At 38.3% G+C, this 67247-nt stretch overlaps 4 protein-coding genes across 4 annotated transcripts; 2 read left to right on the forward strand and 2 right to left on the reverse strand.

The window, feature by feature from the left end:
- Positions 1-6159: 6159 nt before the first annotated feature.
- LOC147538159 (protein FAR1-RELATED SEQUENCE 4-like) lies at positions 6160-9527 on the reverse strand. The gene is made up of 6 exons (XM_086642264.1): positions 9439-9527; positions 8874-8954; positions 8717-8761; positions 8476-8556; positions 7582-8357; positions 6160-7430 (listed from the first exon to the last, which is right to left on the reverse strand). Exons 2-6 carry the CDS (start codon positions 8894-8896, stop codon positions 6391-6393), a joined length of 1965 nt encoding a protein of 654 aa, XP_086498390.1. The 5' UTR covers positions 8897-8954; positions 9439-9527; the 3' UTR covers positions 6160-6390.
- A 23868-nt stretch (positions 9528-33395) lies between these two features.
- Positions 33396-47257, forward strand: LOC147538160 (uncharacterized). Its single transcript, XM_086640998.1, has 7 exons — positions 33396-33770; positions 35081-37294; positions 37418-37472; positions 37591-37739; positions 37889-37975; positions 45279-45407; positions 46883-47257. Exons 1-7 carry the CDS (start codon positions 33702-33704, stop codon positions 46952-46954), a joined length of 2775 nt encoding a protein of 924 aa, XP_086497124.1. The 5' UTR covers positions 33396-33701; the 3' UTR covers positions 46955-47257.
- Positions 47258-54759: 7502 nt separating this feature from the next.
- Positions 54760-56850, forward strand: LOC147538161 (uncharacterized). Its single transcript, XM_086643588.1, has one exon. The coding sequence runs from the start codon at positions 55404-55406 to the stop codon at positions 56676-56678; it is 1275 nt and encodes a 424-aa protein (XP_086499714.1). The 5' UTR covers positions 54760-55403; the 3' UTR covers positions 56679-56850.
- A 2065-nt stretch (positions 56851-58915) lies between these two features.
- On the reverse strand, positions 58916-59729 carry LOC147538162 (uncharacterized). The gene is made up of 3 exons (XM_086642962.1): positions 59605-59729; positions 59309-59457; positions 58916-59187 (listed from the first exon to the last, which is right to left on the reverse strand). Exons 1-3 carry the CDS (start codon positions 59727-59729, stop codon positions 58916-58918), a joined length of 546 nt encoding a protein of 181 aa, XP_086499088.1.
- Positions 59730-67247: the final 7518 nt, after the last annotated feature.

Below are 67247 nucleotides of genomic sequence, written 5' to 3' on the forward strand. Positions count from 1 at the left end.
CAAGAAATCGATAAGACATTCGACGACAAACTTCAGAATCTTATAGAGGACCAGGTAAAATTCTATATCTAATAGTTGAAACATATAAACTGTAGTAACAAATTTACAGTCTGTGTTTTAATGTATCATGATGTGGCGTTAAAATGCCACATTTGGATCGCTTAACTTCGATGAGTTAGTTCTTTTCGTGTTTTATTTCTAATTATTTATAAGTTTTTCTTGGTAGGTACCTTATTTGGAGTTTGACGCTTCATTCGGAATAAAACGGAACATTTATCACATTTTATCTCATGTGGAAGAGACCGGACGGAAAGAGAGACCAGGGGTATTTTGGTAATTTTTGCAGAGATCAGAGGTTAAGTGGCAAGTGGAGTCGATGGCGAGTCCAACGGCGAAGACGGAAGTCGAATCGGAGTTCGGACGAAGAAATTACGGAAGAAATAAGTTGGAGGGTATTTCGGTCTTTACCAAAAGTTAGAGGGTGTAGAGAATGATGAGGGCGCCCCCTTTGGTTTATTTATCTAGGCCCAAATCCAAGCCCAAAGCTAAAGAAGAAGGTCAAGAAGGCTTTATGAGCACCCCAAGACCAAGTCAATGGGCCTAAACCAAGTCAAGGATTTGTATTTGGGGGTCCATGAGAAAAAAAAAACAAATGCTGATTAAAGGTTTTATCATCTTCTTCAATTAGAGATTAGGGTTAGAGGAGGGGAGAGAGAGAGAAGCCGGCCAGCAGCTCGGCCGGCACATTGAGACCGCGGGACAGAGAACCAAGAAGGACAGCAGCTCGGGTCTTTTGCTAGAGCAACCGGCATAGCTAGAGCAGCAGGTCAGACCTCCATTAGAGCAGCCTCTAGGGTTCAAATCAGCTCGGGTTTTTCAAGAGAGACAGCAGCAGCTCGGCTGTTCCTCAAGGAGATCGGGACAACAAGTTACGGCACCGGTACGTTAAGCACGAACATCAGCAAGAGGCGACCAGCAGCAAGCTCGAGCTCTACAACCGAGAAGAACAAGGGTTGCTGCCGGCTGTTCTTCATTAGAGTTCCATTGAGTAACTCGAGTTTGGGATTTCATTATAACATCAAGGGGAAGCTCTAGACAGCAAGCATTAGGCCGGAGTTCATGCTTTTCTGACCGGATTTCACTTGTCCTCGCCGGATTTGGTTGTGGTGATTCCGGCCATTATTTTGGCCGGAAAGTGTAAGGGTTTAGTTGTGATTATCTTTGCCTTGATTCTTTTGTATTTGCCTTGTGATTTGGACTGAAAATATTAGAGAGAGAAAGCTTGATTTTGCTTTCATGGTTGATCTTGTTAAGAGGAAGAAGACATTTCTGCTAAGGGGAACCCTGGTTTGACTAAGGGGACACCTAATCTGCATAGTTAAGGGGAAAACAGAACTTTGCTAAGGGGAGATCGGCAGTATTTAAACACATCATTTTCCGACGATCCTAGCCTTGCGCCTCATCGAAATAGGGAGATTCTCACCTTAACTCGTGTCTTTCTTTGTTTTATTCCCGTTTATTATTTGTATCGCCATGTCTAGCTAGCTTTGTAGTCGGATACTCGTGAAACATGTTTTGATGTGACAAAGAGTTTTATTGCTTTTAATGATAAAATCTTCCGGGTTTTTAGACCGTTCATGGACTGGAATCTGAGTTAAACCAAGAGTTCGTTGACACATCCAAGTAAATTGGTGAAGTTAACTAACTTTTTATGCTTATAAGATCATTAGTACTAGTCACTATCGACTTTGTGGATCGAAGTATCCCTCTCATTCGATTCTTGCTCGACTCTTCCAGAATCTCTCACTTTTAGATTAGTTCGTTTTATTTGTTTATTTATCTTAAATCAATCTGAAAACCCAACTTATTATCTTTTCGTTTTTAGTCTGAGTTAGTGACTGACACTTAAACCGGTGGGTTAGACTTTTTCGGTATTCGTATTACCTTCCTATCTTCGTGGATCGATCCCTGTCTTACCGGGTTATTACTTGACGCCCGTATACTTGCGGGTGGAGACCTTTTAGGGTAACCTTTTAGGCCCATCATATCAACAGGTTTAAAATGTACTGTCAGTGTGGTAATTAACCGTCAGTTTTCTAATGTCTTGTCAGTTTTCTAGTTTTCAGTAAGTTATGTTACTTTCTGATATATGGAAAATCTTGCAGGTATATGAAAGAAGAATCTGGCCAGAAAATGATATTGAAAGTAGAATTTTGTTAGAAGGAGAAAATCCAAAGAGCTTAACCAATTTGTTGAAAAGAATAGAGAACCAAGAAAGAGAAATCTCCCTTTTGAGACAAGAGCTGGTCAAAGCATGCGCGGAAAGAGACTCAGCTGTAAAAGCTTATTCCGATGTGCTGCAATCAAAAGATAGAATGGAAACAGCAACATATGAAGGGGGTCCAAGTCAAGAACAGCTAGAACCTGAGGGGGAAGTAACTGCGCAAGCAGCAAGGGAGGAAGAACAAGAAGAAAATGTAAGTGAGAGTGATGGGAGGGAAGAGCAGGATAAAAGACAGGAAGATATAGAAGAGGAGAAGGAACAAGAAAGAAGTGCAACTGATAGTGGTGAAACTGATAAAGAAGAAGAGGGTAAGGATAAAAGTGAGACAGAAAAGGATGAGGAGAGGAATAAAAAAGGAAGTGAAACTGAAAGTGAGAGTAGAGAAGAAGAAGAAGAAGAGATAGAGAAAAATGAGGGGAACCAGGAAGGTAAGAGTGATAGTGAAAGTGAAAGTAGTGAAGAAGAAGAGACAGTGAGAGTAGTGGAGAAAAATGAGGTTAATAAGGCAGGAAAAAGTCAAATAAGTGAGAGTGAGACCAACAGTGAGAGTAGTGAAGAAGAACAAATGGAGATAAATGAGGGTAAGAAGGAAAGTGACAGTGAGAGTAGTGAAGAAGAAGAGACAGTGAGAGTAGTGGACAAAAATGAGATTAATAAGGCAGGAAAAAGTCAGATAAGTGAGACCGACAGTGAGAGTAGTGAAGAAGAACAGATGCAGATAAATGATGGTAAGAAGGAAACTGAAATAAAAGAAAAAAATGGAGAAGAAAGTACTGAAAGTGATGAAGACAAAACTGAAAGTGAAGAATAAACTGTGAAAGACGGTCAAGTAGAGGAAAGTGACAGTGAAACAGATGATCATGATGAATCGGCCGAGTCAGAGGATGATGCAAAGAAACAAAAGCATGCCGGCAAAGGAAAAGGCAATCTCTAATCTCGATTACAGTCAAACTCATTTCAATCAAAGTTAAATAGTACTAAAGAGTAGTTAAGGATAGGAGGTTTTATGCCATGTTTAGTGTTAGTGGTTATCGTATTAAAATGGCTTGAACAACGGTACTTTATGACATATTAGGTGGTTTCCTTTTAGTCAAGGTTTTTATGAACTTATGTTTACTTTAACAGAACTTTAATTCATGTTATTCTGCATATCGTTTAACAACATGTTACTAAACGGGTACTGGGATTGAGTTAACTGATCGGGAATTTTACCCTGCATCCTCAGTTGTTCCCTTACCAGTAAATTTGAAAAATTCAATGACATATATTAATTCCCGATTACATAAAAACAGATAAATACAAAGAGAAGGACGAAAAGGATGAGAGAGATGAGCTTTGGGGCAAGAATGTTAATTTATCGAGCGACGATGACTCTTGGCTTCAGAGGATTCATAACAGAGAGGAAACACTAAAACCACAACATAAAGTTCACTTGTTAAAAGGTAAGATTCGCATATTTTTGATTCAAATAGATGAAGTTTATGTTATTATAGTGATTATAAATTATTTAACAAACCTAATCTCTAACATTGTATTAAAAAAATGTAGCAAGTGAAGAGAATGGTAGTACAATCAGCAACAACCAACTAACTGAACCAAGCTTTGATCTGGGAATTGACTGCACACAAATAGTGGTTTGGGCACCACCAGAAGAGGGGACGAGCAAACATAATAGTTCAGATATTTTGCAGACACCACCTAATTCTGATTTTGCAGATATAATCAAAATGGGCAAAGAGTCAGTCGAAGAAGTGCTAAAGAAAAATGTTTCCCCTCCAAAGAGAGTGGCAAGCAAAGGAGAATCAGGGTCAAAGGCTCTTCAGAATTCTCTTATAAGAAGGGTGAAGCAAAACCCACGTGTGCGGAAAGCGACATTCAAGGCAGATACGGGAAAGGAAATTGTGGCTGTGGAATCCATGAATTTGAACAAAGAAGACAAACAAAGCTTAGGTGACTGGAAAATAGGAGGGCTTTGGCCTTATGTGCTTCAGAAAGAAAGACCTCTACTGCTAGAGTTCAGCAAGAAAGGCTGGAAAAAGTAAGTTTCCTGTAAATATTTTAATTTATTACACATTTGAATGTGTCGCGTACATTATTGAATGTCTCGTAAATTATGACATGTACGGTACAGACTGGAGGTGTGGAAGAAAGATAATGAACACCGTCTAACTGGAAAAGAGTTAGATGATCTAATGATGTATAGAGAGTGCGACTCTCAAATCATCGATTGGTTTGCAGACTACCTTCACAGCAGGCCAGATAACAAAAGCAAAGAGATCATATTCTTGTCAGCCATCCTCTACGTAAGATTGTTTCGCACTTTTTTGTATTGTGTTACTATCAAATATTTGTTAAAATGTATGATTGGTAATTTGCAGACGTTGATCAACCAGAAACGGCACCCCGATATAATAACTGCAAATTTACAGACCAGAATTATGGAGCAGTTTATCAGAGGCCATACCTCAGCGTTGTATGTTCCAATTAACACACCATACGCCGATGATGCATACTATGGTTACCACTGGACGCTTCTGGTGTATAGGTTCCATGAAAATGATTGGACACACTATAATTCTCTAATCAATGATCGACAGCTGGCTCAAACGTACAACAAGAATGCAAGGGAGTTTGCAATACTCCTTGCAGGTGTGTTAAATGAATTGAACTACGGACGAAAACGACTGAAGAAAAAGATCCCATTTTTAAGGAAAGAAGAATGTCCACAGCAAGGGAAAGAGTAAGTCCCATTCTCTTGTTTACTTCTTCTAATGTCTACAACTTCGTATAATGAATTTTTTTTTTATCCGGCAGACCGGACTGCGGTCTTTACGTAATGCTGCATCTGGAAAGAATATTCATAGACAGTCAAGACTTTAACATGCCAAACAGTTGCACGCAGCCCGAACAATTTAGCGACAGAGCTAGAAGAATGAGAACGGAGGTGACGTACAAAATTTTAAGGGAGTCACAAAAGGCTTGGAGTAAGATGATGAAAAAGGAGGGCTGATAATTGTGAAAATGTTGTGGAAATGTTATTAACTTCTGTTGTACTGAAAAATACTTCTGTTTTGTATTATGCCAGAGTGAAAAACTAAGTTAAGGTTTTAAAATTCTACAACTTCGACCAAAGGTATTTTAGTTAGATAATGTACTGTAAGTTTTATACTTTACTGTCAATGTTTCTGTTCAAATACACATACAACATACCATACAGGTCACAATGCATTACATAATCTACTGCCAGTTATATAATGTATTGTCCGTTCTATAATTTACTGTCCGTTTGGTGGTGGACAACAAAACTTTTTGAAGGGTAAAAACTTGTACAACTTAGACTAAATCATTATGTACAATTTCGTCCAAAGGACACAAGATGTAAAGGTACTCAATGGTTAGAAACTATCAAATAACACATTTGGTAGTATTATAATATTTTTTGGAGTGGGAGTTGTAAAATGTCTTGTTCACAACTTAATGTAGTGTAAATTGATTCGTTCCTATTTCTGAACTTTGTATATTTTCTAGGTCGCCAAGTGATTTTCTCTAACTCCCGCCTTCTAACAATGGTGATGGATCTACTGTCAATGTTTCTGTTCAAATACACATACAACATACCATACAGGTCACAAGGCATAACATAATCTACTGCCAGTTATATAATGTACTGTCCGTTCTATAATGTACTGTCCGTTTGGTGGTGGACAACAAAACTTTTTGAAGGGTAAAAACTTGTACAACTAATTCGTTCATGTTTCTAAACTTTGTAGCGAAGTCATTTTTTCGTACTCCCGCCTTCTAACCGAGGTGAAGGATTTACTGTCAATGTTTCTGTTCCAATAAACATACAAAATACAATAATGTACACACAGGCATTAACATATGTACTGACCGTTTTATAATGTACTAAAAGTTTTACAATGTTCTGTTTCGTAAACAAAACAGTTTACTATAAAGAAATACATATACTGCAAATCATGAAATGTACTCTACATACAACAGTAGACAACAAAAAGAAACTTACATTTTCAAAGGAAGTGCTAACAAAATACTGGGCACTTGAAGAAGTGCTAAACAAAATCAGATAGATAAGTGCTAACCCATCGCTATATTGGTTCGTTACAGGATGCACGATTGTGGGTCGTCAGTTGATTACATCTGCCACACACCCTCTGTCTTTTGGGAAAATACCCGACACTTTCAATTCGAGTGATACGAGGTCTACCAGGACGTCTCTTTGTGAGAGGAGGAAGAATCATCGTGTCTGGGTCATATGATTTAGGCTCATCAAACGTAGGTATAGGCTTAACGGGATGACTGTACGTCTTACAATAGGCTTCGGTAGTGAAATTGGAATCAAAAAATGAAGAGGCATCACCACCGTTCATTTTTATACAAAGAATCGCATGCTCACATGGTATGCCTTCTACTTGCCACTTGCGACAAGTGCAGGTCCGTTGGGCCAAGTCAACTGAATGGGAGGGTATAGACAATACCTCGTACTGAGCTTCTCCGGACTGGACGCACGTCCAACTACAAGCCACTTTGTAACGCAGTTGCATTTCTTTATCTACCTTCGGGCATAAGAAGGTAGACCAACTAGATGACTCAACTCGCCTCTCGTTCATCATATTCATGATCTTCATGCGCAGCATATCGAGCATGACTGTTATTGGCATAACTCTCTCGTCTCGGATCCATGAATTGAAGGACTCAGACAAGGAAGAGCAAATTAAACCGTACCTTTTCCCTGGAAAGAAGGCATCTGCCCAATGAACAGGGTCGACTGAGTTCAAAAAAGCTTCAGCTCTAGCCCCACCCATTACACAAATCTCCCCAGTGTATTTGCTAAAGTCTGAGGTAGTAAGTGCACGAGCCGCTTTGAACATCAACGACTGGAAATAATCTGACTTCTTGGCACCATTTCTAACTCGTAAATTCAAATTGTTCCGCAAGTGCCACACGCAATAGGAGTGGTTGGCCGATGGGAATACATTCCGAATACCATTTAATATACCATTATGCCTATCAGACATAAAAGTTAGTGATTCACCAATATCTATACAATTCTTCAAATTCCCAAAAAACCAGAGCCAGTTGTGATCGTTTTCTACATCAACAACAGCATAGGCAAGAATGAAAAAACCTGCGTACGACACAATGATTGAGTATAAACATTACTGTTTCTTGTAAATGTAAGCATGTCTCGGGAACTAACAAATGGACAGATAACGGTTTAGTCTTCTGACAATTATATAATGTACGAGGAACAGTTTCAAGAGAAATAGAATAATTACCGTCGTTTCCATTCTTCGCAACTGCAGGAAGAATACATCCATTATACTTTGTTTTAGCAAACGTACCATCAACAAATATCAGAGGTCTACAATGCTTGTAACCTTCTATGCATGCTCCAAGAGCAATGAAAATTCTTACAAAACGATGCGACTCTTCATCAACTTCCAGATCGATATGACTGTTAGGATTAGATCTTAATAGAGCATCAACGTACCAGGAGAGTTTTGCATAGGAATCATCTTCATCACCAAATCCTATACAAATTGCCGCATTTCGAGCATGATATGAGTAGTAGTAACTCAGTTTAATACCATAATCTTTTTTGAAGGAACTAACAATATCCGTCGTGCTCTTGGTAGGGTTCTCTCTAATGTCTTCTGCAATCAATAAACTAACAGCTTCAGTCGATAGTTGAGGTTTGCGTACACCAGTGATGAAGTCTTCACAGGTGTGAACGGGGTTATAGGCTTTCAGGATAAACATAGATCTCGACTTAAGAGGAGCAACCGCGAGTATTTTCCACTTGCATTTTGTACTTTTGCAAACACAGGTGACACGATCGCGGTCATTCTTCACAAACACATAATTGTAAGCGTGTTTGATTGAGTATCGACTGAGAGCCTGGCGAAATGCAATCACACCGCTAGGAAATTCTTGACCCTCATGGGTGAATACTTCAGGCCAACTCTCGGACCGGAGAGGTTCTCTTCTGACAAGAGCAGTGGAACCATCACCATGGTTAGAAGGCGGGAGTAAGAAGAAATCACTTGGCGACCTACAAAAATACACAAAGTTTAAAACTAGGAACAGATTAATTTACCTTACATTTAATTGTGAACCAGACATTTTACAACTCCCAGTCAAAAAAAGGTATAACACACAAATTACTGTACCGATTCAACTCTTGTGGAATCATTGAAGTGTATGATCGAGGCACAATTGACGAATTAGGCATGAAAAAACCACATTCCAACCTGCGTAAGTTAAAGAAATATATAGATATATAGGAATCGGGAACTGAATAATGTACCGTAAACTATCAAACGACGAGGGAACGACTTAACGGATCAGGAACGTAAATTTGTACAGTATAGTTGAACAATAAAATCGAAAATATAAGGAATGAAAATGTACCGATTCGCATTTAACGTGTTAGGATTAGAGATATGACGTTCCAACCTGCAAAAGTTAAAGAAACGAAAAGTATAGACATATTGCAAACGGGAACTGAATAATGTAAGGCCAACTTGGACACTGAAGGGGAACGGGGAGAACAGATGCGAAAATGTACCGATTCATTGCTTCTGTACTCATTGAGGGTGATGATCTTGACAAATTTGAAGCATTCGAAGGGAAGAATTCAAGTTCAAACCTGAATAATTACAGGAATAAGGTGAAGAGGAGAAGGAACATGTACAGAAAACTGACCAAGTACAACACACCTTGTATAACTACGTAGGAACTGAAGAATGTACCGTAAGCTATCCAACGACAAGGGAACGGCCTAACGGATAAGGAACGTAAGATTGTACAGTATAGTTGAACAATAAAATCGAACCTATAAGGAATGAAAATATACCGATTCATTAAGTGTGGTGATCTTGAAGTACTTGATGGGTGGGGACTGAAGAATTCACGTTCTGCTTCACGAATGGACTCTTCATTTGACTGGGACGCCATTTCTTCTCAATAAGAGAAGGATCGGGAACTTCAGAATGTACTGTAAACTATCCAACGATGAGGGAACGGCCTAACGGATAAGGAACGTAAGATTGTACAGTATAGTTGAACAATAAAAACGAACATATAAGGAATGAAAATATACCGATTCATTAAGGGTGGTGATTTTGAAGTACTTGATGGGTGGGGACTGAAGAATTCACGTTCTGCTTCACCAATGGACTCTTCATTTGACTGGGACGCCATTTCTTCTCTGTTCATTCTGCATAAGAGAATAAATCGGGAACTGAAGAATGTACTGTAAACTATCCAACTACGATGGAACGGCCTAACGGATAAGGAACGTAAAATTGTACAGTTTAGTTGAACAATAAAAACGAACATATAAGGAATGAAAATGTACCGATTCACAGTTGACGTGTTAAGATTAGAGATATGACGTTCCAACCTGCAAAAGTTAAAGAAACGAAAAGTATAGACATATTGCAAAACGGGAACTGAACAATGTAAGGTCAACTTGGCCACTGTAGGGAAACATGCACAGAAAACTTACCAAGAACACACACTATATAACTAAGTAGGAACTACAAAATGTATAACCAACTATAAAACAAAAAGGGAACTGTATACTGACTAGTAAATATACAGATTCATTAAGGGTGGTGATCTTGAAGTACTTGATGGGTGGGGAATGAACCAGTGTTACAGTAAATCATTTGTTTCGAAGGAGTTGTTTAAAGGATCCTAATATTCATCATTTTGGTGACTTTTGTTGGAAGTATATCTATCATCTTGAAATTATTTCATTCAATTCAAGTAGATGAGTTTAAATGTTTTTGTTTTTGTTTAAGGAGTATTCATGGCAGAAACATGAAAGGGACAGTCAAGCAAAACAAATATGAATGAGTTCTAGAGTCTAACTGTTTGTCTTTAAGGAGCAGTCCAGCAAAAGAAACATTAAATGATAACATTCAAGGCTAAAAGATGAGATTTAAGAACATTAAAATGATAACATTAAATGATACCATTCAAGGCTAGAAGATGAGTTTAAATGTTTTTGTTTTTGTTTAAGGAGTATTCATGGCAGAAGATGAGTGAGGCAAAACACTAGTGTTCCCTTCAAGCCAGGAAGATGATAAACATTAAAATCACTAACCTGATTTTGAAGAACAGTAACAGTTGGTCTTTCAAAAGATGATGAGCTTTGTCTATAAATAGAGCTAGAAACAGTTGAATAAATTTTAGGCGGGATCGAAAATTTCAACCCAAATTTTTGGACGAAATTTTGGGTGAAAATGGCGCCATTAAAGGAGAGAGAACAGAGGATAGAGAGAGAAAGGAGAAAATCAAGGAGGGATTTGGGCGGGGAGATAAGGGAAGGAAATCTGGTTTTGGAGTGATTTTCTCCTCATTTAATGCTAAGATTAGACGCAGGTAAGGGAGAGAACAACCATTTAATGCGTCGTCCAATCAGCTCATTAAGGCAGGTAAGGGAGAGACGCAGGCAGGGGCAAAAAAGGAAGGAATAAAGCATTAATAAGGGAACTGACAGCTTGCTCTGACATTTTGGACCTTAAGCACAATTCGGGAATGGGCTGGGGCGGAACCGAAATTACCCCCCTTTTTGTGGTCCTCCCCCTTAAAAATCCTTAAATGATTTAATGTACTCAACCAAGAGAAATTTTATATACGCTCAACATTTCTACATGCCATATCCACATTTTGGGAAGTCTTCAAGTCTGTCTGTCTTTTGAGTCAGGATCAGAGATATATCTATATCTATTCAAGGATATTATTCTTACATGAATTTGTCAAAGGCAATCTAAGGTTGCATGTTTGAAATCCAAAATTAAATTTTTTTTCTAAACTATCTACATAGCTCAAGATTTTCTAAACTAGAGCAAAGTAAACGATGACGAGTTTTAACCACATATTTTTTCAAGATGTCGGCAATTTGGTTGTGTGTGAGACAAACCCTTAAAGCCCCGTGGTTAACTCTTTCACATACGAAATGACAGTCAAGATCGATGTGTTTTAGTTCGACAAAAAAAAAAAAGATCGATGTGTTTAACGGGAGTGCAAAACGGAATCGTGAGCTATGTAGGTATAGGTAATGTTATCATAGTAAACCGTCGGAGGCGATTTCATGAACACACCAATATCATGAAGAAGAATTGCATCCAAGCGATAGCAGTAGTAGTATAAGCATTGCGCGATATTCTGCCTCAGCATTACTTTTCGAAACAATAGGCTGCTCGAGTCCGATAACAATAAATGATGGGGAAATTTGTTGTTTGGACCCCATTTCATATAATTGACTTGCTGTTCGGACTCCATTTTCCAGTATTGCACTTAGGACTCCATTTCATATAACAGTTCAAAATAGCAAGGGAGATAAAATACTATTTTACCGTAACCAGATCGGAAAATACTACTTACCCTTTACTTAACCTCCTAAGTACTTAACCCACAAGTTAACTCAACCCAAGTATACAACCCGCGAGCTGACCCTGGAAATACTAAATAATATCCATGGAGCTGGCCCTGGAAATACTAAACATTATCCATCGAGCTTCATCTTCTTCCATTCTCTCTTTAGCTTGCAAACCAGAAATCGATTGGGACAAACCGTAAAATTGGGTGAGTTACGGTTGACTTCTTCTTCTAAAATTGCGAGTTTTTTTTTTTTTGGCAGAAATTGATTGAGAATCTAAATTTTGAGTTTTTTTTGGCAAAAATCGAATGGGAGATGTGTATAACAAGTTCGAACAAGCTATAAATTGTTTTTTTGTTCACCTTTCTACAAATTAGGACCTTGACTTGTATACAGTTTTGGGTTTCAAATATTCAGGTGTTTCTGAAAATTGGGGGTTTTCTAAAATTGAGTTTGTTTTAATCTTAGGCCATGTTTGGCGCACAAGAATGGAATGTGATTCTTGGGAACTGTCCTCCCATAATGCTATTCCTGGGAATCAAATTATTTTAGTTTGATGTCTGCGTTTGACCATGAATAGAAATTTTAGTCCTAATAGATTCCTAACTTAGTGTTTGGGTCATATAGGAATAAGAATGTAACCTTTTATAAAAGTCTTGTTACATCCTTTTACTTAAACTACATAAATTATAAGTCAACTTTACATGTATGAAATAGTAACGTAATGCAACAATTTTAGTTTTTTAAGATTTATTTAAAATAATTAGAGGTCAGGACATTTTTTTAAACATTATGAAATCGATTTGAATGAAGAAAGAGAGAGAAAGAAACACTAGAGATATGGAGAAAGAGTTACATTCGAGCGAGAGAGAGAGCGTTGGTATGGTGGTGGTTGAAATCCTAGGTTGTTAATTTTTTTAGTTGAAATATAATGTGAAGGATGTTTCTAATATTAGTCATTTTAATACTTTGTTAAGGATAGTTTTGTCTATAAATACTAAATCAAATCATTCCCGAGAATGGGAATCACAAACCGACCCCTCCCTGAGTTTGTTATTACCCTATTTAGGAGGAATCCCATTCCTGGAGGATTAGGAATCCTCCTACATTCCCGCGAGCCAAACAACAGTCGGGATTGTGATTCTTGGGAATCACATACCATTCCCACGTGATTACTGTGTGCCAAACATGACCTTAAGATTTTTAAAATTAGGAGAAACCGTAAAATTGAGGGTTTAACTTTGTTACTTTCTACCATTCCGTGATAGTTAAGCATCCCCTATTTCATTTTTCGAATGAAGCATTATTGTTCATATTAATATCTAATGGTGTTAATTTTATGGTCAGTGGAGGAATTATTCTATTCTCATGACAAATTGTGATAGACCATTTCTTATATAGAATGTCATTATATTACCCAACCGAATGAAGTAGTGAAAGTAGTGAAGCAGTTTAAGTTGCTACTTGTGTGAAAATTGGCCTTTTGGATGTTGTTTTGGTTAAAATTTGTGTCTACTAAGGAATATGTGAAACAATTCATATATAGATTGAGCCAAACATATAAGTTGGTGATATTAGAACTGGCAGAACCAGTGCATGTAAGTCGGTGTTATGAGAAATGTCAACTAGCTATCTGACTACAAGTTGGTGATTTATATTTTATACTCTAAAACTTAGATTATACACTTTTACCAGTGAAGCACTATAGTTCCCTTATAGTTCATGGTTTTTACTTAAAGTTTCTTGACTAATTATAAATGATGTTGGTGATGATGAATATGGTGTTTACTCAAAGTTGTACGCCACCACCACCACGTACTCAAGGTTCTACACAACCACCATTTGTAGAGACTAGTACACCATCACCATTACCTATTCAAAGTTCATGTGAATACATTAAGTATATAGTAGGTTGTTGTTTGTTTAATGAATTATTAGTTTTTACATATTTTTAAATGTCTACTCTTTTGAACTGTTATATTTAACATTTTTTTGGAAAAGGTAGTCCAAAGTACAACACTGGAAAAAGGGAGTCCAAACAGCAAGTTAATTATACAAAAGGGGGTCCAAACAACAAATCTTCTTAAATGATGTCCCAAATAGATACAACTTCTGGTTATGGATTGTCTAGGTCTCCGGCCAATTAGCATCATAGAAAGTCGTTACGGTGTAGTGGGAACCATCATTCGGTACATTTAATTTTGTTGAATAGATCAATATTCTTTTAATATAACTAAATATATGTTTTACTGCACTAAAATAAGTAGTCGAGGGAGCGTACATAAATTGGCAAACTTCATTTACGGAATAGGGATATCAAGCCTCGTTAAGGAGAGGTATTGCAGGCCCCTCAACCAAAGACAACCAACGATGGGTACAACGTGACATCCGAAAATGGTTCACCGTCGTTCTGTGACTTCATTTGACCTGAGGGACTCGAAGTGCACACTGGTTTGGAATGCAATGAATCAACTTTACTTACCAAATATAGGGTATACCTTGACTGAGTTATTAATAGGCCAAATTCATCCCTTTTGAGCTCCATACCCCAGAAAATTGCAAACATCCCTGAGATTATTCACGGAAAATTAGTAATTTAGTCGAGTAAGAATGCTTCATAAGACAGCCGAATCTGACTTGTAATAAGAATATTGTCTATATACAATGGAGTTGAGTAATTGACGAAGAAATCTGGTAAGTAAATAAGAACTATCTGATTTCGAAACGAACCTGATATTTCAAGATAACTCGTGAATCGAGTAAACCAAACAGGTGGTGCTTGTTTGAGTCCATAGACAACCTTATGCAAGCGACATACGTGATTCAATATTCTTGATCAACAAATTACCCAATGGGTTGTTGCATATATACTTCGATTTCTAAGAAGTCGTGCAAAAAAGGTATTTTTAAAGTCAAGTTGGCGTACATTCCAACCATTAGTTACAACAACCGTCAATAATGCAATAAACTCGTCGAACGAAATGGGACGGAGGGAGTATTGTTGTTCGATGAAAGACAACGAGAAACTAATTTATTTGAAATGACTTGATTGGTACCACAAATACATGGATGTCCAAGGCGCACGTGCCATGTATTCCTTTTATTTTACTACCTAAGAAAGATGAATTTAAAACCTTAACAATATTGTGGAAATCATGAACAACCTTACTCGAACAATGATACAAACCATTCTTCTTAAGGCCACGAAGGACCAACTCACCCGTTCGTCGATCTTGTACAAAAAATTTACGTCGATCAAATATAAGTAAATAATCAAGGTCTGAAGTTAATTGAGAGATAAATAATAGATATTTAGTTATTGAAGATACATGAAATACATTCTTTAAAGTGATGGAAGCAGAAGGTAAACCAATAGTAACGTTACCAATGTTATGAACGGGGAGAAATGATACATTACCGATTGAAACTTAATCATTTTCTTAATAAGGACCCTTTGTAATCATTATAAAATCATCATTTTTCATATCATTGCTTGCACCTGAATCTGCATGGTAGTCAGAGTCATACTGAATCTCTGAAGGTTGATATGCCGTGAAGGATTCAGCTATATCATTTGGTTGATAGGCATGATCTTCCCTGTGATAACAATATTAAGCAGTATGACCTGTTTTTTCACATATTTGACAAATTACCTGGGATGAAGGAGGAGTAGATGGACTGCAAAGAAGGGAGGGATTTGGAGAGGACCTCGATTGAGATTGTGAACCCCGCTTGTTTTGATTTCTACCTCTACCTCGACCCCTCTGATATGATCGACTACGACCACCACCTGTTGGGTTATGGTATCTCCTAGTGTTGGTAGTAGAATCTCAGACATCTAATATGTCTAACACTAGTATCCACAGGATCTCATGCATAAGCTAATAATGAACTAAGAGTTAGAGGTTACCTTAATCGCTAGTTTTCCGTCGAACCTTTCCAATCGCGTTTGAGAAGCCCAATAGCTCCAATTGTAGCTACTCTACTTGGACACCGAGCAATTACCTTGATCTCCCACTTTTTTGTTAGCTAGAACACCAATGGTGGTCAGATTGAAGAACACCTTTTTCTTTAACTAGATAGATAGTTAGGAATTTTCTCTCTTTCTTTCTCTACTTGATGTTGTAGAGATGGAAATCTTCTTGAGGTTCCCTAAAAAGCCCTTTTGAATAAGATTGAGGAAAACCATGAGAATAACAACTAGTTGTTATTTTCTAGTTTCCCAAACTTGGCCGACCACATCATGCCTATCTTGGGCAGATCTATCCGGCCCCTATAGGGGCACACGGCCAAGCATGGTTGTCCTCCTTTTGGGCCAAAAAACATCCCTTTTAGTGTACGACCCAAATACCCTTCTTTCGGGCCTTTCGTACTATCTTTGCCTAAGCTTCTTTTACGCCTTTTGGACATATCTATGGGTCTCACCCATTCATATATGTCTCATCCCTCAAGTCATATCTTCCGATCAAGTTGACACTCTTTGTGTAACCGAATGTAGGATCCGGACGAAGTTAGCCGCGAATCACTTCGTTATCCGACGATCGTAGTTGATTTCTAGCTAAACACTACGATCCCTAAATCATCCGGATTTGATAATCTTCTTCATCAATTATTCTATCCGACAAATTGTTCGCGTTGCATCTTTGGTCGAAGGACATTTCCTTCACCACCCCCTGTATTAGGTTTGACGTTTTTGGAGTTTTGAGTTATGACATGATAGGGTTTGATTCGGCAACCTGTTGGGTTTTACACCCTTCTACTAGTGTTTATAGCGGAAATAAGACATCTAATGTCTACACTAGTATTCCCAGGATCACATGCATAAGCCTATGATAATCATTAATTAATACTAGAAAGATAAATACCTTATTCGCTAGTTTTCCCTCGAACCTTTCCAATTGCTTATGAGAAGACCAAGAGCTTCAAGCGTAGCTCCTCTACTTGGGACACGAGCAATCAATTTGATCTCCCACCTTGTTGTATAGCTAGCACACCAATGGTGGTTGGAAGAAGAACTCCTTTCTTCTTGACTAGATAGATAGTTAATGGGAATTAGCTCACGTTCTCCTCTCTACTTGATGTGGTAGAGTAAGAAAGCTTAGAGAGAAATTCCACACCTTATTCTCTGCCCTAAGAGTTTTTATATAGAACCCTAATAAGAATCCACCTCCTTTTAGGTTTCCTAAAACACCCTTTAGAATAAGATTTAGGGAAATTATCGAAAATAGCAACTAGTTGATATTTTCTCAATTCCCTAAGTAGATGACGTCCAAACCCAGCTAAAATTGGCATATTTAATTTTCATAACGTAAGGAAACGTACCTCCAAAAATCAGCCCAATCCGAGCCCTAAAAGTGCCCGAATCGGCCTAGGCCCAAAACCCCGTTTTTTGGGCCTTTTGTACTATCTTTGCCTAATTCCTTTTTAGGCCTATGAGATATGTTTATGGGACACGCCCATGATTATATATCACTCCCACTAGTCATATCCTAGATCAATTTGTAACTCTTATGTGTAACCCGTTGTAGGATCCGATCGAAGTTAGCCGCGAATTACTTCGTAATTCGACGATCGTAGTTGGTTTCTAGCTACAACTCTACGATCCCTAAATCAATCGGACTTGATGATCTTCCACATCAATTGTCCTATCCGACAAATTATTCGCATTGTCACCTTGGTCGAAGGACATCTCCTTCAACTCCTTCAGACTCCCACTTGGACTTAGAAAAAGTACAATGATCGATTCCCATTTCACTTAGTATCCCATCTGATACGTCACGTCATTCAGACTTTCTTGATCTCGAGTACAACTGTCAAAACAAATGATTAACTTTTATTCCATTTGAGCACGACCATGCATTTTCAGTTGTTGCTCGTCAAGTGGCCCGAGGACACTGCATCCTAACATGGTTAGGAGGACATAATCCATTCTTGCGCTCCCACTCAACTTCATGTCTATCCTGTCCTTCCTAGTATCCATTTTTATAACCTCCTTTTACGGCGCGGCGTTTAACGGAACCAAAGTCAGACATTCCTTACATAAGATGAGCTGAGCACTCATGTTTTGAGGAATCTCTTCAATCTTGTCTTTATGAGAAGTTTGACGATTTCATCATTCTTTGGATGAACTTCACATGTTGAGGGTTATTCCAGCGTATAATCCTTATTATACACTCACGTAGTCGAATTGAATACACTATTCCTATAGCCCATGAAACTGCGTTATCCCATCGACTCCCGTACTAGTCTTCGTGAGTCATTGTTGTCCATGTAATGACCTGTACTAGGGAATTGATAATGAATCACTCCAAGTTCACTTAGTAGGGTTTCATTCATCAGATCACGTATCTGACAAGCCTACTCGGAGCGTTTTCTTTATCGTGTGGACTGTCTCTTAAAATACCAAACCAAATTTTAAGGACAAAATAAAATTCCTTTTATTCTATTTATCGAATGTAAGTAATTAGGCACAAAAACTCTTTTATGAATCCAAATTACATTTGTTGCCATTCCCCAATGCGCTTTATACCAATGTCCCTCATGTGTGAATCATGTTTGGGTTGAGGTAACGGTTTGGTCAACGGATCTGCAACGTTGTCATCCGTATGAACCTTGCAAATTACCACATCTTTTCTTTCTATGATTTCTCTAATCAAGTGGTACTTTGGATATGTTTGGATTTTTGGTGCGCTCTTGGTTCCTTGGCTTGGGCTATTGCTCCGTTGTTGTCACAATAGAGAGTTACGCCCTCTTCTATGCCAGGTACGACACCAAGTTCTATCATGAACTTCTTGATCCAAACTCCTTCCTTTGCAGCTTCCGAGGCCACTAGGTATTCTGCTTCAGTGGTAGAGTCTGCAACTGTGCTCTGCTTGGAACTTTTCCAACATACCGCTCCTCCATTCAGACAGTAGACGAACCCAGATTGTGATTTGAAGTCGTCTCTATCCGTTTGAAAGCTTGCATCCACATGGCCTACAACCTTTAGTGTATCTTCCCCGCCATATATCAGGAAATGATCCTTAGTCCTTTTCAGGTACTTTAGGATATTCTTGGCGGCGTGCCAGTGCGCTTGGCCTGGATCTGATTGGTAACGGCTGCACATGCTCAAAGCATATGAGACGTCTGGGCGAGTGCAGATCATGGCGTACATGATTGATCCTATTGCCGAAGCATAGGGTACCTTTATCGTGTGTGCTAGCTCATCAGGGTTCTTAGGACATTGATTTTTGCTAAGCACCATACCATGTGACATGGGAAGGAATCCTCTTTTGGAGTTTGTCATCTCGAACCGTTGAAGAATCTTATCTATATAAGTTTCTTGACTAAGTCCAATCATCCTCCTTGATCTATCTCTATAGATTTTGATTCCTAATATGTATTCTGCCTCCCATAGGTCCTTCATAGAGAAGCATTTCCGAAGCCAGACTTTAACTGATTCTAACATCGGAATATTGTTTCCTATGATTAATATGTCATCGACATAAAGGACTAAGAAAACTAGGTTGCTCCCACTAACCTTCTTGTAAACACAAGATTCTTCTGCATTCTTGAGAAATCCAAATTCTTTGATTTTCTCGTCGAATCGAAGATTCCAACTCCGGCTTGCTTGCTTGAGTCCATAAATGGATTTCTTAAGCTTGCAAACTTTTCCAGCATTGTTGGAATCTACAAAACCTTCGGGTTGTGTCATGTACACATCCTCTTCCAAGTGTCCGTTCAGGAGACCGGTTTTGACATACATTTGCCAAATCTCATAATCATAATGAGCTGTAATTGTTAGAATGATCCGAATGGATTTAAGCATTGCGACAGGTGAAAAGGTTTCATCATAGTCTATACCATGAATCTGTTTGTATCCTTTTGCCACGAGTCTAGCTTTGAAAACGCTAACGTTTCCATCCTTGTCAGTTTTTACTTTAAAAACCCATTTGCATCCGATTGGTGTTGCTCCATCGGGCAAATCGATCAAGTTCCATACTTGATTTTCTGACATGGAATCCATTTCCGATCTCATGGCCTTTAGCCATTTTTCAGAGTCGGGGCTCGTCATAGCTTGGTTGTAGGTACTCGGCTCATTATCTTCTAACAGTAGGATATCTGTTTTCTGAGATAATTCCTGGAGCCTTTGAGATCTACGAGGGGCCTGAGCAACTTTTGGAGTGTTCTCAACTATTTGAGATGTCTCCTGCGAATTTAATTCGACTTGAGCGGGAGGTACTATCTCGACCTCATTCTCCTCTTCCATACTTTGTGTATAGATAGGAGCCGCTAAACCTCTTGATATCTCTATATCTGTGTTTATTTGTTGCTCATATCGAATTTCATCGATATTTACATTTCTCCCACTTGTCTGCTTGGAAAGGAATTCCCTTTCAAGGAAGACACCATCTCGAGCAACAAACACTTTGTTCTCAGATTCGTGGTAGAAGTAGTAACCCCTTGTCTCTTTTGGATAGCCCACAAAGAGACATTTGTCTGATTTAGGTGCGAGTTTATCTCCTTGTAAACGTTTTACATAAACTTCACATCCCCAGACTTTGAGAAAAGACAGCTTTGGAACCTTTCCAAACCATAACTCATATGGCATCTTTTCTACAGCTTTTGACGGAGCTCGGTTAAGTGTGAAAGCAGCCGTTTCTAGAGCATACCCCCAGAACGTGTTTGGAAGATTTGCTAAACTCATCATAGATCAAACCATGTCTAACAAGGTGCGATTTCTCCTTTCAGAAACACCATTCATCTGGGGTGTTCCTGGCGGAGTGAATTGAGATACTATACCACAACTCCTGAGATGATCGTCAAGTTCTTGACTCAAATATTCACCACCTCGATCGGATCGAATGGCTTTTATTTTCTTGTCAATTTGATTCTCTACTTCGTTCTGAAATTGTTTGAACATGTCAAACGATTCGGAATTATGCCTCATCAAGTATATGTAACCATAACGAGTGAAGTCATCCGTGAACGTGATGAAGTAGTGATGTGGCGTTAAAATGCCACATTTGGATCACTTAACTTTGATGAGTTAGTTCTTTTCATATTTTATTTCTAATTCTTTATAAGTTTTTCTTGGTAGGTACCTTATTTGGAGTTTGACGCTTCATTTGGAGCAAAACGGAACATTTATCACATTTTTATCTCATGTGGAAGAGATCGGAAGGAAAGAGCATCAGGGGTATTTTGGTCATTTTGAGAAATCAGAGGTTAGACGGCAAGTGGAGTCAAGGGTGAGTCTGACAGTGAAGACGGAAGTCGAATCGGAGTTCGAATGGAGAGCCAATGGAAGAAAGATGTCGAAGGGTATTTCTGTCTATTCTGGAAATTATAGGATGTAGAGACAAATTTGAAGGCACCCATTTTGGCTTATAAATGAGAAAAAGGCCTAAAATCCCAAAGCCCAAAGAAGAAGGAAGAAATGGAGATTCTATGAGCACCCTTTGAGAGCCCAAGTCAAAATTGTCTTATAAACAAGTCAAGGTTGACTAGGTTGGGTGGGAGGGTTTTAGTAAAGAAAAATCAGACTTAGGGCTTCATCTTTTGAATTAGAGTTTTAGGGTTTGTGAAGAGAGAAAACTAGAGAGAGAGGGGAGAAGCAGCCGCCGGCCAAAGCTTGGCCGGCAAGGTTGCTACACGGGACAGCAAGGGAAGACGAACAACAACTCGAAGAACAACAGCAGCCGGTGTCACTAGGAGCAGCAGCTCGGGAAATCGAGTGCTCCATTGAAGCAGCTCGGGCTGTCTCACCGGCAGGGGACAGCAAAGACTCGCCAGATTTCATCGAAGTTCCGGCCAGCACAGCAGCAACAGCAGCTCGGGTTTCATTGAGGACGGCAGCAACAACACGGGACATCATCGGCACGGGACAGAGTTGCAGCTCGGGAAGGAGCTGTTCTTGGCCGGAATCTCACTTCCATTTAGCCGGATTTTATAGGTTTTCCGGCCATCAATTGGGTTGGAAACCTTAGGGCTTTTCATTGACATATTATTGCCTTGATTTTCTTAGTGTTTGATTGTGATTTGGTTGCCAATTTCTAGTGAGAGAAAGCTTGAAGTAAGCTTTCATGGTGGTTTGGTTTGAGAGGAAGAAGATGACACTCTGTTAAGGGGAGGTCAAGTTCTGCTGAGAGGACACCCATTGTATACTGTTAAGAGGACTCCTGCATTCTGTTACAGGGAGATCGACAGCACTTAAACACATATTTCCCGTCGATCTTAGTCTCGCGCCATATCGAAATAGGGAGATTTTCACCTTAACTTATGCCTTTCTTTATTTTCTTCTCGTTTATTATGTGCTCCACCATGTCTAGCTAGCTTTTGTAGTCGGATACTCGTGATACATGTTTTGATGTGACAAGAGTTTTATTGCTTTTAATGATAAAATCTTCTGGATTTTTAGACCGTTCATGGACTGGAATCTGAGTTAAACCAAGAGTTCGTTGACCCATCCAAGTAAATGGGTGAAGTTAACTAACTTTTTATGCTTATAGATCATTAGTACTAGTCACTATCGACTTTGTGGATCGAAGTATCCTCCTCATTCGATTCTTGCTCGACCATTTTTCCCGAATCACTCTCACCTCTCACTTTTAGATTAGATCATTTTATTTGTTTATTTATTAGAAACCAATCAAAACCCCAATTATCATCTTTTCATTTTAGTCTGAGTTAGTGGTTGACACCTAGACCGGTGGGCTAGACTTTCTTGATATTCTTATTACCTTCCTATCTTCGTGGATCGATCCCGGTCTTACTGGGTTATTACTTGACGCCCGTATACTTGCGGGTGGAGACCTATTTAGGGTAACCTTTTAGGCCCATCAAGTTTTTGGCGCCGCTGCTGGGGATAGGTTTAGTAGTTTGGATATTGTTTGTTTTGTTCATTAGTTTAGTGTTATTTGTTAACTTAGACGTTTTTGTTTATTTTCGTAGTTTCTGACTCTTTCTTGTTTCCAGGAACTACTTTAAGAAAAAAAAGCCGAAAGAAGAATAATATAGGAGTGAAGGAAAAGAAAGAAATCGGAAGGAAAAACGAAACGAGAGGAGGATTCGCTAGTATCGTATTCTATCTCTTTCTTTCTTACTTGTGTGTGATTGGTTGGATAAGTTTTGATTTGCATTGATAGCTTGTTTGTTAGTTCCTTGAGCATTGTGAGATCATGGCACGTTATTCTAACTGTTGGCCATTCCATGTTGATGATGATGATGACCTTGATCTGAGGAGTTCCATCACTACCTGACCTGGTATGACCTTCGGGGAATACCAACAGATGAGTAGAAACGAGCCTGACCGACCTGGTATGACATTTGGGGATTATCAACGAATGTCTAGAAACAGTCTGATTAGTGAGTGGAGTAGACCAGAACCTGATCGATCTCGTATGACATTAGGAGAATACCGACAAATGTATAGAGATGGTCAAATTAGTGATGGATATGGTCTGACACCGAACATTTCACCTTTGTATAAAGAACAATGCTGGTTTTTTATTAATAGGTGATATCCCTCTTTGTCTAATTCTGAGACAGAGATAATGTTTCTAGAAATAGAAGGTACATAATACTTGATTCCCTTAAGGCCCTGCACATCAGTAATGATATGAGCACCACATCCGGTATCGAATACCCAGGATTGAGAATCAAATGTATTTGCTAAGTTAACTTCGATAACATAGATACCTTGGTCGGAACCGTGAGTTTCTTCCTTCTTCCCTTTGTTTTTCTGAATCAGTTGAAGTTCTTTCTTTGATTCAGACATTCCAATGCCACTCCGGATTGCCTTGGAAGTCCCGTACTTCCTCAACCGTGATTTGTTTCTGGACATGTTCCTTAATCGACAGATGATTGTGTGCGCATCCATTTTCCTGAATCTCTTTTGAAGATTAGGCTCCATGGTGGCCCACATAAGGCAAGTTACTGAAATTGACTTCATCCGGATACTTTTGGCCTGCTTTTGTTCCTCAACCTTTGAGTTCGCAGTTATCCTTGGAATAGGGGTATCCAGTACACTTTCTTTGTTTGTAGACTTGAGAACACTTCTCAATCTCTTTTCCCAATCAAGGAAGTTATCCATGTTCAATTTGTCCTCATCGAGGATTGAACATAGGTTAAAAAGATTGATTTTTGCCATAGTATAACTACATGAAATAGAAAAAGGATTTTGCTAAGTATTACATTCGATAATTTTTGCAAAAAGTCTTAAGTTTTTGCCACATTATTCAAGATAAAACGTGTCCCTAGATGAATAATGCGATTCTGAGATCCCCCATCTCTCAAGGATTAAGCGGACTAGGTCCCTGCCCTTAATTCCCATTGATTTAGGTGAGTGAACACTTTCACTGATCATACCATATGATTCTCGGTTGACGGATTACATGTTTAGTGTAAAATCCATCCTTTTGCCTCGAGTATCCAAGACTCTCTTGCTGACCTCGTTGAGTAGAACCATTTAGACATGTAGGCCTCTTCTATAGGCCTACTCGCAATGTCCCAAGCTAGAGTAGGTACTCTGCGAAGGCCGACCCACCTTCCTCGAACAAGGGCACAAGGAGTGTCTTAATTTGGATAGGCACTATACTCAAAATTACTTTTAGGGACTTTTACGCTAGTCTGGCGTTCGTTTTAGTGAACTAATTAGCCTAACCAACATCCACGACATAAAGCGTAAAAAAAAAGTAAGTAAATGCGCGCGAGAAAGTAAATCAAGCACATATGGATCCTAGTATGGCCCCTAACCTAGAAGATCTAATCTCCTTTGGTTTGCTTCTTGTTTTAGTTCGTCTAGATTTCCATCTTCGAACCTCCACTGATTTCTCCCACTCGCCTTTGGATTTCCTCCTTGAGTTTCTTCAATGGACTCATAAACCCTAAACTCTAATTACAAGACTCAAACGATTCGCAGATCGTGTAAACTTGAAATTTAAATTATTACAAAACATGCACCCATCTGTGCTTAAAACTAGAATAAGAAATAAATTCTATGGTCATACTAGTTTCCGCATTCACATCACATGCAATCATATAATATATTTCAAGGCTATCAATTATATATGCATGTATATCCGGGAGATACTTTTGTCGACATCCATATGTCATGTACAGACCTTAAGTCTACATCAAAGGATTAGACTAATGGTGTGTCTTGGTTTGATTTTAAAATCTGATTTTAAAGAAAAACTCCGTTTGGGCCTTGAATGGTCCGGGTTAATTTCGGAAATATTTGGATTGGAATCGGGAGAAAATTTGGATAAAACTCCCACTCGAATAATGGTCCCTTTTTGTGGTCCGAAAAGCTTTGAAAAAGCCCGGGACAAGTCCTAGACAAGTCCCGGCCCAAGCCCACAAAAGAGCTCGGACAAGGTCTGGACATGGCACGGCCCATAGGGCCGACATGTCCGGGGCCGAGGCCAATAGGCCTGATCTCGTCCTGGCCGGAGCCAGGACGCTAGTCCAAGCACCAGACGCGTCCTAGACGCATCTGGTGCTGGACCGGACCAGCACGCTAGTCCAAGCACCAGACGCGTCCTAGACGCATCTGGTGCTGGACCGAACCAGCACTAGGTGTCTCGGACCTAGTCCGAGACACCCAAGACCCCAGACGCATCTCCAAGACGCGTCTAGTGGTAGCTACTGGACGCGTCTGGTCGCGTCTCATGGACGCGTCCTGGTTAAGCTACTGGTCGCGTCTGGAAGACGCGACCTAGAGTAGCTGGACGCGTCTGGAAGACGCGTCCACCCAGTAGCTGGACGCGTCTCCAGGCGCGTCCACCAGCAGTCTGGGACGCGTCTCCCAGACGCGTCCTCCAGGCTAATGGTCCGGCCAGGAAACTTCCTGGCCGGACCTATTGAGTTTCTAAAACTCAATAGTTTCCGTTTTTTTTTTGTGTTGCAATTCTAAATTGCTATTTCCAAAATTTGAAACACTTCTAAAATACCTCAAATTCTTTTTAGAACAATTCTAAAATATCTAAATTTTGTCTTTCACAAGTTTCCAAAAAATTAAAAACAACTCTTTTAATCAAACCAATTTAGATCAAAATTTTAGGTTTTGAAACCCTTTTTCAAGAACAAATTTTGAAATCTTTTGACAAATACTTGAATCTTATTCAAAAGTAATCAAAATTTTGTGTTCAAAACACTTTTAAACACAATAATCTATCTAGAAAAGCATGGAATTGGTCCAAAACTTAGATAAGATAGGCTAATTGCAAGAGGCTCTGACGCCACTGTTGGGTTTTACACCCTTCTACTAGTGTTTATAGCGGAAATAAGACATCTAATGTCTACACTAGTATTCCCAAGATCACATGCATAAGCCTATGATAATCATTAATTAATACTAGAAAGATAAATACCTTATTCGCTAGTTTTCTCTCGAACCTTTCCAATTGCTTATGAGAAGACCAAGAGCTTCAAGCGTAGCTCCTCTACTTGGGACACGAGCAATCAATTTGATCTCCCACCTTGTTGTATAGCTAGCACACCAATGGTGGTTGGAAGAAGAACTCCTTTCTTCTTGACTAGATAGATAGTTAATGGGAATTAGCTCACTTTCTCCTCTCTACTTGATGTGGTAGAGTAAGAAAGCTTAGAGAGAAATTCCACACCTTATTCTCTGCCCTAAGAGTGTTTATATAGAACCCTAATAAGAATCCACCTCCTTTTAGGTTTCTTAAAACACCCTTTAGAATAAGATTTAGGGAAATTATCGAAAATAGCAACTAGTTGATATTTTCTCAATTCCCTAAATAGATGACCTCCAAACCCAGCCAAAATTGGCAGATTTAATGTTCATAACATAAGGAAACGTACCTCCAAAAATCAGCCCAATCCGAGCCCTAAAAGTGCCCGAATCGGCCTAGGCCCAAAACCTCGTTTTTGGGCCTTTTGTACTATCTTTGCCTAATTCCTTTTTAGGCCTATGAGATATGTTTATGGGAGACTCCCATGATTATATCTCACTCCCACTAGTCATATCCTAGATCAATTTGTCACTCTTATGTGTAACCCGTTGTAGGACCCGATCGAAGTTAGCCGCGAATTACTTCGTAATTCGACGATCGTAGTTGGTCTCTAGCTACAACTCTACGATCCCTAAATCAATCGGACTTGATGATCTTCCACATCAATTGTCCTATCCGACAAATTGTTCGTATTGTCACCTTGGTCGAAGGACATCTCCTTCAACTCCTTCAACTCCTTCACAACCAGGGCAGTGGAAGAAGAGGTAAGTGATTACTGATGAATATGCTTCATCTCTTGAGTGTACAGAGTACTGCAATTGAGTGAAAGTCGGTAAGGCCTTTTAGGTTTTAATTTTAGTCACGAATGAGGAGTATTTAAATCCTAAACCTTATAGGATATGAAGAATTAACTCAATGTCAGGAACTAGACCATGAGAGACTAAAATAAATCAGAGATTTATTTGATTTTTCATACATATTCATTCATAAAAAAAAATTTCTACATTGTTTGCAAATGAAGAATAAGGTGAGACTTCTTAGTACTGCTTTGGGCAGAGAAGGTAACTTGAAAGTAAGAAAATAACTCTCTTGAGATCTAGAAATCAGGAGTTTGGCACAGGATTAGAGCGCACGGAGTAGCGTTAAGCCAACTTTGAACAGTTTGATCCGTCCTAGTCCATTGAAGGGACAGTTGACTTGGACTTGTTTCATCTTGTTCTGTTTCAAGATTTCGAATGAATGAAGGGGTGGGGTTGAATTTGAATCGACATGGCTAAAGAGATCTTGAGATTTCATTATTAGAAGAACATGCTTTTTCCATTTCAAGAAGTTATTGATATTCATTGTTATTGACAATAAGGGTACAGGTTGGTTACGCTTAGAAAAGAATGAGGACGGTGGGCGAGTTAACAATGGAAGGGGTAGAACAGGAGGTGGGACTTGTTGCAGCCATGATAAAAAAAAGTTGAAGTCAGGAAGAAACCTAGCTATTGATACCATGAAACGTTCCCAAGTCCCTGTGTCCATTGAGTAAGGATCAAAGATATATTTATATTGACGGAAGGATAATATTGTTACATGAATTGGTCAAAGCCATTATAAGACTATAACAAGTATTTGAAATTCAAAATTTAAAGTGATTTTGTAAACTACCAAATTATATTTAATTGTTATCCATATTTGTATCACATTTCACTTGACTTGCTTAATTATTTTGACCAATAAGCGAAGTTTCATTCACACTCATCACTTGTTGATAAGGGTCAAACTAATTAGAAAAAGCAAAATCTTTCACTACTCCTAAGACCTAAGAATTCCTCCATCGATTCCTTCATTAACCACACTCTACCGTACCACTACAAGTTTTTTTTGTTGGTAGGAATATCTCGAAATCACACCATTATCTTACTCCGATATCATTTTCTATATTGTCGTTTTACGTTGATGTTTTAATGGTGAAAATCCTGAAAAAAAAAAAGAAGTTCAAATTCTTATTTTGATCAAAGATAAAATAACAAAGACAAAACAATCACCTATTGAAAAGATACATAAAAATTCCATAATATTCATTTCAAATATTTTTCATTGAAAGTGGTTTAATTGTTGGAAAGGAAAAAACTTCATGGAGGTAACTTATCAGGAACACCAGTCTCATAGGTACATAAACCCTTCGATACAAAATTATCAATGAATAAAAGAACATATCGGTGGTCTGCACATCAATATATCGTAGTACCTATCAGTGATATTAACTAATTGTGTAGGCTTGTTTCCTATAACCTTCTATCTACAAATCTATTTATCGTTTTCACATTTCTTTATGTTTCCCGTCAACAAGATGAGTACCGATGAACAAAAAATAATATCAGAGACATCTTTCCAATTTAGTTCATATGGAGTCAGTAGCAGTCTTTCTGACGAAAAAACGAGGCTATATATTACTCTTGATTTTCCATCGATAGGATGAATATCGATGTCCACACATCGAAGTCGGATGTAACTATTTTATTTAGTTCAAATGTTGACGCTAATCGTCTTGTCGAAGTAAAATCTATAACTACCCCTATAAAATATTGTTTTCAATTTAGGATGAGTAACGACGCCGAACATCTAAATTAGAGCCATCTTTCAAATCTAGTTTAGGTGGTTTCGGTAACTATCCTGTCGATGGGAAGACTTTTGACCAAATGTTTGTGTATATGAAAAGTGAGTTTACAAGGAAAAAAATGGACCCGGACTATGAGTATGAATAACTGGTACTGATTGAACCTTGTGAAACATACCTTGTTGAAGGTGATGCGATGCCCTTTTATAGGTTGCTTTGGACCGACTGTGATAGACGCTGAGGTTGGGGCGATTGAGATCCACCGTGTTGTATTAGAAATACTTTCGTAGTTAGGATTTCCTCTTTGTGTTTATCTCGTATCTTGAATATTTAGAAGTTCTTATGTTCAAGGATTTTTGTTAGAAATCCTCCCGAGTTGATAGATATTCTATGAGATGTTTCCTCATTTGAGACTTCTGAAGCCGTAAGTTAATCAAACACTTCAGATCTTGACCAACTAAGATCTTTAGAAAGATTTGACATTAAGTCGGTAAGCGTGCGGCGCACTTCTGTCTACCCTTGCTCAGGGTGTAAGGCATTAGCCTTGCTCACGCGGACCTCACAGCTCTCCTTACGAATCCTAGGGCAAACCTAGCTGTGTTAGAGGCAGGGCAGGGTTGGAGCTCCTTAAATCATCTTGGGGACCTCCGATTTTAGGCTTAGGTGACAGACTTCTTTTGGCTCAGCAGTCCTGCTATCTTCAGACGGGTTGTCCCATTGGATTTTTTCTTGACTTATTGACGATAGTCGACTAGTGACCATTTTATGTATCATCATGTTCTTTGATACAAAATCTATATAGGATGTTGTGCCCCCTTCTTGCTACCCTTTGACTGTGGTTCTATTAGCGCCTCCTCAAACCATTTGAAATCAGTGGGGTTCAATTGGTTTTGATTCACAAATTTGGCTTGTCCCAACCAATTTCTACTTTAGCAACCTGGAGAAGGTTATGGAGTTGAAATGGTGTTGCCAAACCGAGTTTGTGAACCACAAAGACTTCTGCATAATCAATTCAATAAAACCAATGCATAAAAGTTCACCATATATAAGACTAACTAACTGATTACAAAACATCCTCTTTTCGTCATTGAAGAATCCTAGACTAATTTCAATAAAAAATCAACATAAAAACCACCGAGATTGCCTAATTTGGATTCGTTTTTGTGATGCATTTAGAGAGAGAAGGCTTCAGATATCATCATAACCTCATAGGCTTCAAAAGTTATCACATAAATAATTGAAATTAAAGAGAAATAAATTTTGGGTCATAGAGAAGAAGATCAACAAAGTCTTACACGCGTCTTCAGTAGTGGCGGAATAGTTGAACCAATATTGTGAACCAAAATTAGTCTGGATTAGCCAATTTTGGGTCAACCTGCTAAAAGTTGAGGCCCAATTGGAGGGGAAGCGCTTCGAACAAAAATGGGGGCACTTTTATAACTTCCGATCAGTATTCTACGTATAATCTTAGTAGCTTTTAGCAAGAGAAAGAAGGGGCGCCAATAGCAAGAACGAGTTTATAGAGGTTCCAAAGAACATTCACCTATGTGGACTGACTCGGATTAATGTGTACTTGGTTTCCGCCGCGTTCTACGGACGCGACAGAATCCTCGTGGCTACGGTGATAAATGGAATTTTATCTGAAGAAAGAAGATATTTATAACAAAAATTTTAACTGATTCAATTGTTGACACTACTACCCTTTCTGTTTGTTGAATTACAAAAAAGAAAATTTTATATCAGTCGTCATCAGATATAATCTCTATCAAACTCCTAATAAAAATGGACGACCAAACTTATCTCCTGGATAACCGATTGACATGTTTTAATATATAGGATTTTCTTGTATCAACCTTATTGGTCGGTCGGTGTGGGAAAACAACCCACGAGCATGTGACCCCTCATTCGCACCAGTTCCAAAAGGGGTCTGTGGACGCCCGATACTCTACTCGGTTAAGCAAAACCTATGAGATCAGGGAGTTCTAGTTGGGAGATGAGTAGGATTTTTCACCTGCCTCGCGACTTGTTACGACCACATATTACCCGGCTGACTAAACTTGTTATATACGAATCGATCCGCTATATCTCTTTCACTATTCTCTTATCCCCTCTCTAAACCCTAGAGATTTTTCAACTGCACCATTCATTTTCTTCACCAAATTTCACAACATATTTTTTCCACTATTTTCTTTTTATCTCTCGCTCTCTAACTAATAAATGCTTGGGGTTCTTCAACCACGCCTTCCGCCTTTTTCACCAAACTCTGCAACATATCTCTTTCACTCTCTAAAGTCTAAACTAATAAATCTTAGGTCTACTTCTGACAAATAAGTTACCTACATATTACAATCATATCCTTCATCTTCTTCACAGAACTCTGTAATGTATCTCTTTTACTCTCTAAACTATTAAACTCTAGGGTTCTTCCCACATGAAAGTTACCCCAAACTAATACATCCTTGGATTTTTATCTCTTTCTTGTTTCTTTCTTATCGATTTTTAATCTCTCTTTCAACTCGTCTTCGATTTCCCTCCAGCAGCACCAACACAACTTCTTTTGCCACCGTTAATTCCGACAAATTTAAAGAAGTTAAATTATTGCCGATATCTGGATTGTCTGAGACCCGGGAAGCATGCGTGTTCATCGGCGGGTAATGTGCAACTTCTTTTCTTATTTTCCCCAGTTCGATTCACCCTGCTGATGTCAAAATTTATCTTCTTGGAATTAGTCAGAATGATGAGACTGCAACGTCAAATCCCGCTTTGCTCCTCTTGATCTTGGATGAAATCTGCAAGGAACTTGGAAACCTCTCCGACGCTCTACACTATCAGATTTCCCTTGCAGTTAAAATATTGAGTATTAAGTGAACCTTAGAGACTTACTCGTTTGATTAAGAGAGTTTGTTCTCTCGTTGTGATTGTGCCTTCTTCGATGCAATTTGATTACCTTTTATAGGTTGCTTTGACAGACTGTTAATAGACAGCGATGATGAGGCAACTGAAATCTGTCGTGTTGGATTAAAACTACTATTTCCTAGTTTGAAGATATTAAGATTCATCTTTGAAATTATCTCGTATACTTGACATTTGGAAGTTACCTTATTCAAAAATACTTAATAGATTATGTTTCCGAGTTTGTAGATTACTTTAGAGAAGTTTCCTCCTTGTGAGACTGCTAGAGCCCAAGTAAATACTTAAGATCATCACAATTGGGATCTTTGATAAGATTTCATTGTTAAGTTTGTAGCCATTTAGGCACACTTCAACACCCCCCCCCTCCCCCCCCCCCCCCCCGCATGATTGAGGTGTCGACTCACTTACATGGACCCCTTAATCTTTTCTTACATCCCAGGGCATACTTCGTTTTATTCGAGTCACAGGGCTTAGGTACTTAGGACGACCGTACCAACCTCGCGGTTCTGGGCTTGAGTGACAGTCTCTTTCGGATTCAACCTCCTTCTTGACTGGATACGCAACACCAGTTGGGCGTTTGGTCTTTTCTTGACTTATTGACCTCAGTCAACTGATGACCATTTTTTGGATCATCATGCCCGACTAAGCAAGTGTATACTCAGTTTCCTTGCCGTTACTAACCCGATTTGACTGAGTAACAGGCCGAGCCCAAATGCACCTGCCCAATTCCTAGGCCTATATCTGGGTCATGGTTGATACATCCGGGTCATTAGGTAATGTAGACTAGGGGTGGGAATCGGGCGGGTATGGGCACCCACGGGTAATTTTGAGTCGGGCTTGAGCGGGTCGGGTAAGTTTCTCCTCTACCCACTCGGGTACTCGGGTGGACTCGGGCGGGCTTTTCTGAAATCTCATATGATCAAAGCCCGCCCAAGCCCACTAAAGCAGCGGGCAAGTCGGGCTTCGGGCAAATCAGGCATCGGGTTTCTTTATCTGATATTTTTCTACCAGATCAAGAAACTCTAGAATTTGATATTGTTCAAATAAGCTTCTCTAAACAAATTGATACCAAATCTTTACAAAATTTATAAATCGAGAATGAAAGAAGTACTCAGATTCCGTAACATAAGAAATCAACAACTGATATAGATCTATATATGCAAACATGAGACTTGGTTGTCTTCCACTTTTTTGCTTGTCTTTGTATGTTCCATTAGTTCTTTGTTATTCCTTCACATCGAAATAATCTTAAAATTTGACCACTACATAGAGATGGAAGATGATCCCAATAACTTATTTAATAGAGAAGAAGGTTGGCATAAGAAGGTCTAGTAAATAAGAGAGAAACGGCTAGAGAGACAGCTTAGATGCTTTTGTCTCTCTCTATGCTACCGAATTTTTCAGATTTAATGTGGTAAACTATTAGGGTTGTTTCAATGTGTAGTTTATATATATTGGGAGAAACCCTAAATCTACCTTGGGCTTTATAGTGAAGTATAATCGACACTCAAAATGATTGGCATCTATAGGCACCCGCCGGGTGACCATATCGGGCTCAGGTATGGGCGGGGTGGCGGGCAGAGCTTTTCACCCGAGCCCGCCCATGAAAAATCTTCGGGCTGGGCGGGTAGTACCCATCTTCGGGCGCGGGCATCCATGGACATTGTCGGACGCGGTAAACGTGACGGGTATCGGGCTTTCGGGTATAATTCCCACCCCTAATGTAGACATGTAGTGAGAGAGATAGAAAGGGGTAACTAGACCACAGTGAGTAGTGACCATATCTCAACCCGACCCGTTATAGCTGTACCTGAACCGCTTGTTACTCCCAAGTCCTTACTAAGTAAATAGGGTAGGCAGAAGAACTTTGCCCGCCTTTTCAGAGGAGGCTTTCAAGACTCAAGTTAGTATATGTACAAGTAGCTCTTCACTTTCTGGTTTCTCTCTCTCTCTCTCTCTCTTCTTGCGGCGAAGAGGAAAATACAACGGTTTTAGTTTTTGAGAGAGAAAGTTGTGTGTTTCAAAATGGGAGCTCCCGCTCCAGTTTCTCCATGGATCCCTGAAGATGATTTTCTATTGAAGAATGCTATCGAGGTAAGCTTCCTTCTCTTGCTCCTTCATTTTAGTTTTTTGAATTTGGTAATTGGGTATTGTTTAGTTGGGAGAAATTAGGATTAGTTTTAAGGAATTTGAGGTTTCTCTGTGCTCTTGATGTGGGTTGAAATGCTCTTCTTTCTCTCTTATTAGTCGTCCCATTTCTTGTAAATTAAGTTTAAGGGTAATTAGTTCAACTGAAGAAGATGGGTTGATCATGATGTATCTGCTATGCTTTTCATTCTATTATATGCGTAGTTCACCTCAAACAATTGAGCATCTAAAACAATTGTTAGGCTGAAATTTGAAAGGGTTTAGTTCTAGCAAATTTCGATTTAAGCTTTAGTTGTTATTATGTGTTGAGGTCAAGTTTTCACCGTACTTGTGTCATGAGATTGTAGTTTTAAACATTGGTGAGTGTCCCATAAACCATTGCCAAGTCAAAAACAGAAAAAATGGAACTTCTTAGTTATTGAGTCATCATTGGGTCTAATATGAGCTCTAGAACGGTTGTAGGCTAACGTTCTGAGTGATAGTTGCAGTATCCTTACATTTGATTTCCTACATCGCGAATGGAAGAAGATTGGGTCCATTTAGTTGTGTTTTCTTGCTAATTTCAGGTTATTATGTTTGTCTATCCAACTCAAAACAAATTGACAGTGAGTAGAAGACTCTAGATACTATAGTTACTCAAGAATCTTTTCTTTATCCATTTGGGATTATTTTAATACGCTTCCTCACGTGTGGCATTTTTTGAGCTTGAACCCCTGTCTTTATGTCAGATTACATGGAGCATGTTGTTTGTTGGTTCTATCACATGTTGGTCTAGCTTTAACACCATATTAAGTTTGTGGGCGTTCAACTCCAAACCAATTCCTTAAAGAATGAATATTCTCAAAACCAATTGACAATGAGTGGAGAGGCTATACATATTATTTAGTTAGTCAGGCGTCCTCCCTTTGTTCATTGAGGGACTACTATGTTGCGGGTTTCTTACATATTTGTTGCTTTGGTCCACCCCAACCTATGTGACATGAGATGAGCCTCCTGTAGACTTATCGAAGGATTCAGCAATGTAGTCAACTGGAGGCAGTGAAAATGTGGGGAAGGGGCAATTTTTCCTGCGACGTAGTGACTTGTGACATGCTATGATCATCATCCCGTCGATCTGGCCAAGACTGAGCAGTTTTGTCTAGTGGAGATATGAAACTGTGTTTGGGTGAGGGAGGAGGAGTCATTTTTTCTGTTTATTTGCTTTTACAGAATTGTTATTTTTTGCTTCAATCATGAAATTTTACTTTTCTTTTCAGGCTGGTGCATCTTTGGAATCACTTGCTAGAGGCGCAATCAAGTTTTCTCGCCGATTTACTGTTCTGGAACTTCAGGAGAGGTGGCATTCTCTCCTCTATGATCCAGTTATTTCAGCAGAAGCTTCTGAGTGCATGTCTAAACTTCAGGACTCTAATTCCAATATTTCCTCGAAATCTAACAAATTTAGTATTTCAAAAGAAACTGAATCGGTGTCTGGGAAAAGGAAAGAAGAAAGTGTTCGTAGACTTTACTATGCCATGAAAAAGAGAATGTGCACTGAAACTTGCAGTTCGGTTGATCTAAATTTTCTTGTTGCACCTAATCTTCAGGAGTGCATTCCTAATGGAGGATGTCAAGAGCAGTTAGCCCTGTACAATGAGAACCCAAATGATATGATTGGAGATCCCATTCCAGATGACTTTGAACTTCAGGATTCAGATTTTGATATTGTTCGTCATGCTTTTCCACAAATCGGAAGTGGTGACCAATCATTTCATTCGGGATATAGGAATTCATTTGAAGGAGATATTCCAGATGGAATTAAGGGTAGGGACTGCTTATATGGATTTGCAGAAAATGTCTCCCCTGTCTCAGTTAATGAAGCAGTAGGAAACAACATGGGACATTCTTTTGAGCATGACAACGTAGAGAACGAAACTCACATTCTTTCAGAGAATATAACGCTTTTTGATGACAACTCTTGTGTTCAGGAAATTGGGCCACACCATGAACTGGCATTATCTACTTTTGATTCAATTACAAATACGCAGGAAAATGTTTGCTCTGAATTTGGAGGAAGTCAGGACTTCAGCTCACCTGTTTCAGACAGTGGTGCTTCCTTTGACCAGCTTGGATTTTCATCTCCGCAACCTGCAATTCCTATTTGGAGAACAATTGAGGACATTATCACGCCTGCCATGCCAAGTGGCGAGAATGTTAACAATAAAGATATGGGTCAAGGAGACACATCGGCTCTCCCAGGTGCTGCTGCTGCTGATGATGATCATGTTGATCAAGTGACTCAATCTGGATATGATGTTGACGGTTCAGTAACTCAGTTAAAAGAGGGAGAAAGTGGCGATGACTTAGCAAGTTCAACTGCTATGGCAGATAGTGAGTTTATGGATCTTTCAGATTCTCTCTTGAACTTCACATCTGAGGAAGTTCTCCTTTTTATGAACGATGATGATGATGATGAGAAAGACATGATAGATACTTCTTGTCTTGACGGGCTAAAGTCAATTCTTCTCGGTTCTCCAAGTGATGGTCATCGCGATGGTATATCTGGTGTTGGTGACCTCAGTGCATCTGTGTCTATGGATATTGGGGTTTCAGTTAGTGATGTTGCATGTCCTGTAGAAATAAACGTCATTGATAATCCACTACATTCCAGCGACAAGGTTTACAATTCAGACACTGTTTTTCCATTGCCTTCAATCACTTCAACCCCAAACCCACATTCCCCTGAACGTCGTGATGGAGTTATTTGCTGTATTTTGAACACCGAGGACCCAGAAATCCCATGCAATGATGATTTGTTTTCACCTAGTCAGGTGCTCCCAGCGTTTGTTTCCTCTGCGATGCAACAGAAGTCTGTGTTTAGTTCATCAGTTCCGTCATCCACCAAGGATATAACTGATAATCGTGAGACGACTAAGCAGGGATTCAATCTTGTCAATGAAGAAAGAGAAACTCCTGGAATTGTAACTTCACAGAAGAAAGAAAAACCGGTATTACCTGAATTTGCTGTAAATCATTCAATCAGAGATGGTGGGGTGAAATCAGAGCTACCTGAGAATGAGTCTTTAGCACTTTCCTCTAGACAAGCAGGTAATAATGAAGGAGACCAAAGTCAATGCAGATCTGTGATTGCAACTCAACGCTCTATCTCAAGTGGGGTACTAGAAGAAGGATATTCAGAAGTTGATTTGGGGAGACATAGTGAACTCGATAGCTCTCTTGACTTTCTTACAGAGATGCCAATTCATGCTTTTAATCACACAAAGAACCAAGCCCGAGAAATTATTGATGGTTGTAAACAAGAGGCAGATGTTCCCGATGAACTTCAAAATCTTGCATTAACACATGCAGAAGTCAGAACTAGTGACATGGGTTATGTAGATCCCATCATTATCACTTCAATATCAGATCAAGAAGAGTATATTTCCGAGGAAGATGATGATGTACCTTATTTTACTGATATTGAAACAATGGTAAATCAAACACGTTTGTTTTTACTTATCTTGAAGTTGCCGGGTCATATTCTCTTATCCGGTTTGTCCTTCTCTGCTTTTAATTTTTTTTTTTTCCATTTGATTGACTCATGTTATTTGCAGATACTTAATATGGACCTGGGTCCTTTTGATCAAGAATCATATTTAAGTAAAGAAGGTAATTTCCTGAAATTATCTTCAATACATCTTAACCTGAGTAAAAATAAATAATGATTAGTATCTTCTTCTTAATCTATAAGGTGATATCTATTTGTTGTGCTTTCCTTTTCTTTCAGAGGCGAGGTATCAACATGAGGATACAAAGAGGACCATCATAAGGTTGGAACAAGGTGTAAATTCGTATATGCAAAGAGCCATAGCATCTCATGGAGCATTTGCGCTTTTATATGGCCGCCATTTGAAGCATTACATTAGGCAACCTGAGGTATAAACTGCAGTCTTCAATTTATTTATGATATAATTTTCTGAATTCTGATAAAATCAACCAAAATGACGAACTGTTCTGCTTCAAACTTTGAATTGCTCTATTATCTAATGGTTCATGTGCTGAAAATAAATCTCCCTACGATGTAGGTTGTACTTGGGAGAGCAACGCAGGACAATTATGTCGACATCGACCTAGGAATAGAAGGGCGCTCTAGTAGTATTTCTCGGCGACAGGTAATTCTTGTTGTTCTTTCCTTCAATTCAGTGTCTTGCTATCATTTCATAAGTTATTCTTAGCTTATCAAGTTTATTACATTTATCCTACTTGTGCTCGTACAGTCTTAACTCTAACATTTCCTTGGCTGCATATTCATGAGGTGTAACCTGTAACTTGAATGTTAGCAAAATTTTCTGGAACAGAATATAATAACTTTATTCCCATGTATTAGTAGTCGTTAAAAAGTTAACATGAACACGGCAAACCAATGATCCAGAAAATAAAATCATCACTTACGATCGATGACTCTTATGTTATGGGAGTTAAAAGAGCTGTATTTTACACATTTCCTACATTTCTTCAACACTCCGTAAGAGATGGAAATTTGATGTAGGGAAGTGTAAATGGCCATGTCATGCATATCTGAGATATACACACTGACAGAAATAACTAAAATCGAAACAGTGCTGAACCTGAACTCATACATAACCATTTAGAGTATCACCAAGATATCATATATGATACTTAGCCTATTACAATCCTACAGTACTGTTCCTTGCGTTACTAAACAATAATCACAGATGATGGGGTCAATACTAACTTTAAGGGATGAATATAGGGTAGTCTTCGATGTTTAGGTTAAAAACAAAGGTTAAGAAGAACTGATTCAGCAAATAATTGAGGGAAAATAAGTTAATATGAGATGGATAAAATATCTAGAATTAATGGGAAAGAGAAGGACATGAAAACCTTGCTTACTTTGTAGATAAAAGAAAAAAAAGGTAGGAAATGACTTGGACAACAACAATCATCTTAATCTAAGCAGTACGACTCGGACTCGGACTCGGCTCGGCCAAGGGCCGAGTCCGAGTCAAGGGCCGAGTCAGCGGAGTCACTCTGAATATTATGAAGTTGTTAGTAGTGTATGTATATAAAATAATAACATGATAATACTTAATAAAATCAAGTTCAAACTTCAAAATTAAATTATTAGTAGAGTTAGGAACAAGTAGAACTAAATAATCACTCTAGTAGACTCATACTCTAATAGTAATAACTAATAACTAGAATAAAAAAACTAGTAAACTTACTATAAAAATAAATAGAAATATAATCTCTACCGAGTCAGCCGAGTCAGGTCCGAGTCAGCCGAGTCACTCGGGCTAACCCTAGACTCGGCTGACTCGGTGGGACTCGGCTCGGTGTACTGCCGAGTCCCGAGTCACTCGGGAGTCACTCGGCTGACTCGGCCGAGTCGTACTGCATAGATCTTAATTAATTATAACCAAGCATCAAATTATCACCTGTTTATTCATTGTGAGGAGGCTAGAAAGATTTGGGTTTTCTTTATCCAGGCAGCGGGAGTACAGTGGTGCTCTCCTTCTTCGCTGCCTAAGGTGCTAATCCAATGGAGGAAAATACCACACAAGAAGCCTAGGAGGGAGTTGTGGGTGATGATCCCCGTAGCAATATGTTGGTCCATTTGGCTGGCTAGGAACTTAGGCATTTTCAATGATTCTCCTAGGAGTCTAGTGGTCGAAGTGGAGGACGTCCTCGGTCTCCTCTTCCATTGGAGTAGAAACATGAGTTGGGCGAAGTGTCTGTCATACTTAGACTTTATTTCTAATTGGGAGGCTATCATGAAGTAACATCTTCGCCTGTGATACAACCAATTCTTTTGTACATTCTTTTCCTCATCAATATTAATTCAAACTTTTCAAAAAAAAAAAAAATAATACTATTGGCTTCACACCAAGAACAGTTTCTTAGAATCACTCCAACCGGCTTCACACCAAGAACAGTTTCTTAGAATCACTCCAACCGGCTTCACACCAAGAACAGTTTCTTAGAATCACTCCAACCGGCTTCACACCAAGAACAGTTTCTTAGAATCACTCCAACCGGCTTCACACCAATGTTAATGAATTACTCCAAAACTCTCAAACTTCCACTTATAATCTTTTTTTTTTTTTGCAGACTATCATCCTTATTTATATAACTATTGAAAAACTACTCTACTTTACACATGTCATCCACACATGACATAACCACCTATAACTACGGTTGCTTACACATGTCTCTCACACATAAAAAGCAAATAAGCAACCATGAAAAAATCAGAACTGCAACTCCCTAATCTAATCACCAAGTGGGTTGGTCCTGCAAGAAGAAAGGTCACTTGAGTTTTGAGTGCCCATAAAAGAAGGACAAAGGGAAAACCCATGATGATCAGGAAAAGGTAGTGCTGATAGAAGTTTCGCATTTGGTGAAATAAACTGGTGATGCTGCTTCAAAATATCAGGAATAGTTTTTCCTAGTTCCGTTTTGTTACCTAAGTACAATCTGAAACATGTCGATTCTTCCACTTGACAAGGTATTTTTGATATCCTCCACGCCTAGTAGAAACAACTTGTGCATCCAAGATATCCTCTACCTCATCTTTACTCAAACAGGTAGATGGTAGAGATGGTAAAGGTTGTGAAGGTTGTTCCGGTGGGTACATGGTTCGTTAGTAATAGATGGGGGGTCGTAGCAAGATTATCATCGGAAAAGAATTAATAGGTGGGGTTATCAGGCCTTTGAAAGACAAATGGTCTTCCACATTGGATGTAGCACTGATCCCAAGATCTGATGGGAGGTCTATCAGGCATGCATTACTTTCCAATCATTTTAGTATCTTGTAAGGACCAGCACTGCGTGGCTTGTAACTTTTTCACAACTCCTTGTGGAAATTGTTCTGGCCTTATCTGTATCACTACATAATCTCCCACTAAAAACTCTTTGTATCTACGATCTAAATTAACTATTTTATATTTTTCATTTATCATGGTAATGCCTTTCACGATCTTAGAATGCAGTTCATGATTCATGAATATGACGTGCAAATGCATTAGCTGATTCCGATGAACTATGCGATATGGACATTAGGATCAGATCTATTGGGGTCCAAGGTTTGCACCCATTGTCTAATTGGCTGAACTATTGTATGCAAACTCAGCTATATGCAATATGGTATCCCAATTACTAATAGTAGCAGGATCACCAACAAGACACCGTAACAAATTTCCTAGATCTCTATTGAGAACTTTTGTTTGCCCATTTGTTTGTGGGTGATATGCAGATAGATATTTGAGTGTAGTTCCCATCATTTGCCAAAGTGGTTTTCAAAAATAACTTTTGAACCTAACATCTCTATCAAACACTACACCATGATGATGAAGACTCTCTCTGAAAGACAGTTAACAATATTAACAACATATGAAGTGTTAGGACAAGGAATACAATGAATCTCATCCTTTTAGGTAAAGGAAGAGAAGGAGTAACACAATGGCTTAAAGTATTCCCATGATCCTATTTGTTGAATGTTCATCAACTTGTGTCTTCAACCCTGGGATCAATCCTATAGTGTGGTAGATTTAATATGGTGGTCCTTGATATAAGTTCATGTTTTATATCATTCGTTGAAGAGATATCTTGTGAATTGTCTTAGAATCATGTCATGGTGTTCCTTGAGTAAGGGATCAAAGTTTAATTGTTTCTCGATACAATGAATTTCATCCTTTTAGGTAAAGGAAGTGAAGGAATAACACGAATGCTTAAAGTATTCCCACGATCCTATTTGTTGAATGTTCATCAACTTGTGTCTTCAACCCTGCATTATCACTAGGATCAATCCTATAGTTTGGTAGATTTAATATGGTGCTCCTTGATATAAGTTCATTTTTATATCATTCACTGAAAAGATGTCTTGTGAATTGTCTTAAAATCATATCATGGTGTTGCTTTGAGTAAGGGATCAAAGTTTAATTGTTTCTCGATGCAAGAAACTTCTATTGCCATATCTGTTTCACATCGGGATAGGAATTAACAGAACGAACTTGTTATCCCGAGTAAGACTTTCAAGCAAAACCCCGAGGGGTTCAATAGCTTGGTCATTATGTCTAACCTTCTTCCTGATTGAATGCGTCATAATTACATGGTCATAGCACATAATTCTCAGATTCCATTTTTGTTTCTTCAACAACTTCTCTTGCATCCATTGGGTGGGCAACATTAAATATGGGGTTATTGACATATTCCAGTCATCATTATTTTTTACTAACAATTGTAGGGTTTCGTAGTCACCTAGTGTTCTAAGCGGAATCTCAGACATCTAGTACGTCTAACACTAGCTATCAGGATCACATGCAAGAACTAAAGATGAATTAGAGCAAGATAGAGATTTACCTGAATCGCTTTCCCTCGAACTAAATCCGAAGCCTTTATCCCGAAGATGAGAGGTCCAAATTGCAGCTCCTCTACTTGAGATACCCTAGCAAGTGACGTGGTCTGCCTTTAGAGTCAGCTAGGACCTTATTAAGAGGTTGAGATAAAGAACTCTTCTTCTTTAACTAGATAGATAGGTTGGGAGCTTTTTCTCTAAAATCTCTCTCTCCACTTGATGATGTAGAACTCTAGAGAAAATTTCACACCTTTTATGTTCTAATTTGAACCTTATATAAAGACCTTAGAGTCAGAATCGCATTCGAAATAGGATTCAATGAGGACCACATAAAAGATAGAATCAGAGTCCTAATCTGAGTAGGATTCCCAGTGGGATTTCTGTCCCATCTCAGACTCCTTAAGTGGCCGGTCAGGCAGCCCCTTTAGTGGGTTGGGCTTGGCCGACCATAACATGGCCGGCCCATCTCTCTTGATCCGAGCTTCTCTTTCGGGCTTATGGCCGGCCCATCTCTTTTGATCCGAGCTTCCCTTTCGGGCTCGGTTCTTCCTATCTTTGTCTAGATCCTATCCGAACCTTTTGGGCTTATCAAGTTGGATCTAATCCATCCTTTTGCCTTGTTCCCTCCAGTCAATTCCCTCTGATCAAACCGCCACTCTTTGGTGTAACCCGTTGTAGGACCCTGTCGATGTTAGCCGTGAATTACCGAAGTGATTCGACGATCGTAGTTGACTTCTAGCTAAGCATTATGATCCCTAATTCGACTGGACTAGATGATCTTCTGGATAAAGTCGTCATTATCATATTCGACAAATTGAGCGAATTGTCATCTTGGTTGAAGGATAGTCCTTTAGAAAGACATCTCCTTCAGACGGAAGGATATCTCCTTCAACAATGTCAGTCTTGGCTGGAAGAAGGTCGAACTTACTCTCGTTCCCATCATTTTTAACCTGTGCTAAATAAATGTCTTCAAACTATCTAGTCGAATGCTAAAAGCAGCACATTGTGCTTTTATGTTCGCTAGACAGTCTGTGTTAACATGTAAGGCCTGAGTTAATTGAGTTGTATCCATTTCAAGTTGATAAATTTTACCACTATGAGTGCACATGCAAACATTTTTTTTAACATGAAAGAGAACAAGAACAGACTTGTAGTACACATATGAAATGCAGTTAACTAATAACTATATGCTAAATTTAAGTAATGAACCCTGAACTAACCATAAACCATGCTATGATACCAAAATCGATGCAGGACAATGTAAATGGCCGTGTCATGAATATTAGAGATCAAATAACGCATTACTATAGACAACCAAAATCAAAACAATGATGAATTCATACATAAACATGTAAAGTATCATGAAGCTATATATACAATCCAAAACCTATTACAATCCTACAATAGTGTTGTTTAGTAAACGACAATCACAGGTCTAGGGATTAATATTAACTCAAAGTGATGAATATAGGGTTGTCTTAGATGTCTAGGTTAACTAAATCAGGGAAAATAAGTCAATATAAGATGGATAAAATACCTAGAATTAGTGGGAAAGTAAAAGACATGGGAAACCTTGCTTACTTAGTAGATAAGGGAAAGAAAAGGTAGGAAATAACTTGGGACAACAACAATATTCATTAATTATGACCAAGCATCAAACTACATAATAATACTATTGGCTTCACACCAATAACAGTTTCTTGGTATAACTCCAACTGGCTTCACACCAAACTTAAGGAATCATTCCAATATCCTTAAACTTACACTTCTAAGCTAGTTTTTTTTCGTCTACAAATTACCATCCTTATCTATATATTAGAGAGTAATTACTTAGAACTACCTTACTTCACATATGTCACCCAAACATGATATAACCATAGACATAGAGGATGTCAAAGGGAAAATATATTTGTGGGCCAAAAGAGTTGTATCTTTTAGATCTATTTCTTACTTAAATGTGGTAGTTAATTGGGAGGCGTGGATATCGTGAGAGATTCCATGTCCTAACCCTTCCCCTTTGTATATAGTTTTTCTTTCTTCAATATATTCATTCGAAGTTTCAAAACACAAACCACATAACTACCATTTCTTACACATGTCTGTCACACATGAAAAACAAAAATTAACCGTAATAAAAAACATAACGACAGATAACTCCCTATAACTTGAAGTCAAATAACTTATATTGAGTTACTAAATTAATGTATATACTGGAGATGTAATCATTAACCATGGTGATAAAATTCTCAATATAGTCATCTTTTTACGAGAATCAAGTTAAAAAATTGTCTTAATTATATTTAGTGTGGTTGGGCTAATTCCCATGCCACTCAAAGTTTGCCAAAGCTCTATCCTCCATATGTAGTTTGTGTTTTCCATTTTCACTGTCCCCAAAATTCAAAATATACATTTCTTAACCTCCATATAATTTACTTATACTGTCCCCCTCTAAGTTGTTTTAATTGCTCAATGTTCTTGTTTTTTCTTCAACTATATGGGTTATTTGGGCTGCTCTAGTGATGATTGCAATCGATATTTTGTCACAATGATCCTAACAGGAATGTGATGTACATAATGAGCCCAATATTGAACACATCAAAACTCATCCTCATAATTCATAATTGGTTATTTTAATATAGCTATCATCAAATATAATTTCTTTCAAACAGTTACAACATTCGAGAACCGATACCTAAATTAATTCGAGCCTATCATTATTCTAATGATAATATTTGTTTCCCTTCCTTTTAGAATATATGTGAGACTAGCAGGAATAAGGCGTGAAAATCATGTGTTACAAAATTAAACAAAACGTGTTTCAAAAAAAAAATGTATAAATTTCCTCTAATAACCCTTTCATGCTATCACAGGACTCAGATTGTATTAATAGGAGATTAAACAAACCATAATCTTTTAAAACCAACAAAAAAGTCGAAAGATTTTTGAATCGAGAACTAAAGAAAAATCAGATATTATTTTTACTACTTGTACTTGAGCGCTCGCAGGTGGGGAAAGGCGAGTTTTATTGTAATAGATGTTTGCATGTTTCAGTGGATATACTGTAATTTATTGAGATGATGTTTGTTCACTTACTTTAGGCAACTATAAAAATGGAGGAAGATGGGTCTTTTTATTTGAAGAATCTTAGCAACCGCCCAGTCTCTGTCAACAAGAAGGAACTAACCCGTGGAGAGTTTGTGAAGCTTAATTCAAGTGCCCTAATTGAGGTAATCAAAATTCTTCCAACATCGCTATGATTGATATTTTGTGGGGTTGTTTTATTATTTAAGCAAGACAAGGGTGGTGTTTTTCTTTTTTCACTGTCTGAATCTGAATCATCTAATCAAATGGGTCCAAACTCAACCGGAATCGCTTATTCAGATGAGTCAGACAAAAACAAACATTTGGTAGTGTGAGTCGAGACAATTTAGACCTAAAGTTAGATTTAGATCTAACTTAGAAAAACTATGTACCTAAATGACAATTATGTCCAATATGTGAGGTCTTACACCTCTTACACCTTGAGGCAAAATGCCTCACAACCTAAATGGGTACACATTGTTTAAGCTTTCAGATGTGTTATGTGTACGCTTTGAGGTGAAAAGCGAACTGATTGCCTTGCAGTGCTTCTGTCATACTAAAATTTAAAACATTATATACCGCCCAGATACAGAATTTCTTGTAAGTTCAAGCTGCTGCAAGCCTGCAACAGTGGTGCTTCATTACAGAAGAGGGATAAAGAATTTCTGGGTTTAGTATGAATCATATGATTATAAAATGTAATGCCTCAAGCCTTGGCATATTGTCCCCGCTTTTGGAGACACCCACGCCCCTGAGTACGGGGTTTTGTTTCTGCTGAAGGCTCCACAAATCTACCCAAAAGGCCTCGACACTTACTAAGCTTGAACACAAACAAATATAGCCCAGACTCTGAACACTCTCCCAAACGATGTGGAACTATAACAATCCCCACCCTTGGAGGCAAGAGTCCTCGACTTCGATACCATTTATAACATCATAAGTCATAGCAGTTATCGATATTGTCCTCTCTGTTGAAACCCAAGCTCACGCCCCTGGATACTGTATTTCGTTTTAGGCGAAGGCTACACGAGCCTACCTAAATGGCGTCAACATTTACTAAGTTTGAGTACGCACATATAACCCAGCCTATGGAGGTTCTCCAAGCGATGCAGGACTATTACATAAAACTTGTGTCATGTGGTGTTATTTTTAAAAATTCAAGTTTCTTTTTTCTGCCATTTTACATTTGAACTTTTGGGATTCTGCATTTATGCTAACATTTAACAAGGACTAAAATAGTTGTTGATGAAAGTGATTAACCCTTAACCATGTTATCATCATTGAGTGTTGTGGAAAACACTTATGTGTTCTTTGTTCTTCTCATTGTCTCCAGATGAGTTAGACAAGAAAAAGTTTTGAAGTGTTTGTTAAGTCAATTCAGAGTTCACACACCTTGAGCTAGATTTCAGATCTGACTTAGGGAAGAAACCAACACTGCTATATACATATAACTCAGTATTTTGTGCTAGTGGGATGCCCAATAATCTATGATGTGAACTTTCTGAACAATTTGGATTATTTTCGAAGCTGCTCAAATCTAGGCATGCTTGATTTAGTATGATGCTATTTTGATTTCAATCCTACAAAACTGCAACTAATTTATGTCATTGGAAAATTTCAGGTAAGAGGCCTTCGATTCTTGTTCGAGGTAAATCAGAATTTTGTGAGGCAGCAAATGGCTAAAGAATGCTAGAAATGATCAAGACAGCCGTTGGAATTTACGGTCTTGGAGGTGTGCTTTCGTCTTCTAACGACTATTTCGTTATACATGTAAACAACCTATCTTATGTTGTTTAAGTTCATTTATAGAGAAGCATCCTATTTTTCTCCGGAGTAGCTATGTACATCCTATTTTCTTTATATAAATTAAATAATTGCTTCTTCAATGTTTGAATAATTAGTTGATTTAAATTAGTAAAGATGTTGATGTATTATATTGATTGACATTTGGAGGACTTAAATTGAATAATTATAAGAACCAAATATTTCTGCTCTACATTTTACTTGTTATTTGCATTTTACAAAAAAATGGCTTCTCCATTCTGAACATTTAGGGTCATAGTAACCTAGTATTTGTTTTTATGTAAGTTAAGATAGGTAATCTATCTCGAGGTTAGAATTAACTCAAGTCAAATTTTGAAGTGTTTGTTTTGGTCTCAGTCGTCAAGTTTGGTCAATGTGAATGACTTTTGGGGTTATTTTGGGCCATTTGTGTCAGACGAGTCAGATGAATCTGCTTCATATAATGATAAAACACAATCACCACCTAAGGGAAATAGCTTGCTGGATTTGCAGAAACAGTAATTATCAACTTTCTTCCTTAAATCTAGTTAACATAGTATGTTTTTCTCCATCCAACAGGTTACAGACTTACAGTTATAAGCTTTTCTCCATCCAACAAATTCGATGTAAACATAACAAAATTTAAATGATGAGGATTGTACCTTCCTTCAATTTCACAACAACTTGTCTTGATGTCTGATTAATCATCCCAACATAATTTTTAAAGCTCCATTTGGATACAGGATGATTATATAACTGGTGGAGACTTTTTATATCATTTCATTTTCTTTTTCTGTTGTTTTTCCTGAAGATTCGGTTTAGCTTTTCCTTTTCTTTTTGCCTTTAGAGCATCTCCAATGCAAAACTTAAAAAAAACTCTATTTGGCTTATGTGTTGAGTCTCAATTGAGATTCTCTTTCCTATGTGGCTAACTTGAGTGTCTCTAATTCAAGTCCTTCTCCAATGCAACACTCTAAAAAACTCTAATAGATACACATGTCATACATACATTTAATAGGAAAAAGTGGTTGAGAAAGAAAAGCTTTCTATTGGTTCAAAAATTAAATTTGATGACTAGGACACTTAAGACTCTCAAAAGAGATCTCAAAAATAGAGTTTCTAGTTGAGACATCTTAAAACTTAATGCTTCCACATCAACTTAAGATCTCAATTGAGTTTTGCATTGGAGAGGTTTTTTCTCAAAAAAAGCTCTAAAGTCCTAGGTGGCACTTAAGATTTTAAGATTGAGTCTTGCATTGGAGATGCTCTTAGTCAGAACTGCAAAAAATGTGGAGGTATTTTTTTTGTATGGGTTATTTCCCAAATGACCCCCAACTTTGTGACCAGCTTCCTGTCTGACCCCCTACTTTAGCAATAATTTTCGTATGGCCCCCTGTTTTCGTTATCCTTAACTTTTCGTTACTTCCTCTTCTCCATCTCATTTCCTCTCTCTGCCAAGTCACCTATCACGCCACATCATCATCTCTCCGGCATGGGTCGCTGGCCGACCAAATTTCCGGCCGGCGGCGACCTTCAATTTTTTTTTTATTCTCTCTCTCTAAAAACAAGAAATTTTTTATTTCCTCACTCTCTCTAAACTCCAGTGAAGGGGGTTTCCCTTCGCCGGAGGTCTTTCCATCACGAACAGACTAAGGTCTGTCAAACAAACCTTCAATGGTCTGTTCGACAGACCTCCGGCGAAGGGAAACCCCTTTTGCCGGAGTTTGGAGAGAGAGAGATGAGAGAGGAAATAAAATAAATTTAGAGAGAGAGAGAACAAAAAAAGAATTTGAAGGTCGTCGGCTGGAAATTTGGCCGCCCGGCGACCCCTGCCGGAAAAGATGATGATGTGGCGTGATAGGTTTCTCGAAAGAGAGAGGAAATGAGATGGATGAGAGAGAGTAACAGAAAGTTAAAGATAACGGGAAAAGGGAGCCATACGGGAATTATTGTTAAAGTAAGGGGCCAGGCAGGAAGCTGGTCACAAAGTTGGGGGTCATATGGGAAATGACCCTTTTGTTTTTTGTTATCTGGTCTTACCGTTTTTGCGTTTGCTTTTCCCTCATGTTGAGCTATTACTTCGAGATGAAGCAAAACAGGATCACTGATGTACACTAGGTATCATCGTTTTTGGACATTTTTTTTAGCCAATTAGCTCAGCAGACACTAATTAAACATTAATTACTCAAAAAAGTAACAAGTTTCGTTTTCTTACGTAGTTTTTTTTTTAAACAATTCTTGAGTAGTCTAAGGTAGCAAAAATAAAGAGTTATTTCTCGATTGGCCCTCTAGATTAACTAGGGTATGATCAGTTTTTCGCGTGACTCCCTAAAAAATAAAAGATATAAAGATGATCCCTTGCTGCGTTTTTCTATATATTTTAACTAGAAAGTCAGATTTTAACTTTCTAATATTGTCGTTTTGTTTTTTTTCTTTTCTTATTTTTTGTTTAGTCTCTAATAATTATCTCTCTTCAAATTTGGGCCTCAGCCTACTGGTCCAACGGGCGAATGAAGGGTCGCAACACGTTGGGGCCACATCTGACCTTTGGATTTGCTTTAACGACCTAATTTTTTTTTTTTTTTTTTAACATATATTTACTTTTAATTTTTTTTAAAACTTCAATTAGTTTTAATTTTTGTAAAATTCTAACAAAAACTGTCCCATTAATAATTAAAGTAATAATATTTTTAATAAGGGTTATTTCTCAAATAGCAATCAACTTTATGACCAACTTCCTGCCTAGCGCCCTACTTTATCAAAAATACTCAGTTGGCCCATTTTTTCAGTTACCGTTATAACTCCGTTAACTAGTCATCACCTCTCTGCCATCTCATCGTCTTCACTGGCGATAGTCGCCGGCTGGCCAAATTTCCGGCCGGCGACCTTCAAACATAAAAAAAAAACTTTTTTTTCTCTCTCTCAAAAAAAATTCCTCTCTCTATACAACTCCGGCGAAGGCGAGAAGCCCCTTCGCCGGAGAAACCAGACCTTCAAGGTATGGTTTGTAACCAGATTCGATCTGGTTTCAAACTAGACCGAGATCTAGTTTAAACAACTCTCTCTATCTTACACGAATACGAACACTAGCTCTTTATTTGTGTTGAATGTTTCTAATGTCATACATATTAAATTTAGGTTTTGGTCATACATATCAGTTTTAGTTTTTGAAGATTTATTATTATGGGTTCTAATGTCATCAATTGAACATTTGAATTAGCTAATAGCCAACCAACTTCCCCAATTTCAGTTGGTATTGTTTAACTGTGGTAGATGTTATTTATGATATCTAGTATCATTTGCAGTTACATATTTGGGTACAATAACCGATTCGCGAATTTCATCAAACACCTACACGAGAAATGGGAAATGAGATAAATCATTTGTTTGATGCTATATTCTATTCAGTTTTTCTTTTATATGCTAATATGATTCAAACAATTACGGGGCATGAATCATATTAAGATCATGAATCATGAGAATAGTAGGATTAAGGTTTGTCCTCTACGAGTCAAAATTTTCATCAAGTGATTTCCAAGTGATGTATGCATTACTCGTCACTCGTTGTGATTTTCGGCAAATGAGTCTAACTTGCTGAACTAATGATGAGGTTCTTGATGCATAGTATAGGTTATGGTGGTAACAACCCATGAAGGAGTTCTTGAGGTTAGAGAGAGAGAGAGGTTAGAGAGAGAGAGGTTAGAGAGATGGAGAGAGAGAGAGAGAGAGAGGTTAGAGAGAGAAAGAGATTAGAGAGAGAGAGAAAGGTATGTTCCTGTTTAGAGAGAGAGAGAGAGAGAGGAAAAAAATGTAGAGAGCGAGAGAGGAATTTTTTTTACGTTTGAAGGTCGCCGACCGAGAATTTGGTCGGCCGTCGACCTTTGCCGGCGAAGACGATGAGGTGGCGAGAAAATGAGGTGACAGAGAGAGGTGATGACTAGTTAACGGAGTATAAGGTAACTAAAAAAGGGGTCATCTAGGTATTTTTTTTTGATAAAGTATTGGGATAGACAGGAAGCTGGTCATAAAATTTGGGGCGATTTGAGAAATAACCCTGTTAATAGTTGAGGTCCAAAATAATGGGACTTCGTGTCTATTTATAGAACATATCAAGGACTTAATATAAAATATATGGGTACTAAAGACCAATAACATATTATATTTTAAATCTCTATAATTTAGATATGTGAATGAGCGTGATTATTCACAAATCTCTATATTATAGAGATGTGTAAAACTACAAATATGAAATATGGAGTTATACACCACGCAAAGGTGTTCAACAAAAAAAAATACACCACGCATAGCACTCAGAAGGTGGTCGAAGGGCCTTTAGTTAAAAGCGAAGATTATGGGACCCAACTTTGCATAACAAGGCACGTCAACGAGGGACAATGACCCATACCTGCAATAATGAACCAACAACTATCAGTCTTTTGTTCTATAGATTATGTGGTCGAGACCCTTATGTCATCCAACCAACTTACACATTATCTTTCATTATCATTTCATTAATTGCATCGACCTCAAACTAACATGACGTTATTATGTAAAATGTCCATGACATTTCAAGTCATGTAAAAACTAAAAAGATTTGGAAAGTGTTAAAAGGATAAGGTTTCAGTCACTTAATCAAAATAGAAAAAATCTGTTTTAGAAGTTAGTAATGTAGGATTGTTATGATTTTAGTTACAAAGTAAAGCTGATATTTTCTCTTCGAGAAATTTGTAAAAGTTACTCATGTAATACTTACAAAACAAGAGCATCTCTAATGGGACACTCGAGTTCTAAAACTTAGAGTGTCACTTAAGATTATTAGAAATTTTGTTAAAAAACTTTCTTCAATAGGAACTCTATTTGACACTCCGACAATGTGGAACATTTAATAAAGACTCTATAAGTAACACTCTAAAATTATAACCAATAGAAAATTTTGATTTTTAACTATTTCTTTTCTATTGAATTCAAGAGTGACATGTGTATTAATTAGAAATGTTTTAGAATGCTCCGTTGGAGACAAAAAAAAGTTTAGAGTGACTCTATTTTAACGCTTATGAAAGAGAATCTTAACTCACACTTGACAGCTAAGACTTTAGAGTTTTTCTTAGAGTGTCCCATTGGAGAGGCTCTAGGTTCATATTTTCTGTCTCTAGAAATCTGTAAAAGTTACTTGCGTAAAAACTTTTCCTTCACCATTACTACAAAAATAATCACAATGGAGGAAGATCAAACCTCTCGATTTTGTGGCAACTTTGGTTTATTAGTCAAAGACAAAGTTGTCACGGAATCTGACAACTTTTCTTCTTTGCTCTAATTTTTGTGGCAACATTTATTCCAACTTTCCAAATTTTCGAGAAATTTTCTTAAAATACGAGCAATGTCCAGCTCATTACAACAACCAAATCGCTCGGTTACTAGTACCCAAAAATCCTGGATACTGAGCTTTATGTCGTTCTCCAAAATCAAAGATGTTTATAGCTATTCAACAAAAATTCAAGTATCTTGTTGAAGAAAAAACCTAATAATATTGAAGTTTTAGGTTTGAATATATAATTGTTTCTCTATTTGTGAAGGTTCATCTACCATAAGTGTCTTTGATTTGTTTGGTTTCACCATCATCAACAATGTATTCTCCCATTTTATCTCTTTAAGGAGTTGGTAACGATAAAGAAAAAGAAGAAAAAATAAATCATAAGTTTATAGAAGGACCTTATAGAAAAAAGGAAAGACTTATCTTGAAAAATAAATCTTTTAGAAAATATAAATAAAAATATACTGTATTTGTGTTTTTTTTTGTCTATATCGAATTCATTAGGACTTCCCACCGGTTTGAACATTAATCCAATAAATGGAATCTCAGGGGTTGTACGAAGGTAAGCATTTGACCAGACAGGCACCAAATATCTCTCACCTTCTATTTGCAGATGATTGTATAAGGACGACAAAATTATATATGTGAAATCCACTCTGAATCTATATTGGTCTTTTTTTTGGCCAAAAATCAACTTCTCAAAATCATAGTAACTTTTTTTAGCAAAGGTGTTTTGGAAGATTGTCGTCAAACTGGTGTGGCTTTGTTTGATGTTATCTTTATGAACCCAAATGAAAAATATCTGGGCAACTTCATACTCCGCCCACTAGGAAGTCTAGTATCCTATGATTTTCTTATTGAAAAGTTCACAATTAAATTAGTAAGGTGGAAACATCGACTAATTTCTCAAGCAAGCATGAGTGTTCTCATTTCGGCAATCCTCTCATCCCACTCTATCTACATCATGAGTTCTTGTTTCCTTCCCAAAGGTATTATTTCCCAAATGAAGCGAATTGAGAGGAAATTCTGGTTAGGGTCATGAGAACTCTTAAAAGCTACTCCACTTCATCAACTGGAACACCATTTGCGACGAAAATTTGAAGGTGCTTATGTCATTGGAAGCTTAGAATTGTTTAACAAATCGATAGTGGCAAAACTTACGTGGAAGTTTCTCTTAAAGAAACTGGATCTTTGGACTAGAATTATCTTATCAAATATTTGAGCTCTCATAGTTATCGGGTAGTTGATCGAAAACCATATGCCTTAACTACCTAGCACATTATGTTAGCGATTCGCCCAATACTGATCCATAAATGCCACTGGTTATTGGTTTCTGTACAACTATAGGTATCTTTACTAACCCTTGGATCCAAATTTACCTTCCTTCCTACTACATCGGCCAGAAGGACGGCCAAAGGAGATGCCTCAGGTCAGCGATCTCTTTATATCAGACACAAAACTATAAAATATACCACTCATTACCGTATTTTTTTTATGCAGACACAACACAGAGAATCCTTGGTCTATATACCCATCAATCTGACATCTTAGTCTCCATTGTCTGGTTTCTAACCAAAAGTGGTAAGTTCACCACTTAGTCCTTTTATAAAAGCTTACTAGACTACTCTCATCCTCCATTCCCCCACCCCTTTCGTTTAACTAGAAATTATTTTGGACGGAGTTCGGACTCTCTCTAATGTTAAGACTTTCATCTGGAAGCTCATCCACAACGACCTACCTTCCTCTCTAATACTGAATTCTTTCATAGACGGTATAGATCAAACATGCAATGTAGTGGCATCCAAATGGAAACATGAGATCACCTATTCTTATCGTGTCTGAAATTACAAGATACCTTCATTTCTCAAGGTCTCACGTTCCATTCTCAATTACCCATTCTATTACGGAATACGGATGTCTTAACCTTATGGATAAACTTACCTGACAACCTATACCAATTTAGTAAAGGTTGTTTACTCCAATTGAATTTGTGGAAGGGAAAGGATAACGTTATGTTCGAAGGAAATAATTTCTCTCAATAAGCAATTTATGTCTGTTTTATCTCAGATCTTCATCAACTCTTGCACTTGCGTTTTACTCGACTACATCTACCTTCGTCCAGCACCCGCCCGAGATCCCTACTATAGGTGCTCCCTGACGAAGATTACATCACAAATTAATGTAGGTATATTCAACTGAGGATTCGGCTTGTGCAACAAATCCCATTGCTGGCGTTGCTTCTCGACTTCTCAATACTGACAATGCTGAATCGTCTAAGGCATTTGGATTCCGCTTAGGACTGGAGTTGCCATCCAACTGAAATATAATATTGCATCATAGAAGGAGAAGCAAAATAAATTTTGACGGCTATAAATAGTCCTTTACAACAAGTGCCATGGTGATATCGTCATATCATCTCTAATATCCGGGCTACATTTCTGCATTCAGTTCATTTTACTTGTTGTGTTCGAGAATGCAATAATCATCTCGATAAGTTAGTTGCTTATGTTTTAGCGCTTTCAATTCTTCTTCAATTTTAGAAAGGGACGGTATACCACCACAAATTATATCATTTTTCCTTGGGGAGACTATCTAATAAAGTTTATTTGTTCAAAAACAAATAAATTTGTATAACTTTCTTAAATTTTGTCCAAAAAAAAAGAGAAAAAGAGCACTCCTTTTTTTTTTTTTTTTTTGATGAAGGAAAAAGAGCACTCCTTGATCTCCTCAATTTTCAATGTTCTCTTTCCTGTTGGTATTGGATTTAAGAAAAGAAAACAAAATCTAAAAGAATTAGGGTTTGGGCCCAAAGTCTGACACTTTTGCTCGTGAAGGTTCCTTGAAAAGAAAAATCTCAGTAAAGAAAAAAAAGCCACTACTGTTACCTGAGTTTATTGTCTCATCAAATTATGACATTTCTTCAATCACATTAATGGTGTTAATTGAACATCTCTTTAGCTCTGGCAACTGTGCTTCTTATTAGATCTGAACTTACCCACTTACCCAGAAGAAGAAACAGAGCAACTAGTTTTAGAGAGAGAAAGAAGAAATGGGGAGTTTATGTTTCTCTGTGTTATTGTTCTTTGTAGTTACAGTATTAACAGTTTCACAGCTATTTATAAATGTAGAATCAATAACTTATTGGGAAGATATTGAAGGATTAAAAGAGCTAAAACAGAGTATAAATCCTTCATCTTTAACTCCTGGATCTTGTTTGAGTTCATGGGATTTCTCAGTTGATCCATGTGATAATATCTTCAGTGAAATCTTCACTTGTGGGTTCAGATGTGACTTAGTTGTTTCTTCACTGAGTCGAGTCACTGAGATCAGTCTTGATAAAGCTGGATACACTGGTTCACTTTCTCTCTCTAACTGGAACTTCCCTTACTTAGAAACCCTTGATTTATCTGATAATTCTTTCTCTGGTTCAATACCCAACTCTCTCTCTAACTTGACTCATCTTCGCCGACTTGGATTCTCAAGCAACTCCTTTTCTGGTGAAATACCCACTTCCATTGGTTCTCTCTCTAACCTTGAAGAACTTTACCTCGACAACAATCATCTTCAAGGGTCTATCCCAGAGAGCTTAAATGGGTTATTGAGCTTAAAAAGGCTGGAACTTCAAGGAAACAAAATCTCCGGCGAGTTTCCCAATTTGAGTAACCTGAAAAATCTCATCTTCTTAGATGCCAGTGATAATGGTATCTCAGGGCAATTTCCAGTAAACTTACCTCAATCCCTGATGGAGATTTCAATGAGAAATAACAATTTAATCGGAAATCTCCCAGAGAATATAATCAATTTGGGTTTTCTACAAGTAATGGATATTAGTCATAACTCACTTAGAGGTCCTGTAATTTCTGCCCTATTTGATCACCCATCTCTTCAACAACTTACAATTTCTCACAACAAGTTCGAATCTTTACAAGTTCCTGAAACTCTAGGTACCCAAAGTGAGTTAATAGCACTTGATCTAAGTAATAATGAGATTCAAGGTCTATTACCAGCTTTCATGGCAATGATGCCTAAGCTTTCAGCTTTATCAGTAGAAAACAACAAATTTACAGGAATGATACCTTCTCAATATGCTTTAAAAACAGTTGTTCCTGAAACAGGAAGTTCCCCATTTGTGAGGTTATTGTTAGGAGGGAATTACTTGTTTGGACCAATTCCTGAACCATTAATGAGTTTAAAACCTGGTTCTGCTAATATAAGTTTAGTTGATAATTGTCTGTTTAGATGTCCACCAAATTTCTTCTTCTGTCAAGGTGGGATTCAGAAAAGTTTAACGACATGTAAGAGCTTTGGACCTGTAATTCCTTAATGGTGATGAGTATGAAGAAGAATCTGAGTATTAGCTCTCTATTAATTTGGGTTCTTTGTTTTTTCCTTTTCCTTTCTTTGGAAGTTGATCTATTTGTTGATGAATGGAAATGTTTGAATGTCAATATAGCAGTATAATAATAATGGAAGATGAGAGGGAGGTCAAACTGAAATCTTTTGTTTGGTTCTGTTTTTGTGGGGGAAAGTGATGGGGACTTGAGATTTTTCATCGGGGTTGCTAGTGTCATTAGAGCATCTCCGTACGCCCTGCGGCCTTGGGTAGCGTCATTATGTGGAGGGAGTTGGGCACCCAACGGAACTGGAAAATGCCATTGTTTTTGGGTTCCGTAAACAGGGACCGTCAAATATATATATATATATATATATATATATTTTTTTTTTATACCAAGCGAAACAAATTTCATTTATAAGCGATTAAATCGCATTGTTACATGGATGATCATAATTATTTCTCTCTTCTGAAAACTTCACGAGAGTTACATACCTTTAAATGGAAAGTGCCTCATGAAGAGAAAGAAATGAGACTAGATACTGACTCGATAAAATGACCCTAAAAGTCGAAAGATAAAAGGATCCTAAAGATCACGGATGAAAGGACCCTAAAGGTCAACAAAATACAAATAATAAAGAAAATACTAATTTACATTCATCTCAACTGCCATCGTTGTAGTAGATTAATTATCCTTGGTAAAGCTGCAAATCATAATACCACCAACATCAGAATTCTTCCGAGAAGATCAATTAATCAATAATAACAAAATCGGCAACATTCGGTCATGTCCTTTTTCCTTTTTCATGTGAGTGCTTTTCTTTTTAGTCCATTTTAAAGTTATTTTTTTTCTTTTACTCCTTTTAGTGTTATTTTTTGTGTGATTGGTCCTTTAGAAATTTTATATACTCAATTACATTATAATAAAATTGAAAATTAAACATTTGACTGAAATATTCAAACAAAACTACTTGAAGTATTTTTATTTATATCCTTAATAACATATAACCGATGTATTATGATTATCATCTCCTCTGAGTATCGATTTTGTGTATTTTCGGTTTTCAAAGATATCGCAGTACTGTTATTCCCAAGTGAACAACTTATTGAAGAATCAATAATGTCCATCATTGCCCTTTTTCCCATAGATGATCAATCAGAGCATATCGTAGTGCAAAATGAGCTTTCTTATCTTTAATTTGCTTGCGTCTAGATAAGAATCATTCATCTGTTTTATTTGCAACAATTTCTACAATTGTAATTTCAGAATAAAAGATGGGTATTGTACGCAGAGGCATGGAGAAGGAGGTGCAACCGGTGCCGGCACATTCGGCCTCCTAAGGGCCCCACTTATGGTAAAGGTATATATAAGTAATATTTACTTCTAATGCTTATTTTCACCAGTAAAGGTCATGTGGATTCATGGTATTATATCTACGAATCTACCCTGCACATGTGAGGTCCTTAATTCAAATATCACAAAAGTGTTGTAAAGCAATCCCACATTGGTGGGAGACAGGAGTGTGGTGCTCCTCTTAAGAGGTTAAGCACCCTTCCCTAGTGAGGCCTTTTAAAACCGTGAGGCCCAGGTGTGCCAAAACGGACAGTATCACTAGCAGCCCGGAAGGTTGGTCCGCACCATCCTATAACACGTTATCAATACGATTTGCTCTACTATGATGTGGTCTTGGGAGGGTGTGTTGTAAAGCAATCCCACATTGGTGGGAGACTGGAGTGTGGTGCTCCTCTTAAGAGGTTAAACACCCTTCCCTAGTGAGGCCTTTTAAACCCGTGAGGCCCAGGTGTGCCAAAGCGGACAGTATCACTAACAGCCCGGAAGGCTGGTCCGCACCATCCTATAACAAAAAGGCAATTTTTTGGTCATGTTTTTTTTCACCAAGTTCAAAAAACTCTATGCGCACCAAATTTTCTTTGGGTCGGAAAATTAAGGGACATGTTACATATTTTCATGGTTTTATATAATCTTCAGGCACATTATGATGTTATCTTCTGTTGATAGACTAACTTAAATTTTTTTTGTTGAAAGATAGACTAACTTGTTGTCACGTACATTTCGAACATTTTTTTACTAAATTAGATGTAAATAATGCACATGTAGATACTTTTTGGACAATTAATATATTTATGTGGTGACATTTTTTATATTTAAAACAATCATTTTGTTCTTGAAAAAAATTATTTACCATTTGCTAACAATTTCCTAGTTTCTATAATATCATATTATAGGCCCCAGTGATCATTTCGCACTGGATCCCCCAAATCTCGGCCATGCCCCTGATTGTACGATCGTCATATTCGTCTTCTACAACCATGTTATGCATGGTAATGTAAGCAAACATTATATCATGGAGGACATGTTTATCCCCAAAAAGTGTTGGATCCTTAATAATGCCGAATTGAGAATTAAGAACTACAAATGCACGTTCAACATCTTTTCGACATGCTTCTTGTATCATTGCGAAATGTTGTTTCTTCAAACCTTGAGGTTGGGAGATAGTTCGAACAAGAGTCGACCATTTTCGGATATATACCATCAACCAGATAATATCCTGTATTATATTCTTTTCCTCTGATGTTATATTTTACTGGAGGAGTATTACCTTCTGCTGCCAATAAATTAGATGACTGTAGCAAGTTAATGTCATTGTTAGAACCTGGTAATCCAAAGTATGCATGCCATATCCATAGGTTGTAACAGGCAACTGCCTCTAAAATTATAGTTGGATGTCCACTACGTCTAATGTATGTCCTACCCAAGCCGTAGGACGATTTTTCGAAACCCAGTGCATGCAATCAAGACTCCCCAACATTAAAGGAAAACCTCTTTCTTCTCCTGTTTGCACGAACCTTGCAATATCTTTAGGATTAGGAGTTCTCAAGTATTCTGTACCAAAACCTTTGATTATTGCAGGACAATTTGTTTTTATAATAATTGATAGCAGTTGATTCACCAATTCTTACATAATCCTCTGTTGCATCTGCTCCTACTCCATATTCTAACATCCGCATAGTAGTTGTCATTTTTTGTAAAGGAGATAATTCAAGTTATTTTGCTGCATCTCTCAATTGAACAAAATACTTATCAGGCGCTTTAACTGCACCGAAAATCCGTAGGAAGAGATTTTTCCCCAATCTAAAACGTCTACGGAACTGAAAATCATTAAAAGATTGAGTTTCCGAGAAATAGTCGTTCCAGGTTTGCTTGAACCCTTTTTCTCTTTCACGATTAATCGTTGGCTGACGCTTGGGGAAATGAAAAAAATTTCATGGTACAAAATTTTAAACGGAAATTGTGACTTTTGACCAATTTTCCGAAGTGCAAAATTTTGAAGGGAAACAAAATATCTTCCTCATTTTCTACCACCAACTCAGGCCACCACCACCATTTTTCTCCTCTTTTTCTTCTCTCCTTCCACCACCACTAACACCTTCATTTATCTTCCTTCTATCTCTATTCCTCCATCTCCTCTTCTCTCCCCCTCCTCAATCCTCTCTCTATCTAATCCGCTTCCTCTCCTTCGCTGGAGACCAATTTAGTTTTAGAGAAATCCCAGTCGATTCCTAAAGAAGGAATGCCTAGAAAATTGGTTTGCAATCTCCAGTTTGAAATATACAATTTTTTTTTTCTGAACTTATTTTAAAAGATTGAGTAAAATGTACTAGAGATGTAAACCTCTTATGTTTAAGTGCCAGACACCCTCTTAAGTGCTTATTATTGGGATCCACCGACCCTCTTCCACTCGGCCAACCGAGTGGACCCGGGCCATGAAGATCTTTAATGTATATTTTAGTTTAGCAATTGTATATCTTAATCTAGGAAACCCTAATTCACCTTGTATCCTATGAATAGAAATCTATGTAACTTACAAGAATGTAACAGAGAGAATTAATCTAATATCAATTATTTCTCACAACTATCTCTCTCTCTGTCTCACGACTTCTCCCTCCTTCTCTCTCTCTCTCGATCTCAATCATATCTCTTCTCTTTATTTATCAAGTGGTTCATCCCTCTTCACATGGTATAAGAGCCATTTTTTATAGCTAATTATGACTTCTCACGAGTTTTCTTCTGAAACTGTTACTAATTCTACTCCAAATCCTGGTGGTCCATTCGATGTTCATCATTCGGATTCTCCCACCACTATTTTAATCACGCCTCTTCTTACTGGCAGTAACTACTCCTCATGGTCTCGAGGTATGATCAAAGCTCTTCGAGCTAAAGATAAACTAGGTTTTGTTGATGGGTCAATCTAAAAACCCACCAATCCTAATGAGTTGCACCTATGGGGACGATGTAATGACTTAGTTTCGAGTTAGCTTACCAAATCTGTTGATCCCTCTTTGCGGTATTCTATTATCTATGACGATGATGCATCTGATGTCTGGAAAAAAAATTTCATGGTCGTTTCTAGCAGACTAATGCTCCAAATGTATTTCAACTTAAACGAGCTATTTCATCCCTTAAGCACGAAGGTTCTGACGCATCTACGTATTTTACTAATCTCAAGGCTCTTCATGATGAATTAAATTCTCTTATGATTACTGAACCATGTATTTGTGGACATGGTAGGTGTCTTCTTGATCGTACTAATCAAGATAGAGTAACGGAATTTCTTCAAGGTCTCTACGACTGATTTTCGACCATTAGAAGCCAAATATTGTTGATGGACCCCTGCTATTGCTGATGACCGATCGGAGAAGCCTTGTTCCAAATGTCCCTGACCATATTACGATCATTGTAAGACTCAGGAACACCACTTGCTATTGCTGTTGTCAAAAATGGCTTTTCGTTAATCAGTAAGAGAACCGAAACTTGATGCATGACAATGTCTGTTGTGAATAGATATTCCGTCTAGATGATTGGTACTCCTTCCTTCGATTCCCGCTCCTCGCCCCTTGAAACCTGGTGGGAAAACCTGCCAAGGGTTCGGGAACCTCTCCGACGCTCAAGACAGTATGAATTTTCTTTGTAGTTAAAAGATTGAGTATTGAATGTCCTTGAGGAACAATTGAGTGTGTTGAACATACTCAACTTACCTTGAAGAAGGTGATATGATGCCTTTTATAGGTCGAATTAGACCGACTGTGATAGACGGTGTAGGTGAGGCGGTTGAGATCCACCACTTTGGAATTAGACTAGTGTCCGTAGTTAGACTTTCCCTTTTGATTTTATCTCGTATCTAGGATAATTAAAAGTTCCTATGTTCAAGGATACTTCATAGATATTCTGTCGAGTTGATAGACTTTGAGGAGATGTTTCCTCCTTTGAGACTCTTGAAGCCCAAGTTACTTAAACACTGAAGATCTTAGCGAACTGAGATCTTTAGAAAGATTCAAGATTAAGTCGGTAAGCGTGCGGTCGCTCCTGGCTTCCCATGTTCCGGGTGTACGTCGACCTTGCTTACGTTTACCCTCTTGCTCTTCTTGAGAATCCCAGGGAAGACCTGGTTGTGTCTTAGGCTAAACAGGACTGGAGCTCCATAGATGATCTTTGCCGACCTACTAGTTCCGGGCTTAGGTGGGGATCTTTGCGGGTCCCGCAGTCCTGCTGCCTTCAGCCGGGTTGACCCGTTGGACTTTTGGTCTATTCTTGACTTATTGACGTTAGTCAACGGTTGAACATTATGTGCATCATTATGAGTCCCGCCACTCCTTCGTTGAAAGTATATAAACTAAGGAGTAGAAGTACTCTAAAGTTCATAGCATTAAGCTTAAATAAATAAATTTCGAAGGTAGCAGATATACCTAGACCCGAGTTGTTCGTAAAGCTCGGTCGTTCTTTGCGTATCCATTTTCCTGAGTTCCAAGTTCCGAGCTGGTTTGTGCGGAGCTGGTCCACTGGTGACGAAGCTAACCTTGTCGTGCCTGAGCCTCTGGGCTTGGATTTGCCTTATTTGAGAATTCTGGAGGCTTCTTCCACGTGTTGATTTACGCGTGATACGTTTTGATTTCGTGGCTTGGGAAATAAATTTTTGCTTTCCGCTTGATTCTGTGACGTTACAGATTTGATCTTCTGATCACGCGCTTTGGCCGTTGATCTTTTGAATAACTGCCCACGGTACCACTACTGCCATGCGTGGGGTACGTGGCGTTTCTTGGTTAGAGGGACAAATGAGTCACGTCGAGTCCACTAATTCTTCTCTGACTTAGTCAGTCTTCAGCCGCGATTTGACACCCAGTCATTATGGCTTAATGTGGTATCGAGGTACTTTATTCTTTTTCTTTAATGTCATTTTCTGTGGAGGAGAACTCTTTGCCTTCTTCTTCCACTATAAATAGTGTCCTTTGTGTTTGAGTTTTCTCCAAGAATAACTTTTCTAAATCGTTTTTGTTCTTAATATTTCTCTTTGGCTCCTGATTTTTAACGAATTCACGATGAGACCCTTGTTCGAGTTTTGACCAAAAGCTTCTTCGTGTGATCTTTGTAAGTAATGGTAATGGCGAATGGAGGGATTGTCAGTAAGGGAAATGGCGACCCCCACGGGTCGTCATCGTCCGGCACGACTCGGGGCTGATGACGTTGTCCTTGTTATGTGCAGACCATCGGTCCTCTTTCAAGGCCTCGGTCGGCAGTTGGTGATCCACTCGGGTAGTGACTGAGTCTTGAGGTTTTACTTCCTCTTGGCATTTGCCCATTTCTCTCGGTGTGAACGGTTCAATTTTGGCCGTTCCCCTCTACGTGGTGGTTTTGATGGTGATTGACTCTTGCTTTGAGGCATTCATCTGTATTTTCCTTTGTTGCAATTTCTTTTGTAATAGATGTTGTCTTTGGAATAAAGAATTATTTTTGTTTTAAATGCGTCCTCCTTTTGTCGACGACCTTTACTTGAGTAAATTTCTTCTCTGCGACCGAGGGTCGACGCCGACATTCCATGACGTGCCACGTGTTTATTCTTTATTTATGGTTCGAATTTTCACGAATCCGCGACCATTTCGTGGTTGATTTTGCCCTTTAGTACCCTGATTTGCGAGATATATTATTACCTTTTATCTCTATAACTTTTCCTCTTTTGTTACTGTTACTGTTCTTGCAAACTTCTTCTTGCTTTCTGAAATAAATGGTTGCCCCTACTCATGATCTCTCTTTCTCTGGTCAGAAGCGTTATCAGAGCTTGATGACCCAAGAGGACTTGGTTCTCTTTCATGAAGAGCATTCGATTCTTGATGATGTTGAACTTCTGTTTCCTATTCCTGAGGAACAGATTTGGCTCACCTCCGACCGTCGCGTCGGGGTCTACGAGGTTTTCTTGAAGGTTGGGTTATTTTTTTCCTTTCCTGCTTTCTTTTCAGGCCTGTTGAGCTATTCTGGTGTTCTGCCCTTCCAGTTGAGCCCTAATGCTGTGTTAACCGTCATGGCATTCTTCTTGATCTGCAAGCACTTGAAAGTCACGGTTAGTTTGTACGCTTTTGATCAGATCTTCATTGCGAAGTCCAGTAATCATCTTTGGTATTATTTTGCTTCTGTCGAATCCCTTTATTTTTGCTATTTCCACCCCCTAAAGATTATAAAAGAAAGGTATTTTTTTGTTCGTCCTTTGGATCCGACCAAAGATTTTGGCTTTGTTGTCCGGTCTCTTGATTTTCCTGTTAAGCTTCCTAAGATTCCTTTTGGCCCTCAAGATACCGATTATTTGAAGGCCCTGAACGCTCTAGACAGGGGAGAAGTAGGGATGGTTCCTGACAAAACAGTTGATTACCATGCTTTTCTTCATAACGGTGTCATTCATGCTTTTCCAGGTATACTTCGAATATTCTGCCTTGATTTTCTGACTTCTTGATTTCCTTCTTGTTCATTTTTCCCTGTTTCTTGTTTTTCATTTTCTCTGAGGAAAAGACCCAGGTCTGGTCCCCAACCATCATCTTCTAGTGTTAAGAGGCCTCGCACTAAGTCGATCGCTGATAGACGGGATCAGAGCTCTACTGGGATCACTATTCCAGAGTCGAGCATTCCTGCTACTGCCTCGGTTCCTCAGAGCTCTGCTTTCGTGCGAACCCCTTGGAGTAAGGAAGGAAACTCTGCTTCAAGGGCTGATAAAACTGCTTCATCTCCCTAAACCTCTATCATTTTTCTACTGAGTTCTCGGTCAACCGAGGATGTTACTACGTACTTGAACCAAATTGAAGACCTGGAGAGGGAGAAGCAACGATTCGAACGAGATGCCCAATCTTCAAGGGTTGAAGCTGAGGTTTAGAGTTCCGACTTGAAGGTTGTCAGTATTGATAGGGACTCCTGGAAGCTTCAGAACGAGCAACTAAATTTTCGTCTGGAACTTCAGACCGAGCAGCTGAATTCTCGTTTATCTATTATTGAGAAGCAGCTCGGAGCTTTTAAAAAGAAAGAGGCTAGTCTTCTTCCGAAAGGGAGAAAGATAAGCTCTCCCTCCAGACCTCTAGGCGTAACATCTTTGAAATAACCAATCTTAATCAAGAGAAGACCATCGCAAATTTCAAGCGTGGGGATGAATTTTCGGGATTTTTTAGGAAGCATCGCAAATTGGGCTTCAAGGCCGCCTAGAAATGTGATCGCCGCTTCTATGCCCCTGATAGGTCTCATCCTCTCGCTGGATCGACAAAGATAAAGTAGTTGAGATTTTTTTCTCTTTCCAATGAAAGGGGAATCAAGGAGAACCTTCCTTTTCGTGACGGCGACTGGGATGATGAAGCTGCTAATTCGGTAATTGGAAGTGGATGATGACTCTGATGAGGGTTCTACCTTCTCCATACATCAGATTCTAGTGGTCATAGGGACCCTTCTTCCCCCGAAGAGGGACTCTGAACTTTTCAGTACCTTCTTGTCTTTTGATTGTGTCACTTCTTGTATAGCTCCATTCTTTTGTTGAAAGAACTTTATTTCTTCCTCCAATTGTACCTAGGCGATGATCGTTACTCAACAGAAAAAGAACTTGTTATTTTGTTAGAATAATCCTAAGCTTACAAATGCGATTCTCCTTACTTACTGTATCCAACATGAATTTCTTCACTTGGGAAACGAAATTTAGATCAGACCTATTCTGACTAACATGCATGACCTAGCTTACTAACTCCCGACTTAGTTGCTGGTTCTGGAAGACAAAAACTTAGTTAAACCTGTATATTGATTCCTTTATTGTTTGTCGATGGTGTGGTCGGAGCCGCGAGTGAGGTTTGTCTAGGGCTCCCCCTTGATTTTTGTTTTGAGGTCTGACTAAGGCTCCCCCTTGGTTTAAGTTTCGGCTAAGGCTCCCCCTTGATTTTATTTTGAGTTTCGACTAGGGATCCCTCTAGATTTTATTTTGAAACTAGGCTAGGGCTCCCCCTTCACCCCTGGTCGTAGCATGGGCTACTAAGCCTGTTTTGTTGGCTTAAGTGATAGGCCCAAGCAACCAAGCTGACTCAACCAAGCAACATAGACACAATCTAGACGACTGGTGGTCTTTTTCACCTAAAAATAGATATAGACAACTTCTACTTATGTCCAAAGCTCGAACTATTATTGTTATTAAGAGTTACCCCGTCATAGTACAATGATCAATTAATTCTCCGGGAGACAACCAGCTATGAAAGTTGTAAATAACCGTCCCACCCTGGGCAATGTTTCCTCTTGTCGAGGCGACCGTGGAAAAGAATTGGGCGCTTGGATCGTTCCCTCTACCTAGGAATACTAAAAATATCAATCGAGTTCTAGAATTGTCAAGAAGGTCCTATAAGCTTGTGACCCTTTGGCCAATGTCTAAAAAGTGAGGCTTGGCTTCGCTTTTATTGACGTATCCTATGTGGGCAAGAGATCGGTGATGAAATCCGACTCTTATGTTGTTGCGGGTTAAGTGCCCTTACTAGAAATGGCCAAACCACGCAGTTCGCAACATATATGCACCACAAAATAATTAACCAACTGAAAGGAGATTCGTGGGTGTTAGAACACGTACCTCCCGTTCAAGACGGGGTGATGTCCTCCTTAGCCGACCCGAGGCTTCGTAGATTCGGTTAGAAAAATTAATGCCCAATTTAGGCTAATAAAAATGAAATAAAAAATCTGGAAGTATACGCGATCAAGTTGTAGTAAATCCGGAAGTCCGGAATCGATCCACAAGGATAAGTAATTTCGATTTAAATCTTAAATTAACACCCCTTTTTGTGAAATTGATTTTGTTGTTGAAAACGATTTTAATAGAAAAACGATAGACTAAGAAAGATGAAAGCATAAGAGAAGTGATCTAGGATTTTCGATTCCACCACATAAAATCACTCCCTAAAACATGCAATTAATTAACTAAACTTTTTTCCATATAACTCGAAATCTAATATAATGGACTTCAAATTTCAGAATATATTCTTAATAAACTCGTCTCATAATCATGTATTTCTAATTGACTATCATGTAAATACTATAATCTTTAACTGTTATTCATTATCTAACAAGCATATTCCATCTAACAACTTAACGAAAGTATGAGATATCTAATTATGAAGCATGAACAAACAAAAGAAGATAAAATCTAAATGGAAAGACAATTAATAGGCATTAAATATCATTTAAAGGAATTCAATCAATCAATAACA

This window comes from Eschscholzia californica, unplaced genomic scaffold (assembly GCF_041429995.1).
Source record: "Eschscholzia californica isolate CP2 unplaced genomic scaffold, dmEscCali1.0.p SCAF_5, whole genome shotgun sequence".
Lineage (NCBI taxonomy): Eukaryota > Viridiplantae > Streptophyta > Magnoliopsida > Ranunculales > Papaveraceae > Eschscholzia > Eschscholzia californica.

What these genes read in the sequence shown, in the direction of transcription:
- LOC147538159 (XM_086642264.1), bottom strand. Translation starts at nt 8,896, where the DNA reads ATGAGTACAGAAGCAATGAATCG. An exon ending in AACACGTTAAATGCGAATCG is followed by an intron (nt 8,557 to 8,716) that starts GTACATTTTCAT and finishes TAACTTACGCAG; the next exon opens with GTTGGAATGTGGTTTTTTCA. An exon ending in TGCGAAGAATGGAAACGACG is followed by an intron (nt 7,431 to 7,581) that starts GTAATTATTCTA and finishes TGTCGTACGCAG; the next exon opens with GTTTTTTCATTCTTGCCTAT.
- LOC147538160 (XM_086640998.1), top strand. Translation starts at nt 33,702, where the DNA reads ATGGGAGCTCCCGCTCCAGTTTCTCCATGGATCCCTGAAGATGATTTT. An exon ending in ATTACATTAGGCAACCTGAG is followed by an intron (nt 37,740 to 37,888) that starts GTATAAACTGCA and finishes CCTACGATGTAG; the next exon opens with GTTGTACTTGGGAGAGCAAC. An exon ending in GTAGTATTTCTCGGCGACAG is followed by an intron (nt 37,976 to 45,278) that starts GTAATTCTTGTT and finishes CACTTACTTTAG; the next exon opens with GCAACTATAAAAATGGAGGA.
- LOC147538161 (XM_086643588.1), top strand. Translation starts at nt 55,404, where the DNA reads ATGGGGAGTTTATGTTTCTCTGTGTTATTGTTCTTTGTAGTTACAGTA.
- LOC147538162 (XM_086642962.1), bottom strand. Translation starts at nt 59,729, where the DNA reads ATGACAACTACTATGCGGATGTTAGAATATGGAGTAGGAGCAGATGCA. An exon ending in TTGTCCTGCAATAATCAAAG is followed by an intron (nt 59,458 to 59,604) that starts GTTTTGGTACAG and finishes CGGCTTGGGTAG; the next exon opens with GACATACATTAGACGTAGTG. An exon ending in TAATTTATTGGCAGCAGAAG is followed by an intron (nt 59,188 to 59,308) that starts GTAATACTCCTC and finishes CCCAACCTCAAG; the next exon opens with GTTTGAAGAAACAACATTTC.